The sequence below is a fragment of the Dipodomys ordii genome, unplaced genomic scaffold (genome assembly GCF_000151885.1).
Source record: "Dipodomys ordii isolate 6190 unplaced genomic scaffold, Dord_2.0 Scaffold31, whole genome shotgun sequence".
In the NCBI taxonomy this organism is placed as follows: domain Eukaryota; kingdom Metazoa; phylum Chordata; class Mammalia; order Rodentia; family Heteromyidae; genus Dipodomys; species Dipodomys ordii.
The window spans coordinates 4,129,129-4,194,632 of NW_012267247.1; the positions used below are offsets into that span (position 1 = coordinate 4,129,129).

The 65,504-nt window shown below is 45.4% G+C and overlaps 5 protein-coding genes across 7 annotated transcripts in view; all 5 read right to left on the reverse strand.

Annotated features, from left to right (window-relative positions):
• The window catches only part of Pigs (phosphatidylinositol glycan anchor biosynthesis, class S), a 21,285-nt gene extending 8,067 nt beyond the window's left edge, over window positions 1–13,218 (reverse strand). Inside the window, exons 1-9 of the mRNA XM_013016291.1 lie at window positions 13,164–13,218; window positions 12,760–12,899; window positions 12,544–12,655; window positions 8,305–8,394; window positions 7,693–7,784; window positions 2,922–3,129; window positions 1,779–1,921; window positions 1,278–1,330; window positions 1,186–1,193 (exon numbers count right to left, since the gene is read on the reverse strand). Of these exons, the coding sequence (XP_012871745.1) occupies window positions 1,186–1,193; window positions 1,278–1,330; window positions 1,779–1,921; window positions 2,922–3,129; window positions 7,693–7,784; window positions 8,305–8,394; window positions 12,544–12,655; window positions 12,760–12,899; window positions 13,164–13,206 (889 nt within the window). The 5' untranslated portion in view covers window positions 13,207–13,218. The remainder of the gene's footprint in view (window positions 1–1,185; window positions 1,194–1,277; window positions 1,331–1,778; window positions 1,922–2,921; window positions 3,130–7,692; window positions 7,785–8,304; window positions 8,395–12,543; window positions 12,656–12,759; window positions 12,900–13,163) is intronic.
• A 1,873-nt stretch (window positions 13,219–15,091) lies between these two features.
• On the reverse strand, window positions 15,092–19,835 carry Aldoc (aldolase C, fructose-bisphosphate). The gene is made up of 9 exons (XM_013016354.1): window positions 19,716–19,835; window positions 18,163–18,286; window positions 17,829–18,040; window positions 17,687–17,741; window positions 17,431–17,591; window positions 17,257–17,340; window positions 16,847–17,021; window positions 15,695–15,894; window positions 15,092–15,568 (listed from the first exon to the last, which is right to left on the reverse strand). Exons 2-9 carry the CDS (start codon window positions 18,272–18,274, stop codon window positions 15,473–15,475), a joined length of 1,095 nt encoding a protein of 364 aa, XP_012871808.1. The 5' UTR covers window positions 18,275–18,286; window positions 19,716–19,835; the 3' UTR covers window positions 15,092–15,472.
• Window positions 19,836–20,793: 958 nt separating this feature from the next.
• On the reverse strand, window positions 20,794–43,337 carry Spag5 (sperm associated antigen 5). Its single transcript, XM_013016275.1, has 24 exons — window positions 43,232–43,337; window positions 42,840–42,965; window positions 38,769–39,844; window positions 38,478–38,661; window positions 33,305–33,379; window positions 32,662–32,754; window positions 32,433–32,567; window positions 31,020–31,139; window positions 30,823–30,915; window positions 30,606–30,719; window positions 30,158–30,251; window positions 29,814–29,961; window positions 29,397–29,499; window positions 29,106–29,239; window positions 28,553–28,691; window positions 23,501–23,612; window positions 23,223–23,309; window positions 22,834–22,954; window positions 22,612–22,723; window positions 22,145–22,225; window positions 21,849–22,004; window positions 21,688–21,762; window positions 21,266–21,346; window positions 20,794–21,084 (listed from the first exon to the last, which is right to left on the reverse strand). The coding sequence occupies exons 1-24, from the start codon at window positions 43,280–43,282 to the stop codon at window positions 21,013–21,015; spliced, it is 3,582 nt and encodes a 1,193-aa protein (XP_012871729.1). The 5' UTR covers window positions 43,283–43,337; the 3' UTR covers window positions 20,794–21,012.
• A 9,553-nt stretch (window positions 43,338–52,890) lies between these two features.
• LOC105985780 (uncharacterized serine/threonine-protein kinase SgK494) lies at window positions 52,891–57,922 on the reverse strand. 2 transcript variants are annotated; one of them, XM_013016437.1, is made up of 12 exons: window positions 57,825–57,922; window positions 57,198–57,443; window positions 57,031–57,114; window positions 56,851–56,919; window positions 56,419–56,488; window positions 56,094–56,198; window positions 55,883–55,923; window positions 55,434–55,461; window positions 55,260–55,349; window positions 55,083–55,171; window positions 54,894–55,004; window positions 52,891–53,229 (listed from the first exon to the last, which is right to left on the reverse strand). In XM_013016437.1, exons 1-12 carry the CDS (start codon window positions 57,879–57,881, stop codon window positions 53,002–53,004), a joined length of 1,218 nt encoding a protein of 405 aa, XP_012871891.1. In that variant the 5' UTR covers window positions 57,882–57,922; the 3' UTR covers window positions 52,891–53,001. The 2 variants fall into 2 exon arrangements, with proteins under 2 accessions (XP_012871891.1, XP_012871890.1); XM_013016436.1 differs by having other exon boundaries at window positions 57,198–57,446.
• A 203-nt stretch (window positions 57,923–58,125) lies between these two features.
• The window catches only part of Kiaa0100 (KIAA0100 ortholog), a 38,066-nt gene continuing 30,687 nt past the window's right edge, over window positions 58,126–65,504 (reverse strand). The window contains exons 32-39 of one of the 2 annotated variants that reach the window (XM_013016435.1): window positions 64,459–64,522; window positions 62,967–63,053; window positions 62,244–62,354; window positions 61,972–62,107; window positions 61,739–61,869; window positions 60,224–60,325; window positions 59,539–59,673; window positions 58,126–58,945 (exon numbers count right to left, since the gene is read on the reverse strand). In XM_013016435.1, coding sequence (XP_012871889.1) covers window positions 58,763–58,945; window positions 59,539–59,673; window positions 60,224–60,325; window positions 61,739–61,869; window positions 61,972–62,107; window positions 62,244–62,354; window positions 62,967–63,053; window positions 64,459–64,522 — 949 coding nt within the window. In that variant the 3' untranslated portion in view covers window positions 58,126–58,762. Of the gene's footprint in view, window positions 58,946–59,538; window positions 59,674–60,223; window positions 60,326–61,738; window positions 61,870–61,971; window positions 62,108–62,243; window positions 62,355–62,966; window positions 63,054–64,341; window positions 64,523–65,504 lie in introns of both variants that reach the window. The other variant, XM_013016434.1, reaches the window with a different exon arrangement.

Genomic DNA, 65,504 nt, shown 5'->3' on the forward strand with positions numbered 1-65,504 from the left:
AAAAAAAAAAAAAAAATATATATATATATATACACATATATATATACATATATATATATGTATATAAATATTATATTATATATAAGCAATAAGGTACTGGAAGGGCAGGAAAGCAGAGATTATTCTGAGTAAAACATAATACAGAATATCTAAAAACACCTTAATGAATCTCCTTAATTAACAAACACTTAAAAAAAAAAGTCAGATACCAATCTGGTAACAGTCTGGTACCAGGTACCAGATTATGGCTCATGTCATAATCCTTAGATACTCAGGAGGCTGAGATCTGAGAATGGAGGTTCAAAGTCAGCCTAGGCAGGAAATTCCATGAGACTCTTATCTCCAAAAAAAGCTGGAAATTGAGCAATAGCTCAAGTGATTCAAGTGGTAGGACACTAGCCTTGAGCACAAAAGGTCAGGTACAGTGTCCAGGTCCTGAGTTCAAACCCCAGGAACACACACACACACACACACACACAAAAGAATATCAACTAGCCTTGAGCACAAAAGGTCAGGTACAGTGCCCAGGTCCTGAGTTCAAGCCCCAGGAACACACGAACACACGAACGAACACACACACACACACACACACACGAATATCAGCAAGTAAAACAGACTCTGATGGTACTGGGGGTAGGGAGCGCTAATGAAGATGTTGAATAAGGAAGAATATTGCCTGTGTAGTTTATTTGCATTATGAAAAGAGAACAATAAGATTTATTAAAATTGTTTAAGAAGGAAAGTGAGATAGAGGAGAGTGATCTCAGAGGGGGGTGAGGTTGATGGGGATACATGGTTTACATGTGTAGAAATGTCTCACTATGAATCCTCCTTTGTACTACTAATGTATGCTAATAAAAAGGAGAAGATACCAAAAAAAAAGGACACAACCAAGGACAGGTGTGAACCACCAGCATGCGGTTCTGTAAGAATCTTATCTTTAATTAACCACCAAAAAAAGCCAGAAGCAGAGCTGTGGCTCTGTGATAGAACACTAGCCTTGAGGAAAAAACAAACAACTCAAGGACAGTGCCCAGACTCTGAATTCAGGCTCCAGGACTGACACCAATAAATAAATACATAAGCACATAAATAAATAAACAAATAAATCAGAGCTAAGAGAAACAGGAATATGAAATAAAATAATTAAATGCTTTACATGCTTGAAAAACATCCATTTTTTACCAGGTTTCCTAACAAAGAGGCAAACAGTCACGTAAGTCATTGGCTACAAAACCACATCAAGCCAGTTATTCAGAAGTAACCACTCCCCCTACCAAGACTTGCTAAATTTCTCCTGTGTTTTCCCTACCTGGTCACAGTGATATACCTTGGCCAAAGTAGAGGTAGAAAGCTACATTCTTACATCTTTATCATTACCAGACTCACATGTAGTAATGATACAGGAGGTTCGTTCTTTTGGTCCATCTTTTGTTTTTAAATAAATTCCTTTAGGACGACTGATGGCATTAACTTCTAGGCACAACTTCTGAGTACGTTCTAAAGGGAGCCATAACAAAGTTGCCATGTTAACAGGCATTGACAGAACTCCTTGAGCTGGACATCAAGGGAAAGTAAAGACACCAGAACCAGCCCACAGTGACAGATGGACAGACACAAAATATGCACACACATCTTTCCATGTCAGCCTCTGTCAGTACCTGCCTTTATGCATACACCTGTACTACCAAATCATCAAGCTCTAAGGGATGGTAGAAGAGAGGTCTATGTTAACATTAAGTATGTAGAAACTTCGAGAAGTTTCCTAAAAATCTCACCTGGGAGTCCACAGAGAAGTTGCCAACAACACTGAGGGCATTCAGGAAGGGCTGCACATAGCGCTGGACAGCCCCCTCTATGTCCCAGTGGACATCATGGGATTTGGGGTCTGGATTGAGTAAACTGAAGGTGATCTCATACCCTAGAGAAACAGAAGTCAGTGAAGTCAGCTTTATGGATCAAGGAAGAGGGACAGCCTCTACCCCCCTCCTAAAATGAACTTGTTTCTCCTCTGGAATAGGATTGGGTTACTATCATAGAACCAAAGGGAAGATAAACATGGGATGAAAAAAGCTAAGTGTTTTTAAGAAAAAGTTGAAGCCAGGCACTGGTGGCTCACACCTGTAATCCTACTTAGGAAGTTGAGATCTAAGAGTCACAGTTCAAGCCAGCCAGGGCAAGAGTCTCTGAAACTCTCATCTCCATTTTGACAACAAAAAGCTGGAAGGAGCAGGCACCGGTGGCTCATGCCTATAATCCTAGCTACTCAGGAGACTGAGATCTGAGGATCAAGGTTCAAAGCCAGTCCAGGCAGGAAAGTTCGTGAAACTCTTATCTCCAATTAACCACCAGAAAACTGGAAGTGGCACTGTGGCTCAAGTGGTAGAGCATTAGCCTTGAGCTGAAGAGCTCAGGGACAGCCCCCAGGTCCAGAGTTCAAGCCCCATGACTGGCAAAAAAAAACACTCAGAGACAGTGCCCAGACCTTAAGTTCAAGCCTTAGGACTAGCACAAAAAAGAAAAAGGTTGAGCCAGGCACCCATGGCTTATGCCTATACCTCCATACTCAGGAAACTGAGATCTGCAATTAACCACCAAAAACCTGGAAGTGGATTTATAGCTCAAGTGGCAGAGTGTTGGACTTAAGAAGATAGGAAGGAAGGAAGAAAGGAAGGAAGGAAGGAAGGAAGCAACGAAGGAAGGAGGAAGGAAGGAAGGAAGGAAGGAAGGAAGGAAGGAAGGAAGGAAGGAAGGAAGGAAGGAAGGAGGGAGGGAGGGAGGGAGGGAAGGAGGGAAGGAGGGAAGGGAAAAGAAAAAGCTGAGATCAGAGAAGAAAGTAGTAAGGACTTTGTTTGCAGATTCCTTCTTGCTCCACATAACTCATTTCCTTTTCCTTTTTACGGCCAAGCCCAGTGTCCTACCCAAGCTGGACTTGAGAGGCCGCCTGTTATCAGAGCTCCACTTGTTCTCTGGAAGATGGTCAGCTAGAGCAGCAGCAAGCACATCCTCAGTCAAAGACATGGCCTGGGCTACTTGGATCACACGACGGCCAATGATGTTAAAAGCCTCGTGGTGCATTATCCCCCGTACAACTGCTGTCCTCTCAGGCCCAATGTAGCTCATCATGTCCTGTGAGGAGTGAGCAAGGGACAGAATGCCCATGACACAGTGAAAAAAAAGCAGAAAAGCACTCTAGGTTCTCTCTGTTTTGATTACTTTTGTTGCGATAGGGTCACACTATATAGCCCATGAAGGCCTTAAATTTGCCATCATCTTTTCTCAATCTCCCAAGTGCTGATACTATGCCTCAATCTGACATCTATATTTGGAAATTTTGCCTTTTGATATTAACCAAAGGCTTACCCCACTCTCTAGATCCATGGTGAGCTATTAACTCAGCATTTCTGAGCTGGAACCTTATATGAGTGCTCTCCTATATTTCCATTGTCTTTTCTTTCCCAGTAGACACTGGGAAAGACCAGGTCTAATCAGCATTTAAATTTTAGGGGGGTAAAATGGTAAATTGGAAACCAACAGAAGACATGCTGAGCAAGAAAAGCAGAATTATTTACATAAATGGAAGGTCTGATTTATGAAACCAACTCATGGCGAAGAGGCAAGGACAAGAACGTTCACAGCAGCATTAAATCAAATAGTGAAAAGCTAAGTAATCTAAATTCCCATCAGAAATAGAACAGATAAATTATGTTCATACAATGAAACAGAGATCCAACTATACATATCAGCACAGATGATTCTCTCAAAGATAAATCTTGAGCAAAATTAAAGTTGCTGAAAAATACAGATGTTCTGCAATACATATATATTATGTAGTTATATAAGTTCAAAACTAAATAAAGGAGCTGGAAGTGATAGAGTGCTTGCCTTGCATGTATGAGGTCCTGGGTTCGATTCCTTAGCACCACATAAGCAGAAAAAAACAAAAGTGGAACTGTGGCTCAGTGGTAGAGCCCTAGCCTTGAGCTGAAGAGTTGAGGGACAGTGCCCAGGCCCAGAGTTCAGGCTCCATGACCGACCAAAAAAAAAAAAAAAAACTAAACTAAATACATTATTCAAAGACATGTGATTGAACTCTAAAGAAAAGGACAAAGCCGGGTGTCAGTGGCTCACGCCTATAATCCTAGATCCTAGATACTCAGGAGACTGAGATATGAGGATCATGGTTCAAAGCCAGCCCTGGCAGGAAACTCCATGAGACTCTTTTTTTCTTTTTTTTTTTTTTTTGGGGGGGGGGCGGTCCAGTCATGGGGCCTGAACTCTGGGCCTGGGCGCTGTCCCTCAGCTCTTCAGCTCAAGGCTAGCGCTCTACCACTTGAGCCACAGTGCCACTTCCGGCTTTTTTCTTTTTGCTTATGTGGTGCTGAGGAATGGAACCTAGGGCCTCATGCATGCAAGGCAAGCGCTCTACCACTGAACCACCTTCCCAGCCCCAATCCATGAGACTCTTATCTCCAGTAGACCACCAGAAAACGAGAAGTGGCGCTGTGGCTCAAGTGAGAGCACTTGCCTTGAGCTAGAGAGGGCAGGGACAGTGCCCAAGCCCAGAGTAAAAAAAAAAAGAAAGAAAGAAAAAGAAAAGGACAAAACACAGTCACCTGGTACTAAACAGAGTAGGGTATAATCATGTTGATCACAGGTTCCAGATATATTATTACATTAGAGTTTGCAAAATGGGGTTGGGTACATAGATATTCACTAAAATTCTCTTTCATTTTTTTTCCCTCAGCAGTAGCAAGCACACTATTACTTGAGTTACCCCCTAGTTAGTTTTCAGGCAGGGTCTCACAATTTTTGCCCAGGGCTAGCCTTGGACTTCTAGGTTAGCTGGGATTACTACTACATCAGGCTTATTGGTTAAGATGGTATCTTAGCCAGGCCGCAGTGGTCATCCCTGTAATCCTAGCTACTAAGAAGGCTGAGATCTGAGGATCATGGTTCAAAGCCAGCCTGGGCAGGAAAGTCTGTGAGACTCTTATCTTCAATAAACCACTAGAAAACGGGAAGTGGCACTGCGGCTCAAGTGGTAGAGCGCTAACCTTGAGCTGAAGAGCTCAAGAACAGCACCCAGGCCGAGTTCAAGTCCCACAACCAACCAAAAAAATAAAAAAGGCAATGAAGATCAAAGCCAGCAAGGGTAGGAAAGTCCTGAGACTCTTTTTTTTTTGTCGGTCGTGGGGCTTGAACTCTAGGCTGGGTACTGTCCCTCAGCTCTTCAGCTCAAGGCGAGCACTCTACCACTTGAGCTACAGCGCCACTTCCGGTTTTCTGGTGGTTTATTGGAGATAGGAGTCCCATGGTCTCTCCTGCCCGGGCTGGCTTTGAACCGTGATCCTCAGATCTCAGCCTCCTGAGTAGCTAGGATTACAGGCGTGAGCCACCAGCGCCCGGCCCAGCTCAGTTATTCTTATAAATATTACTGATTTTTTTTTCCCACTAATTTACATGGTCACTGGTACTTTCACCACACATAAATCTTGGATTTTTTTTTTTTTTTAATCAATCATAGGGCTTGAAATCTGGGCCTGGGCGCTGTCCCTCAGCTCTTCAGCTTGAGGTGAGTGCTCTACCACTTGAGCCACAGCACCACTTCCAAGTGTTCTGGTGGTTAATTGCAGATAAAGAGTCTCACGGCCTTTCCTTCCAAGGTTGGCTTTGAACCATGATCTTCAGATCTCAGCCTCCTGAGGATTACAGGCATGAGCCACCAGCACCCAGCTAAGTCTTGGATTTAGTAAGACCCAAACCAATGTCAATAAATAAACTTTTACTGACATTCTTTTTTAATATATGTGGAGCCGGGAACCTATGCTCACACCTGTAATCTAGTAACTCAGGAGGCTGAGATCTGAGGATCATGGTTTGAAACTTGCCTGGGCAGGAAGGAAATAGAGCTGTGGCTCAAATGGTAGAGTGCTAGCCTTGAGCAAAAAAGCTCAGGGACACAGGGTCACAACAAATTGGAGAGACTCGACAAGTGGGACTTCCTTAAAATAAAAAGTTTCTGCACAGCTAAAGACATAGCATCCAAACTAGAAAAACAGCCAACTAATTGGAAAAAAATATTTACCAGCAATATATCAGACAAGGGAATAATATCCAGTATATACAGGGACCTCAAGAAACTAATCCCTCCCAAACCTAACAAACCGATTACTAAATGGGCAAGGGAACTAAAGAGAGACTTCTCAAAAGAAGAGATACAAATGGCAAAGAAACACATGAGGAAATGTTCATCATCCCTGGTGGTGAAGGAAATGCAAACAAAAACAACCCTGAGATATCACCTTACCCCAGTCAGAATGTCCCACATCCACAAATCAGCCAACGACAAATGCTGGAGGGGATGTGGAGAAAGAGGAACCCTATTACACTGCTGGTGGGAATGTACACTTATACAACCACTTTGGAAAGCAGTCTGGAGGGTCCTCAGAAAGCTAAATTATAGATCTCTTCTATGACCCAGCCATACCACTCATAGGCATCTATCCTGAACAACAGGAACCAATATACAAGGACACGTGCACCTCCATGTTCATTGCAGCACTGTTCACAATAGCCAAGATATGGAAACAACCCAGATGCCCCACTACAGATGGATGGATCCAAAGACTGTGATACCTATGTACAATGGAATATTATTCAGCCATTAGAAAGGACAAAATAATGGCATTTGCAGGGAAATGAATGGAACTAGAAAAAATCATGTTGAGTGAGGTAAGCCAAGAGTAAAGAGACAAACGGCACATGGTCTCCCTGATATGTGGATGTTAAATCCAAAACATAAGGAGATGCAACAAAGTAAACAAAACTGGAGAAACATAGGACTTCCACCCAGCTGGCATTACTAAATGACCCCATGCTGCTAACCGTATATATGGTATGTATGTGCACATCAGAGGGAAACTAAGAGGAAGACATAGAAACAGAGGGAAACGGGAAAAAATACAACAGAGGGGCCCATCAGCTGCACTGAACATAGATCAAAACGAACTAAGCAACTCAATGGAAGCGATGGGAGGGAGGGAATGAGAGGGATAGAGGGAACAGCTGACACTAAGCAAAAGGAAAGAAATGTACATATCACCCAATGTGTTAGAAATAACTATACCGGGGCTGGGAAGGTGGCTCAGTGGTAGAGCGCTTGCCTTGCATGCCTGAGGCCCTGGGTTCGATTCCTCAGCACCACATAAGCAAAAAGAAAAAAAAAGCCGGAAGTGGCGCTGTGGCTCAAGTGGTAGAGCGCTAGCCTTGAGCTGAAATGCTGAGGGATAGCGTCCAGGCCCAGAGTTCAGGCCCCATGACCAGACCAAAAAAAAAAAGAAAAGAAATAACTGTATCGTCAAAGCTCATAGAATTCACAAACCTTATAGACCACGATAAAGACAATTTGCTCCATGAAGGTTAGAATGTGCTTGTGACTTTAACTAAGTATCACTATCTCACAATACTGTGAAATTTGCGAAATTTATGTAATCACTTAATCACAATAAAAAAAACTTAAGAAAAAATAAAAAATTTTAAAAAGCTCAGGGACAATGCCTAGGCCTTAAGTTCAAGCTGCAGGACTGGCACACACAAACACAAAGAGAGATGTGGAGTTTTCTGTAGCAGATAGGAGACAGAGACAACACTGCTATAAAAAGGAGGTCCTGAGCTGCACTGCTTACTTACCTGGGGAAGGAGTGAAGAGTTTTCAGAGATCACATACACAGTCAGGGAGCCCTCTGCTTGGTCCTGAGGCTCGGCTAACATGGCTTTTGCCTCTGCAGACAAGAGAAGGTGATATACCATTCCATCTCCCCTACGCCCCTCAGAGCACTTGGGCCACTCCTCCATTCACACTCAAATGCCAGGTAAGTCAGAGGTCTGTTCTCAAGCCCTTAGGAGCCCAAGGTAAAACTTTAAGGCACCTCAGAAAGGCTTTGCAAGCTAAGACAGACATATCATGGAAATTCTTTTTTTTTTTTTTTTGTCGGTCATGGGGCTTGAACTCTGGGCCTGCATGCTGTCCTTCAGCTCCTCAGCTAGCTCTTCAGCTAGCTCTGCATGCTGTCCTTCAGCTCCTCAGCTAGGGCTCTACCACTTGAGCCACAGCGCCATCTCCGGCTTTTTTTCTTTTTGCTTATGTGGTGCTGAGGAATGGAACCGAGGGCCTCAGGCATGCAAGGCAAGCGCTCTACCACTGAGCCACCTTCCCAGCCCACATCATGGAAATTCTATACTTAATATCAGAAGGAAAAAAGCAAGCATCTTCTGAATTGCTGTGACCACTGCTTCTAGTACCATGCACACTGCTCGATGATAGGGCTTCCTCCTCATAGTCCAAAGCTCTCCGATAGGCCTTCTGGAAACGGCATTTGATTTTCATTTTGTCTGAAGAGAAAGAAACAGTATATGAGAAGATCAAGCATTAGATATCGGTCACATTTCCAGCCAGAAAACTGAGGATGGAAAACTGGTTGTTTACAAAGACCTAGCACCAAGCAGCCACAGTCAACTCTAATAATTTCTGCAAGGATGACAAACACAAGACAACCTGGTTCTCACTTCTGCCTATCTTCCCTCTGGAGAGTCTATTAAAATATTCATTATGGGCTGGGAATGTGGCTTAGTGGTAGAGGGCTTGACTAGCATGCATGAAGCCCTGGGTTCGATTCCTCAGTACCATATAAACAGAAAAGGCCAGAAGTGGTGCTGTGCTCAAGTGGTAGAACGCTAGCCTTGAGCACAGAGAGGCTCAGGGAAAGCACCTAGGCCCTGAGTTCAAGCCCCAGGACTGGCAAAATTAATTAATTAATTAAAGATTCATTATATTGGGGCTGGGAAGGTGGCTCAGTGGTAAAGTGCTTGCCTTGTATGCATGAAGTCCTGGGTTCGATTTCTCAGCAACACATAAGCAGAAAAATCGGCACTATGGCTCAAGTAGTACAACGCTAGCTGAAGAGCTAGCTGAAGAGCTGAGGGACAGCACCCAGGCCCAGGCCCAGGCCCAGAGTTCAGGCCCCATGACAGACAAAAAAAAGATTCATTATATCAGTATGTGAAAGGAAAAAAAAAGGTCATTCCAATTGATAGCTCAAAATAATACAATAAATATTCTTTAATAAAAAGACACATTTAATGACAAAAATACACACTTAGTAAAGACACATTTAATCCCAAAACACTAAGAACAATTTCACTGAAGTCAGTAAAAAAAAAATTACTGCAATCTCCTCTATTTCTCATTATTATTCAGCATTGTTCTTTCTCTTTTTTCACCAGTCCTGGCTTGAACCTTGGGGCGTAAGTGCTGACTCTGAGCTTCTTTTTGCTCAAGGCTAGCACTCTACCACTTGACCCACAGCACCACTTCTGGTTTTCTAATGGTTAATTGGAGATAAGAGTCTCATAGACTTTCCTGCTCCAGCTGGCTTCAAACCTCGATCCTCAAATCACATTCTCCTGAGTAGCTAGGCTTACAGAGGTGAACCACTGGTACCAAGCTCAACACTGTACTTTCTAAACTTCAATGTAATAAGAAAAATGAAACTTATAAATATTTAAAAGAAAGAGGGAAATGGCCACTTTTGAAGTAGTATAATTATTTTCAAAAAAAATCAGAGAACCATAAAAATAAAAAATTAGGGCTGGGAAGGTGGCTCAGTGGTAGAGCACTTGCCTTGCATGGATAAAGCCCTGGGTTCGATCCCCCAGCACCACATAAGCAAAAAGCCAGAAGTGGTGCTGTGGCTTAAGTGGTAGAGCGCTAGCCTTGAGCTGAAGAGCTGAGGGACAGCGCCCAGGCCCAGAGTTCAGGCCCACGACCCGACCCAAAAAAAAAAAAAATTATTACAAGTAGTAACAGGGGTAGGGTGCCAGTAGCTCACGCCTTAATCCTAGCTACTCAGAAAGCTGCGCTCTGAGGATCAAGGTTCAAACCCAGCCCGGGCAGGAAACTCTGTGAGACTCTTATCTCCAATAAACCACTAGAAAACCAGAAGTGGCTCTGTGGCTCAAGTGGTAGAGTGCTCACCTTGAGCTGAAGAGTGCAGGGACAGCACCCAGACCCAGAGTTCAAGCCCCGTGACCAACAAAAAGAAAAAGAAGTAGTAACAGGGCTGGGAATGTGGCTTAGTAGTAGAGTATTTGCCTAACATGCATGAAGCCCTGGGTTTGATTCCTCAGTACCACATAAACAGAAAAAGCTGGCAATGGCACTGTGGCTCAAATGGTAGAGTGCTGGCCATGAGCAAAAGAAGCTCAGGGACAGTGCCCAGGCTCTGAGTTCAAGCCCCAGGACTGGCAAAAAAAAGTACTCACAGTTCAGTAAGATGATTCCTTACAAGAATAAGTGATGACATCTAAGGGAAGCTAGGAGGAGGACACAGAATCAGAGGGAAACCGGAAAATATACAACAGCAGAACCCATCAGCTGCACTGGACATTGATGAAAACAAACTAAGCAACTCAAGGGCAGCAATGGGAAGGAGGGAATGAGAGGGAAAGAGGGAACAGCTGACACTAAGCAAAAGGAAAGAAATGTACATATCACCCTATGTGTAAGAAATGTGTTAAGAGGGCTGGGAAGTTGGCCCAGTGGTAGAGCACTTGCCTTGCATGCCTGAGGCCCTGGGTTCGATTCCTCAGCACCACATAAGAAAAAAGCCGGAAGTGGTGCTGTGGCTCAAGTGGAAGAGCGCTAGCCTTGAGCTGAAGAGCTGAGGGACAGCGCCCAAGCCCAGAGTTCAGGACCCACAACTGGACCCAAAAAAAAAGAAATGTGTAAGAATTCACAAACATTATAGACCATGATAATGCCAATTTGCCTTGTGAAGGTTAAAATGTGTTTGTGACTTTAACTATCTCACAAAACTGCAAAATTTGTGAAATTTATGTTACCATTTAATCCCAGTAAAAAACTAAAAAAAAAAAAAAAGAATATGTGACAATGAATAGCTACAGTAAGTAACAACAATATCCACTTAGAAAGTAATCTTTTTTCCCCTCATACCAGGGTTTGAACTCAGGGTCTTATGCTTGCTTGGCTAGTGCTCTACCACTTGAGACATGTCTCCAGACTGATATTTACCTGGGTTTTTTTTTTTAATTTTATTTTATTTTATTTGTGAACAAACTGTACAGAGGGGTTACAATTGCATGGGCAGGATAATTCGTACATTTTACCTGGGTTTTTTGAGGGTAGGGGTTCTCCTGAACTTTTCTACCCAAGCTGGAAGTAGAGCTGTGTGGCTCAAGAGGTAAAGTGATAGCCTTCAGCACAAAAGCTCAAAAACAGTGCCCAGACCCTGAATTCAACCCCAGAACTGGCACACACACACAAAAAAGGACAAAACAATTTATGGAAATGCAATATATTGAGCCTGATTAGAAGAAACTAGCTATGAAATTATACCTTTGAGAACCTGGGGAAATCTAAACATACACGGGAATTAGGTGAAATTAAAGAATTGTTACAGGGTTGGAAATATGGCTTAGTGGTAGAGCGCTTGCCTAGCAGGCATGAAGCCCTGGGTTCGACTCCTCAGTACCACATAAATAGAAAAAGCTGGAAGTGGTGTTGTGGCTCAAGTGGTAGAGTGATAGCCTTGAGGAATAAAGCTCAGGGACAGTGTCCAGGCCCTGAGTTCAAGCCCCAGAACTGGCAAAAAAAAAAAAAAAAAAGAATTGTTACACTAATGCTAGTGGCTCATGCTTATAATCCTAGTTACTCAGGAGGCTGAAATCTAAGGATCAAGGTTCAAAGCCAGCAGAAGAATCTTTAAGACTTTATCTCCAATTTACCAGGAAAAAAAAGCTAGACTATGAATGTGGCCCAAGTGGTAGAAAACCAGTTCTGAGCAGAGCTGGAGCAAGGTCTGAATTCAAACATTGACTTCAAACCCCAGCACTGAAAAAAAAATTATAATAAGTATTAAATTAGTTAATTAAATTATTGAATTCTTAAATCTTTATAATTATTACTAAACCTTAGACAGGTGCTGGTGGCTCACAATTGCAACTCTAGCTACTCAGGGGGCTGAGATCTGAGGATGTAGGTTTAAAGCTAGCCTGGACAGGAAAGTTGTGAAACTCTTATCTCCAATTAATGACCAGAAAACTGGAAGTGAAGCTGTGGCTCAAATTAGTAGAGTCATAGCCTTGAGCAGAAAAGCTCAGGGACAATGCCCAGGTCCTGAGTTCAAGCCCCACGACCGACAAATCCATTAATTAATTAATTAAATTTTCTTAGTCAAGCAAGTGGCTCATGCCTGCCTGCAATCCTGGCTATTCAGGAGGCTGGGATCTGAGGATTGAGGTTTGAGGCCTGCCTGACCACAAACATTCTCTAGACTCCAGCTCTATCATCCAAGATAACCAACCAGTAACCTAGCATATAGGAGTTCACATCCCAGTATTAAAGAAAAGAAAAGAAAAACGAAAGGTTATGGGATGCTGATACTCCTCCAATGCAATCACCTCTGTACACTGGAAAGGCAGCTCTGACCCCTCCTCTCCAGCCCCACCCCTACAGGAACTCACATTTTAGAGGGATCTCTCTTTCGTGCACAACCGTGAAAGGTAGCTTCTCCTGGTCGTCCAGAGGCACTGAATCCCGGGTAAACACCACAGTAACTGGCACCTTGAGCCGTAGCTGCAGGGGGGGGGGGGGGGGGGGGGGGGGGGGGGGGAGGGTAATTAGCAGGGTCTAGGCCTAGCCCAGTGGGCGGTCCCCGGGCCTCCCCGCCGAGGTCTCACCTGCAGGGCGTTCAGCCCACTGATCTCGGCGTAAGGCAGAGGGGCCCGGTACGTCTCCGTGGTCTTCCACCACAGCGGCAATCCCAGCGGGATGGCAACCGCAGCGAAGAAGAGGGCGGCGCGTTTGCCCCGGATCACTTCTGGGGACCCGAGGTACGAAGTGAAGAGAGGGAATCGGGTTTGACGGCCCGCGCCGTGCCGGGGAATCCCGGCCAGTCCTGGCAACCTGTCCCCACTGACCCTCAGCCCGCGTCCAGAGGGGCCCTGACCCCATTCTGCAGGCATCCCGTCCAACACCCACCCACCCGCGTCGTGCAGGACCTCTCACACACCTCAATTCCCACCCCCTTGCAACGCTCCCTAGTAATTCTGGACTCACAGACCCCACCCGAAGACCACGGTACCTAGATCCGTAGCCGCGGCCCCCGCGGCCCCGGCGGCCGCCATGCTCGCTTCCGGCTGCTCAGGTTTGCCAAGGGGCGGAGCTGCGTGAGCCTCCTCCAATAGGAAGCCTCGCTACGAGAGGGCGGGACCACGGCAGCGAGGAGGGCCACGCGCTAGCGACCTTTTGGTTGTACGCGGGAGAAAGACGCAAGGGGGCGGAGGCTACTGGGAGCATCGCTGAGGTTTTGGAAGGCTGCAGAATCTTGGGACTGTGGGGAAAACTCAGTACGGTTAAGAACACCAAGATAATCCCGGGCTTCCTCGGTAAGCACACTCTTAACCCCAGAGCGCCAACCCTGCAGCTGTTCAATATAGTCGCTTGGACAACGATGGGAAGAAATATTTACTGAAAAGGGGAGGTATTTGCTGAATTGACATCTTAAAGAGCCTGGTGCAAGGAAACCCTCAAATGTCATCCGTCACCTTTATCGTTTCTCATTCCAGACGCTCTCTCCTCGAACCTCAAACACGGAAGTAGCAAGAGCGTGCCTTTTATTACCAAAATAATAATACTAATAATAGGCTACTCTAATTTTATTTATTTTATTGTTTGTGCCAGTCAGGGGCTTGAACTCAGGGCCCGGGCACTGTTCCTGGGCGCTTTGTGTGCGTGTGTGTGTGTGTGTGTGTGTGTGTGTGTGTGTGCACGCTCAAGTCAGGTGCTCTACCACCTGAGCCACATTTCCACTTCCCAATTTTTGGTAGTTTATTGGAGATAAGAGTCTCACAGACTTTCCTGCCTGGGGTGGCTTTGAACCATGATCTCAGCCCCGCGAGTAGCTAGGATGACAGACGTGAGCCACCCATACCCAGGTCTGTTTATTTTTGAGACCGGATCTAGTTATGTTGCCCAGGTTGGTCTTGAGTTTTGTGGGCTCAGGTGATCCTAGGCTCACCTCACACCCCATCTCCAGCCTCCTGGGACTACAGGTGCATACTACCATACACAGTTTTCAGGATTTAAAGTTGTATTTTAATTCACTTCCAACTTGGCACAGTCAAGATACTTCACATAGAAGTCTTAAATATTTATGAGCAAAGACTGAATCCTTATAACTTGGGTTCAAATCCTGGCTTCACGACTCTGTCCTGTGCCTCTGTCCTCATATTGAAATAGAGATAATAATAGCTACCTTAATAAGACCTATTTGAGTATTGAGTTAATACAGTGATTAGAATATGGCATGGCAGGAGCACATAGGAAGCATGTGTCACTATTTCTGTTAAAAGTTCAGGCCACATCAGGTAGAGCATTGGTGGCTTCTCCAGTGCACACAGAACACATCGGTTTATTCTCTTATTCATCTTCTGCTTATTCAGATAGACTCAAGTTCCCAATCTACCTCATATCCCACGCTGATGGTCAAAGTTGAGAACAAGACCTCCCTTGCCATGTCTACTCTTAACCAGACCCTCAAATTGCTCCCTTCTATAGTCCATCTTATCCCAAATGGGTGTGGGTCATTGGCCTTGACAACCTCCTAGATATCCTGCTTGCCTCTGGCAGATCTCAGAATTTAGGAGGTTTCCCTTATTGAGCAGGAACTCAGTGCTTCTCCTGCTGTACCTCTTCCTTGTGGAATGTCAGGCCTCAGCAAGACTCAGCAATGCTTAAGGGAAGCACCCACTCTTATATCAGGATTATACTGTTAACTCTGAACCTTGCTCAAAATATGCCTTTAGGAGTTTCTCAAGTGCCTCCTATGTGGCAAACCCTAGAAGACTCACAGCTTCATCCCTGATGGGGTTATATACTCCCTCTTTAAACTTGAAGCCCAGCAAACCTCAGACTTCATCCTCTCACCTCTACGTGCAGAGGCCCCCAAGATAGAATCACCAGAGATCAGATGAGGGAAAGTGGGAATTTGATGGGTACAAACAGACAAAGTAGCATGTTTTGCTACCCTTTATTTGCTATATGGTATGTACTCAAGGCATAGGTCAGGGCTGATGTTACTTCCCTCTGACCCCCAGGCCAGCAAGGAGAGCCCAAGGAGAAGCGACACCATCATGAGGAAATCATGGGTGTTGACAGAAGCAGGGGGGAGACCCACACATCCTGTTCTGACTTCTAGCAAGTTCTCCTGCCCTCAGACATGAAGGACTCCATATTCTCCCATCCTATGGTCCCAGGTGCAGCAATGAGAGAGTGGAAAGGAATGGATGAAGGCATCTCTGATCTGCATGGCTATTTGGCTCTAGCTGTGACTAATAGGCAAAAGTGGGTGTACATGGCTGGGCCAAGGGCTGTGGTGTGAACTAAGCCACCTCAATATGCATGGTTGGCAATGTAGAGGGACTGTGCTGCTGCTCCACCATCTTCTCCACTGCCTTCATACTTGCCCTGGGCAGCAAGCCCATTCACCTAGAAAAGAGAAGAAGATTTAGGGCTGAGCCAGCCCACACATGTCAAACCTTGCCCAGGCTGTAACCTGAGTGCTCTCCCACCCAGCTATACCAACCACCACTACCACAACCTCTAGCTCCTAACCTCAGCCCGCTTGATGAACTCTTCAGTGGCAGCCTCAGCATTGTCCCTTTGCCCTCGCCAGGCATTCAGTGCAGAGGCCTGCAGGGCACGTCCATAGGAAAAGGTGAGGGCCCATGGCCGAGGAAGAGGGCATCGGTTGATGGCATTGAGGTTGAGCGATGCCTCCTCTTCACTCTGACCCCCAGACAGGAAGGTTACTCCTAGAGTGCAGGGAAGAAGATAAACTGATTACCCTCTGTTTTCCAAGGTAAATATTCCTTGAAGGCCATAGAGAATTCTTTTTTTTTTCTTGGTGCCAGTACTGGGGCTTGAACTCAGAGGTCTGGGTGTTATCCCTTAGCTTTTCCCCTCCAGGCTGTCATTCTACCACTTGAGCCACAACTGCACTTTTGGTGGTTTTTTGGTGGTTAACTGGAGATAATCTCACAGACTCCTGGGTGCCAGTGGCTCACCCCTGTAATCCTAGCTACTTAGGCGGCTGAGATTTGAGGATCGTGTTTGGAAGCCAGCCTGGGCAGGAAAGACTGTAAGACTTTTTTTTTATTATTGTGAAAATACTGTACAGAGGGGTTACAATTACATGGGCAAGATAATGAATATATTTCTTATCAAACATTGTAGCCTCCTCCTTTGTTTCCCCTTCCCATCCTCCTCCCACCCCCCCCCATGTAAGACTCTTATCTCCAATAAATCAGCAGAAAGCAAGATGTGAGCTGTGGGTCAAGTGAGAGAACTAGCCTTGAGTGAAAAAAATCAAGGGACAGCAGCACCCAGGCCCTGAGTTAAAGCTCCAGTATGAGTACTTTAAAAAAAAAAAGGAATCCTTGAGGTTGGGAATGTGCCTTAGTGGTAGAGTGCTTGCGTAGCATGCATGAAGCTCTGGGTTCAATTCCTCACTACCACATAAACAGAAAAAGCCAAAAGTGGTGGCTCAAGTGGTAGAGCACTAGCCTTGAACACAGAGAGGTTCAGAAACAGAGCCAGGCCCTGAATTCAAGCTCTAGGACTGGCAAAAAACAAAAACAAAAACTCAGATCTCAGCCTCCTGAGTAGCTAGGATGATAGATGTGAGATACTGGTGCCTGGCACAAGAAGAAACATGAAGAAGACAAGTCTTAGGAATAGGGGGCAGGTTAGAAAGCAGGGTAGTACCTGGGACAGCTGGGGGCACAGTGCGGCGCAGGGCAGTGACGGTGGCCATGGCGATCTCCTCTGGGCTATACTTGATGGGACAGGCATGGCCAGGAGTTACCATGTTGGGCTTGAGCAGGGTTCCCTCCAAGTACACATGATGATCACTCAGGGCCTTGTACACGGCAGCCAGGACCTGGAGATCAGAAGATATTAATGAAGGGCATAGGACCATTGCTTACTATTCTATGCTTATGTCTAGGTGGGGAGCGGGCATGGATTGTGAGAGTCCAGAACAAGCTCATTTTCCCAGGCCTAGGATCTGTGAAAGATGTTAGGGGAGAATGTTCCTGGATTTAAGCCAGGAAAATGGGGTACAGGTATCTCTCTGTCAGGCTGTCCCTGAAGAATGTGTCTGTGCCCAGATTTACCTTCTCTGTAACATACTGGCAACGTTTGAGGTCATGATCTCCATCAGGCAGGATCTCAGGCTCCACAATAGGCACAATGCCATTCTATGGGCAAGAGCAGAGTTGTTTGGGAAGGGTAGCAGATAGGGTAGGTCACAGGGCACCTGTCCGACCACCCAAACCTCCAAAACACACCTGTTGACAGATGCTGGCATAGCGGGCCAGCACATTGGCATTCTCCAGAATGGCCAGTGCTGAGGGTGTACGCTCACTGATTTTCAGCACACAGCGCCATTTGGCAAAGTCGGCACCATCCTTCTTGTACTGGGCACAGCGTTCTGAGAGCCCATCTAGCCCTGAAAGCATAGTGCCAGCCTCATCACCCTGCCCTTCTCTTGTCAGTACCAAATACTCTAACACCATGTGGTACAGAAGCCCACCCACCACATACCTTGAGTGGTAGTTTCTCCATTAGTCCCAGCAAGAGGCACGACACCCTTGTCAACCTGCAGGAGAAACAGAGAATCTCTTTGTCACCTCTCCTACACACACCCATTTCTATACCAAGCTGCTAGTAAGAGCCAAGGCTACACCTTGATGCCCACGACAATGCCCTTATCCTGGATGGTTCGGACAAAAGGGACACCGTTGTCATCTTTCTGGTAGAGAGTTTCATGGAAGAAGATGACCCCTCCAATGCACTTCTTCACACGGTCATCAGCGCTGAACAAGACCTGGCGGTATTGCCTGCGGTTCTCCTCCGTGTTCTCCACCCCAATTTGGCTCAGCCTCTTGGCCATGCTGCCTAGAGGCAAACAAAGTAGGGAAAGACTTGTTCCCTCGCCAAGACTCTGGCCACTGCTTACTACACACACACACACACACACACACACACACACACACCCCTCATAATAAGACCCTACCTACCTACAGACTCATCTGCAGCCAAAATGCCTTTGCCTGGGGCCACAATCCGAAGGGCAATGTCACACAACTCTTTCTTCTGCTCAGCAGAAAGGGCTGGATATGAGTGGGGCATGGTGACAGCTTTCTGGAATGAAGATATGATATGAAAGTTAGATCCCACCTGCTAACTCTTCTTCTTCTTCCTCCCCTGGCCACACAGGCTAAATCTTCTCCCACCCCCCTGCCATGAGGCTGGAAGTAGAGCAGAAGCCCTTGGCATGGGTCCTGGGCAACAAAGTGGCACCAATCTCACTGACAACTAGCAGGCTTAGGGCCTCATTTCCCATAACTCCTTTTGTCCCTAGTGGGCACCCTTCCCAGGCTTAGGAAAGATGCTGAACAGGGGTCAGGGAGATGGCAGTCTTGAAGCTACAGGTCTTCCTATAAAACTGCTATCCAATTGAGGATGCCAACTTTTCTTTCACTGCACTGAATTTCAATGCCAGGCATAAATCCTGGCATTTCCAGCTTCTTCAACAGGTCCCCTAGGAAAAATGCACTTATTTCCAACGCTTCAAAATGAGGCAAAAGTACTTGTGATTCATTGTCTCTTCACCTAGCTTCTAAAGGAAAAGCTCGGGACAAAGGGGGCAAGTTAAGGAAACACAAATATGAGCAATACCAGGCTGGTACTGTGACTTAGTGGTAGAGTGCTTAACATGCATGAAGCACTGCGTTCGATTTTTCAGAACCACATAAAACAGAAAAAGCCACAGGTGGCACTGTGGCTCAAGTAGTAGAGTGCTAGTCTTGAGCAAAAGAGGCTCGGGGACAGTGCTCAGGCCCTGAGTTCAAGCCTCAGGACTGACAAAAAAAAAAAATACAGGCACTACCTGTAAGCTTTGATAAGCTTTTCTTCTTAATACTGTAAACCTGGCTGCTTACTGACTACTCCCCACCCTTGTGTTGGGGGATCGCCCCAGTGAGGCTATAAAATGTGGAAGGGAAAGAGTGCCAGTTAGATGGGAAGATTAGGGAAAGGGATTGCACCAGTTCATCTCTGATGCCCAGAAACACTTCCCCTGGGTGCAAGAAGACATGGAAAATAAGAAGAGCTTAGACTCCCCACACCTCAGATATCCAGTGGAGGAGTCAGGAACAGAGATTCAAGGTTGAAATTAATGGGGAGAGAGCAAGGGATAGTGATGGTGATACAAACTAGCCAGTCAGAGGAAGGGACCTGAGGACCTGAAGACAGAGATGGCAAGAGCTGGAAGTTGTCTAGAAAGCACAGAAAACAGGCTGAGATTAAAATGGCCTAGGTAGGAAAGATGGACCCCAAGGAAATATCCAGGAGGTAGATTAAGTTGGGGGATTGGGAAAGCTGAGTTCCAGTCTGGAGAATTAGGAGGAAGGGGTAGAGTGGGAGAGAGTAAGCTATGGGCTTTTTCAAGTGACAGAAAGGAGAGAGGATGTTATGAGAAAGCAGAAAAGGGATGCTCCAGGAAACAGGGCAAGGGTGGCAGGGCGAGAGTCAAAAGAAGAAGCTGAGATGCCTTGCTCTGGGGCCTTACCTGTGGGCAGCCAGTTCCCAGCAGCAGCGAGTGGCAAGCGCAGCTCAGGATCAGGTTTGAGCAGCCGCAGCAGCTCAGCCCTGGCCCAGGGTAAATGAGGCTGCTGCTGCCGCAGAGCTACGTGACTCCATGGGGGGCGTGGCTAGAAGGGCCTCACCGTGGCCCCGCCCCTTCCCAGGACTGGTCTGGGGTAAGGCCACGCCCTCAGAGGCGGGGCAGTGAGGTGGAGTGACTCTCTGCCAGGACCCCAGGCCTATTAGGGACTGTTCCCCTGGGCCCCCCTTCCTGGAGCCTTGCCATCAGATCTCCAGAGGCAAGAAATGGCCCGACGTTGGTCTCTACCTCAATCGGCTTTGCCACATGCAGGGCATACAGCCTGGTCTGGTGGAGGAATTATCTAAACAGTAGGTAAAAACGACGTGGCGGTTGCCCCAACAATGCTGAAGTTCAAAGCATGGAGGAATGAACTGAGTAATGAACTGAGCTTCTTTATCATCAGCCCCATATTAATTTACCAGAGCCTACGCCTTAAGAAGGATGGAGAAAGTTAGAGAATAGAGACTATTCTGTCCGGCCCCCCCTCCCCGTCCCGCGCCCCAGGCCACCAGCCAGGGAACAGGCAGTCCAGTGCCCAGAGTATTTGGGGAAACAAGTAAAGGGAGGAAGGGCAGACAGCTCTGGTTCAGGATGTAGCAGGAAGTAGAGAGGGATATATGAAGGGTGACCTTGCTGGACGCTGGTGGCTCACGCCTATAATCCTAGCTATTCAGGAGGCTGAGATCTGAGGATCACGGTTCAAAGCCAACCCAGGCAGAAAAAGTCCGTGAGACTCTTATCTCAAATTAATCACTAGAAAACCGGAAGTGGTGTTGTGGCTCAAGTGGTAGAGGTCTCAGTCCCAGAGTTCAAGCCCCATGACTTACAGAAAAAAAAAGAAAAAAAAAAAGGAAGGGTGCCCAGGCCAAGGAGGCCAAGTTGACTCTTCTGATCTCACCTACCCTTTCCCACCCCTCACCTCTAATGGGGGGATAAAAGATTCAGTGAGCTTGAAGAAATGCATTAAATATACTTTATTTAAATAACATTACACACAGTTAACTTTATGCCAACAATCCTAATGTTGAGGTAAGCAGGTACTGTAGGTAAATAAGAACTAAGCAAAACCCAACTTGCAGTCTCTTTGTTATGATGTCCATGCTGGTCTTGAACTCCTGGACTCAAGCAATACTCCTGCCTCAGCCTCTGGTGTAGCTGAAACTATAGATGTCCACTACCATAGCCAGCTATTTTCAGTTTCTTAGCTTAGAAACTCTAGCAGCCCTTGTAGCTCCTTGCAACTCCTCACCACCTCTGGGATGGACAGTAAAGTCTGTGAAGGGAAGACAAAGCAAGCCTAAATGAAGCACAAAGCTCCCAGCCCCAGGGACACACACTAAGAGGGGTAAAAATGGAAGCCACAGAGAAGCCTGCAGTTGGGAGTCAGGCCCACTTCTCAGCACAGGTAGGGCTAAGGCGCCTTCCTTTTGTTACCTCCCTCCCTTATCCTTTACCTCATAAATATGCTGGACAATGTCATCTAGTTTCTTTAACTCTGTGTCAGAGCGTCGAAGGTTCTCCTCTAGGATATTCCTCTAGAAAACACATAGGTTTCATAAGTCCCATTCCCTTTTTCTTTTTTTTTGCTGGTCATGGGGCTTGAACTCTGGGCCTGGGTACTGTCCCTTAGTTCTTCAGCTCAAGGCTAACACTCTACCACTTGAGCCACAACACCACTTCAGGCTTTTTCTGCTTATGTGGTGCTGAGGAATCGAACCCAGAGTCTCATGCATGCGAGACAAGCACTCTACCGAGCCACCTTCCCAGCCCTCATAAATTCCATTCTTAAAAGGTCAGCACAGTTTGGTAGGACAGAGGCAACAAGGCTTGCTTATGGTAGTAGGAAATGGGCCTAGCAGAGCATGGAAATCCTTACATGGCTCTGGTACTTGACCACAAGATTTGCTTTCTCGTTTTTCATCTCCAGGAACATCAGCCTCAGCTTGTCTACCTATAGATATGTTCATATTAATAGAGGCACAGTTGGGTTCCCCCCTACACACCAGTTGCCCAGCTCCTCTGTTAACTTTGAGTCACCTCCTGTGAGAGACACACTTTCTCTTGGATCCAGTTAGTGACCATGGACTGACAGGTGGGGTCCAGCTGGCCTGCCAGGGTCTCCTGCAGCACTTTAGTCTCTGTCTCTGCATGTCGAAGTAAGCGGGTAAGCTGGGTCACCTCCTCTCTGAGGCTCTGAGGATAAGAACAGAGATATCCAATAGCCTTCTTACCACCTGTGGTAAATAAAGGCAGAGTAGGGTATCCAGTCCTCATGTTTGAGAGCTGGCTATGAAAGGCACAGAAGGAAAAGGATGGGCATCATGGGAACATACTATGAGCTCGCCACTCTTGTCTATCTGTTCTAGGATCTTCTCATTCTGCTTCTGTATCACTTCCTGGAGCTCCTTTTCATTCTGTGAGAGAAAAGGGATGGAAGAAAACATTGAGGAAGAGCTGGTTTCTTTGTAGCTCTTACCAGAAGTAGAAGAGAACTCCTCCACTCATGCTTAGCCCTGGTAGGACCACTTGTTATCATTCCAATTCTTCCTCCAGGGCAAGTCAAACAAGGTACATCTCAATGTTGAGACCGTTCCTAACTTCTCTCCTAGTTCTGCCTGGGAACACAGGCCAGCCCAGAACTGATTCCCAATATGTGAAATATCTGACCCCAGGAAGGGCAAAACTAGGGCAGTGGTTGGAAAATCCCTACCACCCAGATTCCCAGAGAGACAATGGCTCCCAGTGGACCAATAGAGCTGCCCCAGTTCTTCATCGCCCCACTTCTAGGCCCCTCCTCTACCTTGTAGCGCAAGCACAAGGCCTGGTTCAGCTTCTCTATGTCTGCTTCCTTGGCCTTCTGGGCTTCCTGATGCTGTTCTTCCTGGTCCTGAAGCCTATCCTGCAGATGATAACTAGAGGAAGGAAGAATTCTGTATCTGTCTTGTCTTCAGAGACCAGTCAAGCCTTTTGCATAAAGAACTCTCTTACTCAACCCTGAACATTAAAACTCTACCTTACTCACATTTTTTGCTGCAGAAATCCAATGGCTTCTTCTTTAGATTCTTGCAGCAGTGAACATAGGTTCTCAAGTTCAAGAAGGGTAGTGCTCATTTTTTCTAGGCTACTCTCTAGGTCAGGTGTCTCTGAAAGAGAAAGTTCTAGATAGAGGTACAGACCTTCAACCTGGAAGGAAGGAAGGAAGGAGTGTATAACCATCATTTCCATAACTCTTGTGTTCCCCATCCGTAGCATTTGAATATCCAGAACATTACAGATCCCAAAAGGCAGAAATAAAATGAGCCCAAGTAGAATTGAGGTTTTTAGAGCAAAGCACTTCTCACTGCTTTTGTCTTTACTTATCATTACCAGATTTTCTAGAAATGGGGCAGGGTCCCTGGAGCCCATCCTAACCTGTAGGCTGAAGGGAAACCATAGATGCTACTCGGGTGAAAGCACTTGTGTCACTTCCAACCAGAGGTACAGGAGCTGATTCTGGCTCTAAAATGAAACAAACAAACCAACAAACAAAAAACAAGCTCTATGAGTGAGGGACCCTGCCAGTGACCCAGTCAGAACCAAAATCAAAACTGGAGGAGACAGATGATTCTAATGGTGGACACCTTCACCAGCTGATGATATCAGGAGCAGGGTTCACAGCCTTCCCACCCCCAGATCCCAGCATCTTAAACCTTCATCTGCCACTGCTGTCAATGTGTCTCCCATCAAGGCATTCTCATTAGGCAGTGGGTGTTCTTGTTTGAGAACACAGTCTGTGCTCAGCAGAAGGGTCTCCAGTTTAGTCTAAAGACAAAGGAGAGAAAAAAATGAATAAATTAGCTGCGCTTCAGAGTGATTTCCTGAGTGCCCGGGCACTCCCAGACATTTCTTCCAAAGCCCTTTTCTACCTTCTACTTCACCCATGCCTGCCAGCATGTACACTTGCTCGCTCGCTCATTCGCGCTCTCTTTTTCTCTCTCTCTCCTCCCTTCCTTTCTTCCTTTTCCTTTTTGTGCCTGTACTAGGACTTGAACTCAGGGCCTGGGTATGCTCCCTTAACTTTTCACTCAAGACCAATGCTCGATCACTTGAGCCACTTTTCTGCCCAGGCTGGCTTTGAACCATGATTCTCAGATCTCAGCCTCCTGAGTAGCTAGGATTACAAGAATTAGCATCTAGCTTTTGATAGTTCTCTTCAATTCCATCAATACCTTTCCCAGAACAACTTTGTAAACTATGTCTCTCCCACTAACACGGTAATAACTTAAAAATAAACAGCCGACTGGGGGAAGGCGAAATTAATGGTGACATTGTCCAAAAAAAACAAATGTACTCATTACCTGATTTATGAAATGGTAATCCTCTGTAAAACACCTTAATCATAACAACAACAAAATTATATTAAAAAATAAAAATAAGTAATAGCCAGGGTGCCATTCTACCAAAATTCTTATAATTTGGTCACCAGTGGCATCCTTACTTTTATTGGCAATGGATATTTTCTAGCTCTTGTTTACGTGGCCTACTTAATACTAAGGACCATATTGTGATTTATTTTTTCTTTCAAGTCATGACCACCCTTTATGGATAGGCCTTATACGTTTCTGGTTGTTTCTTCTCTCAGCCTTCAGCTCCTTCTTTAATCCTTGGCACCCATGGGTTCAGTATTTGGCCCTCTTTTCACTCTAATCCATTTATCCATTTCCCGGATGGCTCTGCCTCCAGAGCTCCACAAAAGCATCCACTGCAAACTTCCACATGAATGACTCTTCAATCAGCCTCTAAACTGGACTTTTTCCCAGGCTCCAGGCCCAAAGACTAACTGCCTGTGGGGGAAAAAAAAAATACCCTAGAATGTTCCACAGTTCACAGGAAACTTAGAATGTATAATACTGAGTTTACTATTTTCTCTGCCCCACTCTATCAAATATATGTCTCTACTTCTGTATTTACTGTTCTAGAGCAGAACAGTCAACAAATTATGGCCTCTGGGTCAAGTCTGGCCTGCCAACTGTTTTTGCAAATGTGTTATTTGGAAAATAGCCATACTCACTCATTTACATACTGTGAATGGCTGTTTTCTGGTTTTGTCTTGTTTTTTTTTTCAATTCTGGAATTTGAATTCAGGGCCTCATGCTTGCTAGGTAGATATTCTACCCTGGAAGTCCTTTTTGCATTGGTTAATTTTTATTTTTTAGGTGGCACTGGGATTTGGTAGGCTGGTACTCTACCACTTGAGCCATGCCTCCAACCCTATTCTTCACTTTTTTGGTGTTGGTCCTAGGACTTGAACTCAGGGCCTGGTAGCTGTCCCTGAGTTTCTTTTGCTCAAAGCTAGCACTCTATCACTTGAGCCACTGAGCCACACTCTTCTGATTTTTTAGTAGTTTATTAGTAGTAAGGGTCTCATAGACTTTCCTGCCCAGGCTGGTTTTAAACCACAATCCTCAGATCTCAACCTCCTGATTAGTTAGGTATGAGCCACCAGTGCCCCAGCTCTTCACTGGTTTTATTTTTATTTTATTTTTTGGTCGGTCATGGGGCTTGAACTCTGGGCCTGGTGGCTGTCCCTCAGCTCTTCAGCTCAAGGCAAGTGCTCTACCACTTGAGCCACAGTGCCACTTCCAGTTTTCTGGTGGTTTATTGGAGATAGGAGTCTCACAGTCTTTCCTGCCTGGGCTGGCTTTGAACCTTGATCCTCAGATCTCAGCCTTCTGAGTAGCTAGGATTACAGGCGTGCGCCACCAGCGCCCGGCTTGGTTATTTATTTTTAATTTTATTGTAAAGATGCTGTACAGAGAGGATATAGTTACATGAGTAATGAGTACATTTCTTGTCAAGCATTGTTACCTCCTCCTTTGTTGTTCTCCCACTATCCATTCCCTCCCCTACCTTGCTCACTCCCCACTTTTACCCCCCCAGGAAGTTGTAAAGTTCATTTCCAATATCTTACTGGTCATTTTTGAGATAGGGTTTTGTTTTCTATCCAAGCTCACATTTTAAGCTATGACCCGCCTACTTTAGACCTCCTATAGATGCTTAGATCATAGATGCTTGCCACCATGTGCAACTTCCCTCCACAGAGATGTAATTTCTTGGACTTTTCTCCCCTATCTTAGAACGATAGGTACATGCCACCATACCCAACTATGTATTGAGAAGGCCTGGGGTTGGCCTCAAATTATAATCTTTCTGATCTCAGCCTCTCAAGTGGCTAGAAATTATAGGTGTACGCACCCGGCTTGCATTGGTTTTTTTTGTTGTTTATTTGCTAGTCCTGGGGCTTGAACTCAGGGCCTGGACACTGTCCCTGAGCTTCTTTTGCTCAACGCTAGCACTCTACCACTTGAGCCACAGCACCACTTCTGGCTTTTTCTATGGATATGGTACTGAGGAATTAAACCTAGGGCTTAATGCACTCTAGGCAAGCACTCTACCATTAAGCCACATTCCCAGCATCACTTTATGCCCAGATTAGCCTGGACCTCAATTCTCCTATTTGTACTTTCCTGCATAGCTGGAATTACAGTTTATTATTTATTTATTTTGATCATGGGGCTTGAACTCTGGCCTAGGGCACTGTCCTTGCACTCTTCAGCTCAAGGCAAGTGCTCTACCGCTTGAGCCACAGGACCATTCCAGTTTTTTAGTGGTTTATTGGAGATAAGAGTCTCACAGACTTTCCTGCCCGGGCTGGCTTTGAACCCCAATCCTCAGATCTCAGCCTCCTGAGTAGCTAGGATTACATGCGTGAGCCACCGGCGCCCGGCTGGAATTATAGTCTAGTACTACCATGCCTAGCTAATGTTCTTCTGTAGATGGGATGACAGGCACATGCCACCATGCCCAATCATTGATTAAAATGTAGTCTCTGGAACTTATTGTCTAGGCTGGTGTTCAATTGAGATCCTCCAGATCTCAGCCTCTCAAGTAGCTAGGATTCGCTTCTTCCCTTGGTGGATCTACCTATATACCTACCTTAACCTATAAACTTCTAACTTGTAAGACTGTCCAAGGTCACCTACTTTGAGAGGATATACTGAACTCTCTATGGTAGAACTGATCCTCCTTCCTCTGAATTCCCATAGTAGTCCATGACCTCCACCATGATCATATGTCAAGATAAGATGAATGCTGGTGGTTCATACCTGTCATCCTAGCAATGTAGGAGGCTAAGAGCTGAGGATTGCAGTTTGAAACCAGACCAGGCAAAAATGTTCGTGAGACTCTTATCTCCAATAAACTACTTAGAAAAAGCCCGAAGTGGCGCTGTGGCTCAAGTGATAGAGCGTTAGCTTTAAGCACCAAGACTCAGGGCTCAGGGACAGAGCCCAGACCCTGAGTTGAAGCCCCATGACCAGCCAAAAAAAGTCAAGGTAACTTCATATCTGCCTGTATTCCTTACTAGCTACTAGCCTGTACACTGGAATTTTCTGTGCTTGGCATTCAATTAAGAACAAGGGTCAAGATCTGGGTTGTACCTTTCACTGTGGAATAAGCTAATTAACTCTATCTACTGAAAGAGAGCAACCATTTATTGTTCAGAATATACTCTAGGGAAGCAAAAGAAGCAAGGCTAAATTTATGCTTTCTTTTAAACATTGTCTAGTTGAAAAGATCAGCTCTCCAGGGAAAATTAATACAAGTGGAAAAGAAGAATAAGTGTGGCCGGGTGCTGGTGGCTCATGCCTATCATCCCAGCTTTTCAAGAGTCTCAGATTTGAGGATCCCAGTTCAAAACCAGCCTTGGTAGGAAAGTCCATGAGACTCTTATCTCCAATTAACCACCAGAAAACCGGAAGTGGAGCTGTATATTTATTTATTTATTTTTCGGTCCGGTCATGGGGCCTGAACTCTGGGCCAGGGCGCTGTCCCTCAGCTCTTCAGCTCAAGGCTAGCACTCTACCACTTGAGCCACAGCGTCACTTCTGGCTTTCTTCTTTTTGCTTATGTGGTGCTGAGGAATCGAAGCCAGGGCCTCATCCATGCAAGGCAAGCGCTCTACCACTGAGCCACCTTCCCAGCCCCGGAAGTGGAGCTGTAACTCAAAGTGGTAGAGTGCTCGAGTTGAGCTGAAGAGCTCATGGACAGCACCCAGTCCCAGAGTTCAAGCCCCACCACCACCAAAAAAAAAAAATAATAATAATAAAATAAAGGATAAATAAAAAGATTGGGATCTCTGGATACAAATACTAAGAGGTCATTGAGTCCATTTGACTTGGGAATATTTCAAGGGCAGGATTTTAATAGAAAAGGAAAGGAATTTTAAAAGTAGTTTGAAAATAAAAGAAAACAGCCCCCTGGAGCCAGGTATGAATGGGGATGGTATATATGGGGTGCAGTCCAATTAAGGAGAGTAAAATGAAGGCAGGATGAATTGTTGAGTGACAGGCTGAAGAGGTCCTGTAGGGAAGTAAATTCAATGAGATGAAACAAGAATATGGTTTTAGGTTGGACATTGGTGGCTCATGCCTGTAATCCTAGCTATTCAGGAGGCTGAGATCTAAGAATCACAGTTCAAAGCCAGCCTAATTATTCTAATCTAATTAACCACCAGAAAACTAGAAGTAGCACTATGGCTCAAAGCAGTAGAGCACTAGCTTTGAGCAAAAGGAACTCAGGGACAGCACCCAAGCCCATAACCATCAAAAAAGAAAGAATATGGTTTTGGGAAGACACTACATAATAAAGATACAATGGGAAGAGAAGAAAAGGAATCCTTCTTATCTTCTCCAGGATCCTACCTTCTCTTTTAATTTTGTCTGAAGGAAGATTGTCAGATTCTGTAGTTGATCAGTCAGCAGCCCTAGCCTTTGGGAAAACTGGTGTGCCTTCTCCAGAGCTTGTTCCTGTTTCTCTGCTTTGGTTCTAGTCAGGTCAGCCCTGAGACAAGAAATCAGGCAGAGGAGGTTACCTTCTCTGAACACCTCTACCAACCTCTACCCTCCCCAGTCAATGAGAAAAACAAAACTGGGAGCCAGTAGTTCACTGCCTGCAATCCTAGCTACTCAGGAGGACAAGATATGAGGATCAAGGTTCAAAGCCAGCATGAACAGACAAAGCTGTAAGATTCTCAGCTCCAATTAACCAGCAAGAAACCAGAAATGGAGGTGTGGTCATGTGCTAGCCTAGAGTGAAACAGCCAAGTGAGAACACAAGGCTCTGAGTTCAAGCCCCAGTTCTGGCACCAAGAAAAGGGGGAAGAGCCTTAACACAGTCCTCTTGGAGACTCTGGTTTCTAGACTTGTTCTTGGGGAGAAGCACCTGTGGGGAAGCACAGACAGACAGAAATCTTACTTTAGGTTATCTACAGTGTCCTTGAGGGTTTCACACTGCAGGCTGCGTTCCCGGAGCACTTCCAGTGTAGTTCTCAACTGACATTCCACCTGACCCAACTCTAGGTGAGCAACTTGACTCTCTTGGTCTGCAAACTGCCAAGACGAGATAAAGAAGAAAAAACACAAGAGAGGAAGGGGAAAAAAATGAGTCCAAGTAGAGAAGTTTAGAACTCTGAGGACCAGAGGTTTTTTCTAGTCCAGTCTCAAACTGCACCTCCATACCACCTACTCCCTAAGTCCAATTCCTTACCTCTAGGGTCTCCTTCAAGTCCTGCACTTCCTTGGCCAACACAGCCTTCTGTTGCTGTAGTTCTGCCTTTATTTGCTTTAGTGCCATCTCCTCCTTTTGCCATCTGCCAGAGACCTTAATTAAATTAGATTCCATCTGATCCCACACACTGGGTGCCTACTGCCACAATAACTTAACAGGGGGGTTTGGAAGGTGGCTCAGTGGTAGAGCGCTTGCCTTGCATGCATGAGGCCCTGGGTTCAATTCCTCAGCACCACATAAGCAGAAAAAGCCAGAAGTGGTACTGTGGCTCAAGTGGTAGAGTGCTAGTTTTGAGCTGAAGAGCTGAGGGACAGCACCCAGGGCCAGAGTTCAGCCCCCATAACCGACAAAAAATAAATAAATAAAATAAAATAAAATAACTTGACAGGGACTCACTGAGCAGCCTGCTCCTCATTGCTCTGGGTAAGCTGGTACAGCAACTCATCCTTCATGGTTAGGTCCTGGGCACAATGGGCATGCTGACTCTGTAGCTCTTTTAGCTGGCTGTCTGTGCTGGCTAGAATCTGCAGCTGTGCCTGAAAATCTAGATCAACAGTATCCTTGTTACATACACCATGAAATCACTAGATCAGAAGCGCCCCCCCGCCCCTCACCCCCCTCCTAGCCCCGGCATAATTCTGTTGTAAAGCAAATACTCTAGAGCACTTTCCAGTTCTACTAACACTGCAAGTCTTAGTAGGTTCAACTACTTGCATACTTGTACACTCACAAACACGCACCTGTTGCTAGGCGACTGTTCTCCAACTTCAGTTGTTCTAATTGGCCTTTACATTCCTCTAAATGGATAGAGACTTGTTCCAGCTCCCTGGAAATCTAGGAAGACAGTTTTCTTTCTATAGTTCCTCCTTAGTCAAGAATTCCAAGACATAGTGCAACTTCTTTTTCTGGACAAGAGAGCAAACTACCTTATTCCTGGGCAGCCACAAGGCAGAAAAAAAAGCTGATCCTCAGGAAAAATAAGCCAGAAGAAAAATTGCTGAAGTTAAGCTAGTGCTGAAGAGCAAAGGAAACAACTGGATTCAAGCCATGTCGGGAGCCAAGGGAACTGGCTGGTATCCAAACCCAGGGTGGAAAGAAGACAAGACAGAGAATAACAGTATCACACAGTAGAAAGGCTTCTGCCAAAGGAAGAAACCAAGCCTAAGCAGTCCCACTCTTGATCTCTACCTGCTGCTTTTCCTCAATTGCAGTGTCACGTTCCTGCAGGGCTTTCTGGCTCTTGGCTACCACCTTCTCTGTAAGTTGTCGAGACCGACTGAGCAAAGCTGTCCATGTCACATACTACCGGGGGAAATAAGGAGGTCAGCAGAGTACACTTGAGGCAAGGCTCCTAACAGGGCTGGCGGAGAGTAAGGAAGCAGTGATGATGACCCCAAATACTCACATCCAGTTGCATGGATGTCCAGTCCTGTTGCAAGGTAGTAGTCAGACTCACCATGTGCTGAGCCAACTCCTCTTGCTCTGTATGAAGCCCTACCTACAAAGGAAGGTGGCAGCTAAGTGGAAATCTGTGGCCATCTTCCCAGTGTGTCTGCACGGACCAGTTGGGTCTGGGGCTCTTGTAGAAGGGCTCTGAATTACCAGTTGGGTCTGAGCCTCCTGGAGAAGGGTTCTGAATTCTTGCATGGATGTCAAATCCTGTTGCAGCTGGCTGATGCGCTGGCTGGCATGTGCACAGAAAGCCTCCAGTATTGCCTCTGCCTGTTTAGAGAAGAGGTTGCAAGGACATTATGAGTAATGGAGGAAATGGTGCACCATCATAATCATCCAACATAATCATCCAAAACTTGTATAGCTTGGGAGGTTGTCTATTTTTTTTGTTTTGTTTTGTTTTTGCTGTTGTTATTGTGGTTCTAGAGAGGGAACCCAGGGCCTTTGCACATACTAAACTTGTATTTTACTACTTAGGTTATGTCTCGAGCCCTTTTTATTTTTTCAGACAAGGTCTTTTTGGCTGGGCATGTAGCTCAAGTGGCAGATCACCTGTCTAGCAAATTTGGGGGCCCGAATTCAAACCTAGCACTACCAAGAAAAAAGACATACACGAGATTAGGTCTTGCTATCTTTTCCTGAGCAGATTTTAAACTTTTTAAATTTATTTTTGCTTTATAGGTAGTACTGGGGTTTGAACTCAGAACCTTATTATCTTGCTTGGCATTTTCAATTGAGTCTGGTGCTCTATCACTTGAGCCACAGCCCACTTTTTTGATGGCCAACTGGAGAAAAGGGTCATAGACTTTTCAGCTGGCTTAGAACCTTGATCATCAGATCTGCCTCCTGAGTAGCTAGAATTAAGATATGAGGCACCAGTACACAGTGAGATTTTTTTTTTTCTTGTGTATGCAGGTCCTGGGGCTTGAACTCAGGGCCTGTGCACTGTCCCTGAGCTTTTTTGCTCAAGGCTAGCACTGTACCAGTTGAACCACAGCTCCACTTCCAGATTTTTGGTGGTTAATTAATAAGTCTCATGGACTTTCCTGCTTGGATGGACTTTGAACCAAAACAATCAGATCTCAGCTTCCTGAGTAGCTATGATTACAGGGGTGAGCCACCAGTGTCTAGCATAGAAATTTTGAACTCCTGATCTTCCTGAGTAGTTGAGATTACAACACAAACTTCACTCCCAGTAGTTTACTTCTTCGTTCCCACGCTATCCATCTATGTCTCAAGTGCACTCCTATAGGAACTTTGTTTCTTTTTTTTTTGGTCAGTCGTGGGGCTTGAACTCTGGCCTTGGGCTCTGTCTCTGCCCTCTTGAGCTCAAGGTGAGCGCTCTACCACTTGAGCCACAGCACCACTTCTGGTTTTCTAGTGGTTTATTGGAGATAAGAGTCTCAAGGACTTTCCTGCCCAGGCTGGCTTTGAACCGCGATCCTCAGATCTCAGCCTCCTGAGCAGCTAGGATTACAGGTGTGAGCCACCGGCACCCAGCTCCTATAGGAACTTTGAAGCGGAAACCTCCCACATCACCAGAACGAACACCTGGTACCTTACCGCATCTTTTCCCTTGAGGGCTATTTCCTCTCCATTCTTTGCTTCCTCTCTTTCCGTTCTGAGGCTTTGGAACTTTGCCCTCAATTTCTTCAACATATCAAGGCAACAAGAGACCATGGTTTCTACACGTTGAGACTATAAGGTAAAAAGAATCGGTTACCATGTCTGGTTTCTTTTCTTGGCTTCCTGCTTCAGCAGAGGCTTCCACCTTCACCTGTACACTGCTTACCTCCTGATTCACAGTCATTCTGTCTTCTTTGTCATGCAACAGAGACAGGTGAAGCAAGGATATCAGCTCTTTGGAGGCTAGCACCCACGATTGCTGTGGAGGACAAGATGACTAGGCTAGATCAAATGCCTCAAAGCAGGAAGCAAGGGCACTGGAGAGGAAAGCTTACCAACCCTAATGGGTTTCCTAGTAAGGAAAAGAAGTTATTCATAAAGGTTCACTTACCTCCCTCTACCATGGCAGTAAACGGTAATACTCACTATGGCAGAGTATTATCATGTACTAATCACCTAAGGTTCATTCATTCTCTCTCTTTCTCTCTCTGTCTGTCTCTCTCCCTCTCTCTTTCTTTCTTGTTGGTGCTGGTTACTGGGGTTTGTCCTAGCTATTATCTCTGAATTTCTTTGCTCAAGGATTGTGCTCTCCCCCTTGAGCCACAGCTCCACTTCTGGCATTTGACTGTAATTGGAGGTTGAGGCTCACACACTTTTTTGCCCAGGCTGGCTTCAAACTGTGATCCTCAGATCTCAGCCTACTGAGCAGCTAGGATCCCAGGTGTGAGCCACTGGTACTCAGCTAGGTTTCTCCATTTTTTATTTTTACAGGTGATTCCTATGGTAGTGTAAGGTCAAACAATACTTACCATGATGTTTCTGGCCTCCTGCAGGACCCGTCTTATCTCTTGGCTCTCCTGAAGATGTTGAGGAGTCTTAGTTACCTAGCCAAGGAAATAGGAGTTGCTTCTTTCAGGTAGACAACATATACCAGCAGTCCCTCGTTCTGTCCCTACAGGGTATTATAGAAACCCTTCCTATCAGAAGAGCAAAGCTCCGAACTAGATGACACCAAGCCAGAAAGAAAAGCTGGTGCCTGGCCTGCTTGGCTTATTGTTGCTGTATGGTCTCAATAACTTTTTACATAGTCTGATTTTGAATCAAGATCCTCTGGATCTCCATCTCCGGGGTAGTGTGCATACATTGTGTGTGTGTGTGTGTTGTGCTGGTGATCAAACACTGGGCCTAGCCAGGCACCAATGGTTCATGCCTGTAATCTTAGCTACTCAGAAGCCTGAGATCTGAGGATTGTGGGTCAAATCCAGACTGAGCAGGAAAGTCCATGAGCCTCCTATCTCTAATTAGCCACCAAAAAAAGCTGGAAGTGGAACTGCAGCTCAAGTGGTAGAGTGCTGGCCTTGAAAAAGCTCAGGGACAGCATCTAGGCCATGAGTTTAAACCCCATGACCTACACCAAAAACAAAAAACAAAAACAAAAACAAGATCTCATGCTTGTTAGGCAAGCATTGAGCTACACTCCCATACTCCTACCCTAATATTAACCTTCCTACATTGTTTGTTTGTTTTCTGGGTTTGTTGTTGTTGGCCATGGGGCTTGAACTAAGGGGACCTGGGCACTGCCTGAGAGGTTTTGTTTTGTTTTTGTCAGATGTGGGACCTGAACTTTGGACTTGGGCACTGTCCCTCAGCTCTTTAGCTCAAGGCTAGCGCTCTACCACTTGAGCCACAGCTCCACTTCTGACTTTTTCTGCTTATGTGGTGCTAAGAAATTGAATTGAGGGCCTCATGCATGAGAGGTAAGCACTCTACCACTGAGCCACCTTCGCAACCTGCCTGAGCTTTTGTGGTCAAAACTACCACTTTGAGCCACAGCTCCACTTCCAGTTTTTACTGGAGATAAGAGTCTAAGAGTCTCACAGCCTTTCTTGCCCAGGCTGGCTTTGAACAATGGTCCTCAGATCTCAGCCTCCTAAGTAGCTAGGATTACATGCATGAACCACCAGCACCTGGCTCTAACCTTCCTTAATATTTAACAATAATTTCTTTTTTTGGGGGGGGAGGGTCCGGGCATGGGGCCTGAACTCTGGGCCTGGGCGCTGTCCCTCAGCTCTTCAGCTTAAGGCTAGCGCTCTACCACTTGAGCCATAACACCACTTCCAACTTTTTTCATTTTACTTATATGGTGCTGAAGAATCGAACCCAGGACCTCATGCATGCAAGACAAGTGCTCTACCAGAGCCATCTTCCTAGTCCCTTAACAATAATTTCTGTTTTCAAAAATTGTCAATTATCTAAGAGCAGATAAAAATCTTAGTATGGATCAGCCTGGCCCCTGTGCAAAGATATGTAAATTCATGAAGCATTCCATGTTTATTAAAAAAAAAAAGTCTTAGTATGAAGACAGGCTTGGTGCCATATGCCTATAATCCCAGCACTTGGAAGGATGGCTAATGCAGAATGATCATCAGGAGGAGGCCAGCCTGGGTTACATGTTGAAACCCTGTTTCAAAAAAACAAAAAAGCTACTTGGGAGTCATAAATAGGGGAATCAGGGTTCAAGGCCAGCCCAGACAAAAAGGTTGAGAGACTCTATCTTAACCAATAGCTAAGTAGAGTGGTATACACCTGTTTTCCCCAGTGAAATGAGAAACTCAAGTAGGAGGATTACAGCCTAGGCTGGCCAAGGCAGAAAGCAAGACCCTACCTCAAAAATAATCAATGAAAAAAGAAAAAAAGACTGGAATCATGGCTTAAATGGTATAGCTCCTACTTATCAAGCATGTATTGGCAAAACAAATTTTTGTTTTTTTAAATAAGAGAAAAGCAGGAGTCATTACTGCTGAAAGATAGCTATTGTCTCTCTGGAATGGCAATGCTGAGTCACCAGGCTGTGCCAGTGTTGACTGAAGGTGGCGGTTACCCCATCCTCAGATCTTAAGAGTTCATAGCTCCCTTCCCCCAGCAAAGCACTGGTCATTATCTACTGCATCGTGCAGAAAGGCACGGAGTATTCCATGCGCCCTGGACAGGGCACACACATTGCTCAGAGCTGGGCAGTCAGGCAGGTGATGAGATTAATGTGATGGAGGTAGCCAAGCGGCAAGGACAAGCATGGTGAAGGGAAATGGCTGAAGGAGATGTCATTTCCCATGCTCTGGTTCTGCTTCAGCAGCCTCCAACAGGACCTGGCAAGCTTCAGGGGAAAAGGATAGAAGGCAGATTCAAGAGTGGGAAATGAGGTCAAGGACAAGAGGAAACGATACCAAAATAACCCAAGAGAAACTCAGCAGCTAGAAGAACGAGGAGCCCATTGTTTCCAAGATTTGGGCAAAAGAAAAAGTCATTATTTTGAGGGTGTTTTCAACCCAAATGAGATCTATGGCCATTTCTTAGCAATAACCACTTACTATTTCTACAGCCACAATGCTAACTGACACTCTCAATTCTTTCCCCTGATCCCATTCCATTCCTTCTCAATCCTGTGTTGTCTCAGTTACAGTCCTCCAGAACAGTGGTCTTAAAACTGGCTTTCTGGGGCTGGGAAGGTGGCTCAGTGGTAGAGTGCTTGCCTTGCATGCATGAGGCCCTAGGTTTGATTCCTCAGCACCACATATGCAGAAAAAGCCAGAAGTGGCGCTGTGGCTCAAGTGGTAGAGTATTAGACTTGAGCTGAAGAGCGCAAGGACAGCACCCAAGCCCAGAGTTCAAGCCCCATGACCAACAAAAAAAAAAACTGGCTTCCCCATGGGAGGGGAATATGGCTTAGTGGTAGAGTGCTTGCCTAGCATGTATGAAGCCCTGGGTTCGATTCCTCAGTACCACATAAGCAGAATAGACTGGAAGTGGTGCTGGGTCTCAAGTAGTAGAGTGCTAGCCTGAGCAAAAGAAGCTCAGGGACAATGCCTAGGTCCTGAGTTCAAGCCCTAGTACTGGCAAAAAAAAAAAAAAGCCAATGATATATTATATAATCATTAGTTGTTTGCCTTCTCAAAATGTGCACAAGGGGCTGGGAAGGTGGCTAAGTGGTAGAGTGCTTGCCTTGCATGCCTGAGGCCCTGGGTTTGATTCCTCAGCACCACATAAGAAAAAAGAAAAAAGCCAGAAGTGGCGCTGTGGCTCAAGTGGTAGAGCACTAGCCTTGAGCTGAAGAGCTGAGGGACAGCGCCCAGGCCCAGAGTTCAGGCCCCACGACCGGACCCAAAAAAAAAAAAAAAATCAAAATGTGCACAAATATTTTCTAGTTTTTTCTTTGCGTGTGTGTGTGTGTTTTGTCAGTACTGAGATTTGAACTGAGGGTCTCTCACTCTCAGCTTTTTTACTCATTCTTGGCACTCTACCACTTGAACCACACCTTCAGCTCAGCTTTTTACTGATTATTTTGTAGATGGAGTCTTGCAGACTTTTCTATCCAGGCTTGCTTTGAGTCACAATCCTCCAGATCTCATCCTCTTGAGCATCTAGAATTACAGGTGCAAGCTACCTGCCCTTTGATTGCTATTTAAAATTTGTGATAGGAAATATGTTCTTCTTCAAAAAAGTGAACAAAGGCAACTGAGAATGAGGAAGTAGGAAAGAAAAAAGTTAGTATACATTTGTGGGGTTGGGAATTTCCCTCAGTGAAAAAGTACTTGTCTAGCAAATGTAAGGCCCTGAGTTTGGTCCTCAGCTCTGGAAAAAAAAAAAAAAAGAATACATTAGTTTTACCTGGCATTTGTAGCTCGTGAATATTATCCTAGCTACTGGGGAAGCTGAAAGCTGAGGATGCCGGTTTAGAGCCAGCCTAGTAGACAAATTGGAAAAACTCTTATCTCTAATTACTCAGCGAAAAGCTGGATAGTGGCTCATGCCTGTAATCCTAGCTATTCAGGAGGCCAAGATTGGAGGATAGCTGTTCAAAGCCAGCCCAGACAGGAAAGTCCATGAAACTCTTATCTCCAATTAATTAGCAAAACATCAGAAGAGTACCTGTAGCTCAAGTGGTAGAGAGCTAGGTATTTATTTATTTATTTATTGCCAGTCCTGGAGCTTGAACTCAGGGCCTGAGTACTGTCCCTCAGACTCTCTGTGCTCAAGACTAACACTTAAAACCAAGCCACAGCGCCATTTCCAGCCTTTTCTATTTATGTGGTACTAAGGAATCAAACCCAAGGCTTCATGCATGCTAGCTTTGAGAGAAAAAAAAAAAGGACAGTACCTAGGTCCTGAATTCAAGCCCTATTATAAGCGCAAGCACAAGCACACGCACGCGCACACACACACACACACACACACACACACACACACACACACACACACTCAAAACTGGATATAAAGACCCTGAATTCAAATCCCAGTATGGACACAAAAGGAAAATTTTTTTTAAAAGGATTGGGTGGGGGGCGCGCTAGGAATGTGTCTTAGTGGTAGAGTGCTTACCTAGCATGCATGAAGTCCTGGGTTTAATTCCTCAGTACTATATAAACAGAAAAACCCAGAAGTGGTGTTGTGGTTCAAGTGATAGAGTGCCTGCCATGAACAAGCAAACTGATAGAGCACAAGGCCCGTAAATTCAAACCCTGGTACTGGCATGAAGGACACAAAATACATTTGGAAGATGAAGGCTTAGAGACCGGTTCCTTTAAAACTTTCATAATTGCATTCCCTTAAGGAGTCAAGGGTAGGGGCTGGGAAGGTGGCTCAGTGGTAGAGTGCTTGCCTTGCATACATGAGGCCCTGGGTTTGATTTCTCAGCACCACATAGGCAAAAAAAGCCAGAAGTGGCACTGTGGCTCAAATGGTAGAGTGCTATCCTTGAGCTGAAGAGCTGAGGTACAGCGCCTAGGCCCAGAGTTGAGGCCCCACAACCGACCAAAAAAAAGAGAGTCAAGGGTATATCAAGACTTTTTAAACATTTTTCCAGACCCTCAGCCTTTACAAATATTCTAAGAATGAAGGAGTCCCCTTTGCCCCTGGTAGTTTATCAACATAAATCAGAGAGAGGGGCCGCTGGGGTCATCTAAGCCTTGGAAGATAGCTACTTACCCTAATAGGACTGGTATTAGTATCAGTCTGGGTGCAACTGTCCCTGGCTTCTGGGTGAGAAACAATCAAGTGACTCTTCCAAGCCTGCAGCTGGCGGGAGAGAATTTCCAGAAGGGCAAGAGAACTCAGTAGGTTATTTTCCAAGTCAGGTCGAGACAAAGTAGTCAGATCTGGAGGACAATGACTGCAAGAAGAGAAAAACATGAGGGGAGGAGGGAGTGGAGGGGGGTGCAAAGGGATGGGAACGGATCCCAAGATATTGAGGCTCCTGAGTCACAAGGAGTCACTTACCCCCACAAGAAGCACCCTGTCTCTGAAGTACTGGTGCCCTTAGTGCCTTCTGTGTGACATTCATGTATGTGTTTTCCCTGTGGTGCTGGAGGAGTAAACCAGGTTCCCACAGAGCAAGTAGAGAGAGGGGTATTGCGAATGGCAGCATCCTGAAGCACAGGGGGAAGAGACAAGCTTTGGCGGAGATTTTCTAACATGACTGAGGTATTTACACCTTTTTCTAGCCAAGCCAATGGGGACATCCAAGTTTCTGAATCACAGCCAAGAAGCCTTCCAGTACCTTCTACCATTGGACTTGGACCTGCCTGGGATTCCACCTCTACTAGATTTGGTGTCAGGCATGAGGATGGAACATCTTCCACATCTGGGACTAGTGCATGGTCTCCCAGTCCAACCTCGTCATGAAGGATAGAAAAGCTTATTTCTCTTTCCTCTGTAACTCCATGTTCTACCATTTCCTCCCCTGGCTTCTCATGATTGACAGGGAAATCTACTGCCCAGGCACTGGAAGGGGTAAGCCCTAGCCTGGAAGAAGGTGTAGTACTTTCAGAAAGCACTAAGTCCTCAGTCACCATCTCAGTCCTCTCATCCTTCAGGCTTTCTTTGGAGTAGCATATTTGCTGCTCAGAACAGGATTGCACTGGATATCCCAGGAGATAGGATGACGAATCCTGCCATGGAGGTTCTTCAGGCATAGTCCCAACAACGTCTAACAAGCTCTCCTCCATACAGAGTGCCACCTCCTCACTCATCCGGTCTCCTAGCTCCAAAAGTTCATTTTGAGAGCTGCTGTTTGTCTCTGCTATGGTATCTGAATGGGCCTCAAGTATCATGTCTTGCTTCTGTCCTACTGGAGAGGGTGTAAGAACAATGGTCTTAACCACATCTGCTGGATTTACTGTTTCCTCAGGTATTTTGGAAGTAGAGTTGGTTTGAGGCATTGGCTTTACAGGCTGCTCATCTGATTCATGCTGAACAACTTCTAGCCTCTTTGAGGGATGACGGAACTGTTCTGAAGGGAAATTTGTTCTCTTGGCATTGATAAAATCCATTGGAGATGAGTTGTTGTTGCCTTCCTGCCAAAGGAGACAAAAGTAGTTGATTAAGACAGGCAGTTAATGGGCTGGGAATGTGGCTTAGTGGTAGAGTGCTTGCCTAGCATGTATGAATCCCTGGGTTCGATCCCTCAGTACCACAAAGCCAGAAGTGGTGCTGTGGCTCAACTGGTAGAGTGCAAGCCTTGAGCAAAGAAGTGCAGGGACAGTGCTCAGGCCTTGAGTTCAAGCTCCAGGACTGGCAAAAAAAAAAAAGACAAGCAGTTCAGTTCCCAACATACAATTGTGGGTCCAAGATACTCAAATTAAAAACAGGAAAGAAAACTAGGCACTGCTATTCTGGGAGCTGAGATCTAAGGATCTTGACTCAAAGGCAGCCTACACAGACAAATCTGCCAGATTATCTCCAATTAACAAGCAAAAGACTAGAAGTGAAGATAGATCTCAGGTAGTAGAGGGCCAGACAGGAACAAAAAGCCAAGCAACAGGGCGAGGCCCCAGTACCAAGGGTAGGAGTGAGGAATAGGGTGGAAGAACAAGGAAAAAGGTCACTAGCTCTGCTTGGATGAGAACTTTATTAATAATTATTGCTTATTACACAGAACCAACAGTAGGGAAAGAAAAGCTAGGAAGCCATTTTGGATCCTTTTAAGTGAACCAGTTCTACAGTAAAAACAGCTAAGAAGATTTATTCATGTCATGAGGAGAAGACATGGGGTGCTTGAGTGTGATTTTACCCTTCTTTTTTTTTTTTTTTTTTTGTCAGTTGTGGGGCCTAAACTCTGGGCCTGGGCACTGTCCCTCAGCTCTTCAGCTCAAGGCTATCACTCTACCACTTGAGCCACAGTGCCACTTCCGGCTTTTTCTGCTTATGTGGTGCTGAGGAACTGAACCCAGGGCCTCATGCATGCAAGGCAAGCACTCTACCACTGAGCCACCTTCCCAGCCTGATTTTGCTCTTCTTAACTCCACCTTACTTTGAAGGGAACAAGTAGGAAGGGGTTCACAGGATGTGAGTGATTCTCAAGAGCTGTGAGAATCTAGAGATAGTACAGACATTAATAGCTAAAATTAATGAAATATAGCTGGGGTATAGCTCAGTGTCAAAGCAATTGCCCAACATGCAGGAGGCCCCAGGTTCCATTCCCAATACAAAAAAAAAAAGTGGTCAAAAAAGAAATATGAATATATTCCTAGCTACTGAGGAGGCTGAGATCTGAGGATTGAGGTTCAAAGCCGATCCTGGCAGGAAAGTCCATGAGACTCTTATCTCCCATTACAACCAAAAAGCTGCAAGTGGGGCTGGGAAGGTGGCTCAGTGGTAGAGCACTTACCTTGCATGCATGAGGCCCTGGGTTCGATTCCTCAGCACCACATAAGCAGAAAAAGCTGGAAGTGGCGCTGTGGCTCAAGTGCTAGAGCACTAACCTTGAGCTGAAGAGTTGAGGGACAGTGCCCAGGCCCAGAGTTCAGGCCTCACAACCGGCAAAAAAAAAAAGCTGCAAGTAATGACAGAGTGCCAGCCTTGAGCAAAAAAGCTCAGGGACAATGCCCAGGCCCTAAGTACTGGCAACAAAAACAAACAAAAAAAGAGAATCTTCATATTTCAGAACTAATAATTGTAAGTGATCATCAAATTTGACCATGAGCTTTTTATTTATTTATTTTTTGCCAGTTCTGGGGCTTAAACTCAGGGCCTGGGCAGTGTCCCTGAGCTTCTTTTTGCTCGAGGCTAGCGCTCTACCACTTGAACCACAGCACCACTTCTGGCTTTTTCTGTTTATGTGGTGCTGAGGAATTGAACCCAGGGCTTCATGCATGCTAGGCAAGCACTTGACCACTAAAGCACATTCCCAGCCCCCATGAGCTTTTTAGAAGACAGAGCAAACCCCATACTTTCTTATTAGAAAGAGAAAAGAATAGCAATTTCTTTAGAAAGGCAATTTTCTCAGGTAGTTAGTTTCTACAAAATGTCCTGAGGAACATCATAGACAAGTCATCATTGACAAGTTAACTTTTGGGGTTTTTATTTTGTTTCGGTGACTATCCTAGAGCTTGGATTCAGGGTCTGGGCACTGCCCTTGAGCCTTTTTGCTCAAAACTTGTGCTCTACCACTTGAGCCACAGCTCCACTTTCAGTTTTTGGTGGTTAATTGGAAATAGAAGCTTATGGACTTTCCAGCCTAGACTGGCTTTGAACTGCCATTCTCAGATCTCCTGACTAGCTGTATTACAAGCATTAGCCACTGACAGTCAGATTGACAAGTTTTGGGGGTTTTTTTTGGTCCGGTCGTGGGGCCTGAACTCGGCCTGGGCGCTGTCCCTCAGCTCTTCAGCTCAAAGCTAGCGCTCTACCACTTTGAGCCACAACCCCACTTCCAGCTTTTTTCTTTTTTCTTATGTGGTGCTGAGGAATCGAACCCAAGGCCTCAGGCATGCAAGGCAAGCACTCTACCACTGAGCCACCTTCCCAGCCCAGATTGACAAGTTTTTGAAGTAATTGAAAAGCAGTTTGTACATGGCTCCTTCTCTCAAAACCTAAGACAAAAGTGGAATTCAGTAAGGGAAATTACAGAAGGAAATAGTTTAAACTAAGGTAAGCCAAGCAGCCTGCATTCCAGTGGTATAATTGATCCCAGGAGAGTTTTAACTACTTCATGGGGTGAATGGATATTGACTTACTGTTGTAGTAGATAGACCTCCTCATAAATGAGCGCACATTTGAGGAAGACCACTAGTAGGATGTAAATATTTCCCAGTAGTTTGGAAAAGGTCCAACCAGGGGAAGAGATTTAAAAAAAAGGTCTAATAGCTAAACAGAGGTTCCGATTGTCAGTGGATTTTCTTTAACCACCCTAGGGCAGCTCTCTGTTGGCCTGAATAGCTGTAAATGGATGTCACTGATGTAGAAGACTTCATTACCACTCTTAATTATGTTCCAAACCTGGCCTTCTGTTCCTCTGAGCTCTAACCTGGGCAAACAGCCCAGTAGAGAAGCTGTCCAGACGAATCTCACCTGCAACCCCAGCTTTCTCAGTGATGGGGTGAGCGAGGAGCACATAGGCGGTCCTTCTCTTGAGGTGGTGAGTGCACCGGGCTGCAGGATAATTTCTCGGAGAGGAGTTCTCATCGCTGGTTTTCCCTGAGAAAGTGAGAAGAGAGAGAAAGTGAGAAAGCCTGAGCTCCAGCAGCCTGCCCTTCCTCATTTCCCAAGAAATCCGTAAGGTGATAAAGCAAGGCCAGATTCACATCCCAATCCCGCCGCAGCTGCAAAGTGAACAAAAGACTGCACCCTTCCCCAGCCCCCAGCCGCAGGTTCTGCCCAGCTGGCCAGGCCCCGGGGCACCACCAGCGTCCTGTCCTAGTAGCCCCAACTCGTGCTTATCTTGCAAGAGCTCTTCCACTCACCGGCTGGGGCGAAGGCGACAGGCCTAGGCTGAGTGTTTTCACCCGCCACATCTTCCACACAGAAAGCAAATCGATCACTTCACAGACCAAATCAGCTTCGCCATGCTCACCCGCCGTCTTTATTTGAACCTGTTCCGCACTCCCGGATTGGCTGCGGAGCCGCGGTGCGTCCGCTCAGCGAGTCCGCTGGGACTCCGCCCCTGAGATGGGAGGAACCACATCTGGCCACGCCCCCTGGCTTTTCCGCTGTTGGCGCCGGATCCTCAGCCTCACTCCTCACTACGGAGCCGCGTACCGACGCCGCCCGGCGTGCCCCGCCTTGTGTTCTCACTACACCGACACCACCACCGGTAGCTGGAAAGTCGAGTCTGTCCCTCCCCTACTTCCTGGGGACCAGCCTCACTCACTCCCTTTTAGAGTTGTCTCAGAAGTTGCCTGGCCTCTGGCTTCCCACGGAGTTGGTGTTTTTGTTGTCGTTGCTGATTTTAATTCAGGGCCTAGCCTCCATCCTGTTAGCGTTTTCGCTCAGGAGTGGCACTCTGCCACCAGAGCTACAGCTCTGCAACCTGCTTTTTCTTTTTCTTTTCTGGTTTATTAGAGATAAGGGTCTCACAGACCCTTCCTCCCAGGGCTGTCTTCAAACCTCCATCCTCGGATCTCAGCTTCCTGAAGAACTAGGATTACAGGTTGTTCATGGGCACCCATCACAAGAGGAGCTACATAGGCATGATCAGTCCACACATCAAACCCTTGTCCATGGAATAATAGCTAATATGTACTGTACCTTTGTTGTGTATATAGTGTTATTTCCAAGGGCTTTATGTATACTAATTCATCTAATCCTTGGAAGAAACTATAAAGTTGGGCTAGAGGCCCAATTTAGCAAGCTAAGCTCTGAGTTCAGACACAAATACTTACAAATATATATATATATATATATATATATATATATTCATCTTCATGTGTATCTATCTACTATAAGTGAAGATGAACTGAGTCAAAGAATGTAATCTGCCCAACATCCTACATAAAATGACAAACTTCCAACCCACACTACCAACTACTGCCTAAGTTCTAGTTTCTCAAATTCCATCCCCTGTAGGGAGGATTCTGTTTATTGAAGCTTCCCCCCATCCCCCCACCCACGCTTTTTTTTTTTTGGTCAGTTATACAGCTTGAACTCAGGGGCTGGGCACTGTCTCTGAGCCTCTTTGTGCTCAAAGCTAGTGCTCTACCACTTGAGCCACAACACCACTTCTGTTTTTGAATGGTTAATTGGAGATAAGTGCCTCACAGAGACTTTACTGCCCAGGCTGGCTTTGAACTAAGATCTTCAGATCTCAGTCTCCTGAGTAGCTATGATTATAGGCATGAGACACCGGCACCTTCCTTCCTCTACTTTTTTGTGCCCATACTGGAGCATGAACTCAGGATCTTTACACTCTGTTAGCTTATTATTATTATTTTACCACTTACACAGTATCTCCATTTCCAGCTTTTTAAATGGTCAAATGGAGATTTATAGACTTTTCTGTTCAGACTGGCTTCAAACCATGATCCTCAGGATCTCAGCCTTCTTGAGTAGCTAGGATTAGACATGAGTCACCAGTATCTGGCTTCATTATTTTTTCTTTGCCTCAATCAGTTTTGGATCTCAGCTCTCTAATCTGTGGCTCTTGCATAGCTGCCCACAGATTGAGTTTATTTGTTGAGCTGAGAATATCTTGTAATTTTTGTACAGGCCAGCTTCAAACCACCACCCAATCTTCATCTCTGAAATAGCTGCAATTACTGATGTTAGCTACTTGGCAGAATGCAAAATTGTGATTTCTTAAACATCTACATTTTCTTCTCCATTTCATAAACTATAACACTGTCTTAAAAACCACCTTTCCAGGGCTGGGAAGGTAACTTAGTGGTAGAGTGATTGCCTAGTATGAAGCCCTGGGTTTGATTCCTTAATACCACATAAACAGAAAAAGCCAGAAGTGACACTGTGGCTCAAGTGGTAGAGTGTCAGCCTTGAGCAAAACAAGATCAGGGACAGTGCTCAGGCCCTGAGTTCAAGCCCCAGGACTAAAAAACAAAACAAAACCAAGGACTGAGAATGTGGCTTAGTGGTAGATTGTTTGCCTAGCATGCATGAAGCCCTAGGTTCGATTCCTCAGTACCCACATAACACAGAAAAAGCCAGAAGTGGGGCCGGGTAGGTGGCTCAATGGTAGAGCGCTTGCCTTGCATGCATGAGGCTCTGGGTTCAATTCCTCAGCACCACATAAGCAGGAAGAAAAAAAAAGCCGGAAGTGGCGCTGTGGCTCAAGTGGTAGAGCGATAGCCTTGAGCTGAAGAGCTGAGGGACAGCACCCAGGCCCAGAGTTCAGGCCCCACGACCGGACCCCCCAAAAAAGAAAAAACAAAAGAAAAAGCCAGAAGTGGCACTGTGGCTCAAGTGGTAGATTGTAAGCCTTGAGCAAAAGAAGCTCAAGGAGAGTGCCCAAGCCCTGAGTTCTAGGACTGGTAAAAAAACAAAAAGCAGGGACTGGGAAAGTGGCTCAGTGGTAGAGCACTTGCCTCGCATGCTCGAGGCCCTGGGTTCGGTTCCTCAGCACCACATAAGAAAAAAGCCGGAAGTGGCGCTATGTCTCAAGTGGTAGAGTGCTAGCCTTGAGGTGAAGAGCTGAGGGACAGTGCCCAGGCCCAGAGTTCAGGCCCCATGACCGGACCCCCCAAAAAAAAAAAAAAGCAAACACCTTTCCAGTCAACTGCTAAAGATCTAATTAACTAATTTGTCTCTATATTCCTTATTTTGAAAAAGTCTATTTTGTAAGTTTGTTATAGACATTAGCTGTCATCCAGCGCATGAATTTTAGGATTTATGTGTCCATTCATTTCATGATACCTTTGGCTATAGTTTATGATGGCACTGGGATTTGAACTCACGGTCTTTTGTTTGCTGGACAGATGTTCTACCACATGATCTACATCCCAGCTTAGTTTTAATTTGGTCAAAAAGTTTATCTTTCCTTTTATGGCATCTGAATTTCTCAACTTAGTGTTATTAATTCACCAAACTTTTGTTTTTTTGTGTGTGTGAGGGGGGCAGTGTGTGGTCATGGAGCTTGAACTCAGGGCCTGGGCACTATCCCTGAGCTCTTTTGCTTAAGGCTAGCACTCTACCACTTTGAGCCACAGCACCATTTCTGGTTTTTGAGTGGTTAGAGTCTCATCAAGTTTCCTGCCTGGGCTGGCTCTGAACCACAATCCTCAGATCTGTTTTCTGAGTAGCTAAGGATTATAGGCATGAACCACCAGTGCCCAGCATAAATATGTTTTTATTTATTTATTTAGTTGGTTATGGGTCTTGAACTCGGCCTGGGCACTGTCCCTGAACGCTTCAGCTCAAGGCGAGCGCTCTTCCTACCACTTGAGCCACAGCACCACTTCCGTGGTTAATTGGAGAATTAACCACTTCTAGTGGTTAATTGGAGATGAGTCTCATGGACTTTTCTTCCTGGGCTTTGAAGCCTGATCCTCAGATCTCAGCGTCCTTAATAGCTAGGATTACAGGCATAAGCCACCGGCACCTGGCTAAATATGTTTTGTTTTTTTGGGTCCGGCGTGGGGCCTGAACTCTGGGCCTGGGCACTGTCCCTCAGCTCTTCAGCTCAAGGCTAGCGCTCTACCACTTGAGTCACAGCGCCACTTCCTGCTTTTTTCTTTTTGCTGATGTGGTGCTGAGGAATCGAACCCAGGGCCTTAGGCATGCAAGGCAAGCGCTCTACCACTGAGCCACCTTCCCAGCCCCTAAATATGTTTTTAATAATGCTTTCATTTCTTTCTTCCATCTTCTTCCTGTGTCTTTCACATGGTCTTCACTCTGTGTGTATCTTGATCCGAACCTTGAGTTAGGGCTGGTCCTTAAGACCTCCATTTTTAACTTACCTTTTTAAAAATCTTATCTCCAAATAGTCACATTTTGACTTATACGAAATTTGGGGTATACACAATTCATAACAAGTCAACAATTCAGTGAATATGATTTTATTTATCATTATTATTTTTTTTTGGTGAGTCATGGGGCTTGAACTCTGGGCCTGGGCGCTGTCTCTGGGCTCTTCAGCTCAAGGCAAGCACTCTATCACTTGAGCCACAGCGCCACTTCCAGTTTTTTGGTGGTTTATTGGAGATAAGAGTCTCACGGACTTTCCTGCCCAGGCTGGCTTTGAACCACGATCTTCAGATCTCAGCCTCCTAAGTAGCTAGGATTACAGTTGTGAATCACAGGTGCCCAGCTATCATTATTTTTTATGGTACCAGTCCTAGGGCTTGAACTCAGGGCCTGGGCAATATCCATGAGCTTTTTTTCAGGTCAGTCATGGGGCTTGAACTCTGGGCCTGGGCACTGCCCCTCAGCTCTTCAGATCAAGGCTAGTGCTCTACCATTTGAGCCATAGCACCACTGCTGGTTTTCTGGTGGTTTATTGGAGATAAGTCTCACAGATTTCCTGCCCAGGCTGGCTTTGAACTGCGATCCTCAGATTTCAGCCTCCCACTGGCGCCCAGATCCAAGAGCTTTATTAGCTCAAGGCTAGTGCTTTTAGATGGTTAAGTAGAGATAGTCTCATGGACTTTCCAGCCCAGGCTGGCTTTAAACTGTAATCCTCAGATCTCAACCTCCCGAATACGTAGGATTACACAGTAAGTCATTGTGTATTTCGTTTTTTTAATCAGTCCGGGGAATTTACCTCAAGGCCTTATACTTCTTAGGCAAGGACTTTATTTTATTTTTGCCAGTTGTGGGGCCTGAACTCTGGGACTGGGCGCTGTACTCAGCTCTTTAGCTCAAGGCTAGCGCTCTACCACTTGAGCCACAGTGCCACTTCTGGCTTTTTTCTTTTTTGCTTATGTGGTGCTGAGGAATCGAACCTAGGGCCTCAGGCATACAAGACAAGCACTCTACCACTGAGCCACCTTCCCAGCCCCAGGCAAGGACTTTAATATTGAGCCATGCCCACAGGCATTCTAGAAGGAAACAATCCTCTTTCAAATTGGTGCTTTCTGATTTTTTTCATTTCTGAGAAATACTGCAGAAGTGCACCACTGAAAAGTGTTTTGAAAATGTCCCTGTCTTTTAAGAAATATATATATCTACTTAAAAAAAATTTTTTTTGCCAGTCATGGGGCCAGAACTCTGGGCTTCGGTGCTGTCCCTCAGCTTTTCAGCTTAAGGCTAGTGCCCTACCACTTGAGCCACAGTGCCACTTCTTTTTCTGCTTATGTGGTGCTGAGGAATCGAACCCAGGGCCTCTATGCATGCAAGGCCAGCACTCTACCACTGAGCCACCTTCCCAGCACCTTTAAGAAATAATTTAAACACTATTATGGTCTCTAAGCTATCTAATATGATGTAGAAAATGGTTCCAAGTGAGATTAGGTCAACCATTTCCTAAAGATCTTAGCTCATTATACTGCTGTGATCAGAAAGACCATCCATATAGTATTGGGTGCCTAGACATGACCTGGGCCAGATATATTACATCTTTTTTTTAATTTTAATTTTTTGCGAACATACTGTACAGAGGGGTTACAATTACATGGGCAAGATAATGAGTACATTTCTTATCAAGCATTGCAGCCTCCTCCTTTGTTTACCCTTCACATCCCTTCCCGGCCTCCCCCCGTCCCCCCTAAATTACATCTTAAAATGCTCCATGGTTGCCCTTTGAAAAAGCATCTCTGAACTCTGAAACCAATTCCCCCAATTAAGAAACCAGTGGTACGTACGCATTAACCTGCCCATGTAATTGTAAACCCTCTGTACAGTGTGTCCACAAAAATAAATAAATAAAAAAGAAACCAGTGGTTAGGATTGGGGATATTACTCAGTGGTATAGTGCTTGCCTAGCATACCCAAGGTCATGATAGCACTGCCCAAAACAAAACAAAACAAAAACAATGGTTACAAAGGACTCATTTTATATATCAGGAAACTAAGATCTAGAAGGATTAAAATGAGACAATAAGATAGTTAATTGGTGGATCCAGGCACCAGAGATCCTAAATCCCAATCTAATGCTCTTAACTACTGTTTTGAAAACCATTAACTCTTGTGTGTGTAGTTTGGGTCAGTACATCTTCAAACAATAAAGCTATAAAAATGTCTAAAGAAAAACAAAATGAGATTAAAGGATGAAAGATACATTCTTTTTTATTTGTACCCCAATCTTATTCCAAAGAAGGCTTACAAAGACATAGGTAATACCAAAAAAAAAAAAAAAAGATTAAAACAAAAGTGAGGATAAGGAAAATAAAGGTAGAAAAGGACGATATAATCAAGAATGTGACTAGTCACAAAATACATAATTACTTCCTAGAGGAGGGCCCCAAACTGAGCTCCTTGATGTAGCATGAGTATAAAGAGGAAAATAGTCAGTTGAATATTTAGTATTCAGGAAAATCACAACTGGGTCCAGAGAAAATTTCTTTTTTTTTTTGGTCGGCCATGGGGCTTGAACTCTGGGCCTGGGCACTGTCCCTCAGCTCTTCAGCTCAAGGCAAGCGCTCTACCACTTGAGCTACAGCGCCACTTCCGGTTTTCTGGTGGTTTTATTGGAGATAGGAGTCTCACCGTCTTTCCTGCCCGGGCTGGCTTTGAACCGCGATCCTCAGATCTCAGCCTCCTGAGTGGCTAGGATTACAGGCGTGAGCCACCAGCGCCCGGCTCAGAGAAAATTTCTTCTATGCATCCTTACATAGGAAATTATGAACTACAATGATAAAACATTTTTTATATTATCAAGTTTCGGGAGATTCATATGAGCTATCAAAACGAAATCCATGAAATTTGTTTTTTTTTTTTGTCAGTTGTAGGGTCTGAACTAAGGGTCTGGGTGCTGTCCCTGAGCCTTTTTGTTCTCAAGACTAGCACTCTACCACTTGAGCAAACAGCACCACTTCATTTTTGAGTTGTGGAGATGAGTCTCACAGGGACCCTGACTGGCTTCAAACAATGATCCTCAGATCTCAGCCTCCTGAGTAGCTAGGATTACAGGTGTGAGCCACGGGGACCCAGCCATGAAATTTTTTTAAGTGAAAAAATAAATCTGCAGAGGCTAATAAAATGACAATTATATTCAGAGGAAGCCTGGCTTAATCCAGAGACAGATTAATAGAATTACACAAGATGCTTTCTAAACTTTTTAAGGGTGTGCTGGTCCAGGAACTTGAATTCAGGGCCTGGGCTCTGTCCTTGAGCTAGTGCTTTAACACTTGAGCTAAAATGTCACACACCTTTTTTTTTGGTGGTTAATTGGAGTTTAGTCTTACAGACTTTTCTGCCAGGGCTGGCTTTGAACCACAATCTTCAGATCTCAGCCACCTGAGTAGTTAAAATTATAGGTATTGGCCAACAGTGTCTGACTCTCCAGACTCTACATGGCCTGAAGAGATCAATATAACTAAAGAATTATAAGGCAGGGCTGGGAAGGTGGCTCAGTGGTAGAGCGCTTGCCTTGCATGCATGAGGCCCTGGGTTCGATGCCTCAGCACCACATAAGCAAAAAAAAAAGCTGGAAGTGGCGCTGTGGCTCAAGTGGTAGAGCGCTAGCCTTGAGCTGAAGAGCTGAGGGACAGTGCCCAGGCTCAGAGTTCAGGCCCCACGACCGACCCCCCCCCCCAAAAAAAAAAAGATCCAAAATGTACATGAATGTCCAGATTTTTTTCCTTACAAAAGAATAAGTTTCTTATCTCTAACATTAAATCTTAAGGTTAATGTGATTTTTCAATCCCTTTATTTGCCTATGAAAATGTGAATCCTGGGTTGTCAAATGATCAATTTAATCCTATGTCTTTTTATTTTGACAGTCTTGGAGTTTGAACTCAGGGCATCACATTTGCTCAGCTGGTGCTTTGCCAGTTGAGGCATACCTCCATCCCTGCTCTTTGCTGCTTATTTGGGAAAGTTTCTCAGACTTTTCTGCTTGAGTTGGTTTTGAACTGTGATCCTACAGATCTGAGCCTCCTGAGTAGCTAGAATTATGAGCCACAATCATGTCTTTCGAGGTTTTGTTTTGGAAAATATTTGGGCAGCTATTCCAATTACCCCTAGAGAAAATATTTAAGCCACCCATGTTTCAGTCTCTATTTTCTTCCTTACGTTAAGCATAATTGGATTAGTTTTTTAATTTTTGTTGTTGGTTGTGGTGCTTGAAGTCTGGGGTTGGGCACTGTCCCTGAGCTCTTCAGCTCAAGGCCAGTGCTCTACCACTTGAACCGCAGTGCCACTTCCAGTTTTTTTTAATTGTGAAAATACTGTACAGAGGGGTTACAATTACATGGGCAAGATAATGAGTACATTTCTTATCAAGCATTGTAGCCTCCTCCTTTGTTTCCCCTTCCCATCCCTTTCCATCCTCCCCCCCCCTTCCAGTTTTCTAGTGGTTAATTGGAGATAAGAGTCTCACTGACTTTCCTGCCTGGGCTGCCTTTGAACTGGAATCCTCAGATCTCAGCCTCCTGAGTAGCTAGGATTACAGGTGTGAGCCACCAGCACCCTGCTAACAAATTTAAGTTTTAAAAATTAGAAAACTACTGCCAGGCATCAGTGGCTCATCCCTGTAATCCTAGCTACTCAGGAGACTAAGATCTGAGGATTACGGTTCAAAACCAGCCCGGTCAGGAATCCTACTTACTCAGGAGACTAAGATCTGAGAATTACGGTTCAAAACCAGCCCGGTCAGGAATGACTATGAGACTCTTCTCTCCACTAGAAAAATGGAAGTGGCACTGTGGCCCAAGTAGTAGAGCACCGCTCACCTTGTGCTGAAGAGCTGAGGGACAGCACTCAGGCTCAGAGTTCAAGACCCATGACACCTCCAAAAAAATTAAATTTATTTAAGATTGACCTCAAACCCCTAGATGTTTTTTAGCTACATATTCATAACTCCCAAGTTTTTGAGATCTCTGAAGACATTCTCATTTTTTCTGACTGCTCTATGAAACAAGTAGTACCTTAATAGCCCATGAAGTGTCATTACTACCCAAGAAAAGAAATATGGCAAGCTAGGTGCACAGGCTCACACCTATACCCCTAACTATTCAGGAGGCTGAGATCTGAGGGTCATGGTTCAAAGACAGCCCAGGCAGAAAAACTCATAAGATTCTTTTTTTTTTTTTTGGTTCAGTCGTGGGGTTTGAACTCTGGGCCTGGGCTCTGTCCCTTAGTTCTTCAGCTCAAGGCTAGCGCTCTACCACTTGAGCCACAGCGCCACTTCCGGCTTTTTTTTTCTTCTGATTATGTGGTGCTGAGGAATCGAATCCAAAGCCTCAGGCATGCAAGGCAAGTGCTCTATCACTGAGCCACCTTCCCAGCCCTCATAAGTTCTTATTTCCAATTAATTACCAAAGAGCCAGAAATGGAGCTGTGGCTTAAGAGCACAAGCCTTGAATGAAAAAGCTAGGGTCAGTGCTCAGGTCCTGAGTTCATGCCCTAGTACTAGCACAAAAAAAAAAGAAAGAAAATAAAAGAAAAAAAGAAATTAAAAAAAGAAAAGAAACCTGGCAGAGAACCAAGGAGAGGAAAAGGCAGAAGCAGCCCTGGGATGTCAGGGTAAGGGTAAGAGCACTGGAAAAATGAAGCAAAGTCACCACGCTGATCTAATCTAACACCTAAGATAACAAAGAGTACTAGGCTACAAAGTGAAAACTGGATTATCAAGATGACTGTACTGAGTTGGCAGTGGAGATCCTCAGTTTTCCACCTAGGCCTCAATCTACAGTAGAGAGGAAATGGAGTGGACCATGAAGGATTCCAGATCACAGTCAAAGTCCTGGAAGGGCATCGACTCCAATGCACTGGGCTGAGTAATTTGTGACTCCATGACAAAGTTCACTGGCTGCTTCTGTAGGAGCTCTGGGTCAAATGACACACCCCTAAAAAAGGGGTGGACTTGGAAGTGATGTAGATGGCGCAGACGGTGGAGGGGGTTCTGGCATAAGAGCTGAAGGGAAATAGAGTTATGAAGGATGAAAGACCAGTATAAGGAATAAGTTTAAACAAAGAATATGACAAGGACAGAGAAGTTCATGGGCCTGTGAAGGTCAGGGAAAAAAAAAATCCTAAAAAAGATATGTAAGCGGCTGGGAAGGTGGCTCAGTGGTAGAGCGCTTGCCTTGCATGCTCGAGGCCCTGGGTTCGATTCCTCAGTACCACATAAGCAAAAAGAAAAAAGCCGGAAGTGGCACTGTGGCTCAAGTGGTAGAGTGCTAGCCTTGAGCTGAAGAGCTGAGGGACAGCGCCCAGGCACAGAGTTCAGGCCCCACGACCGAAAAAAAAAAAAAAAAAGATATGTAAGGTAGGTGCCAGTGGCTCACACCTGTAATCCTAGCTACTGAGGAGGCTAATATCTGAGGATCATGGTTCAAAGCCAGCCTGGGCAAGAAAGTCAGTGAAACTCTTATCTCCAATAAACCACCAGGAAACCGGAAGTGGAGCTGTGGCTCAAGCAGTAGAGCGCTCGCCTTGAGCTGAAGAGCACAGGAACAGCGCCCAAGCCCAGAGTTCAAGCCCCACGACTGAAAAAAAAAAATTGTAAAAGGAGAAATTGAAGCTGATTTGGGGTACAAGTTGGGCACAAAGGATCTGTTTGTATATTTTCATACTGTAAAACTGCAGTACTGGGGCTGGGAATGTGATTTAGTGGTAGAGTACTTGCCTAGCATGCATAAAGCCCTGGGTTCAGTTCCCAAGTACCACATAAACAGAAAAAGCTAGAAGTAGTGCTGTGGCTCAAGTGGTAGAGTGCTAGCCTTGAGCAAGACAAGCCCAGGGACAGTGCCCAGGCCCCGAGTTCAAGCCCTAGGACTGGCACCCCTCCACCCCCCCACAAAAAAAACGGGCTGGGAACGTGGCTTAGTGATAGAGTGTTGCCTTGCATGCATGAAGCCCAGGGTTCGATTCCTTAGTACCACATAAACAGAAAAGCCAGAATTGATGCTGTGGCTTAAGTGATAGAGTGCTAGCCTGAACAAAAGAAGCTCAGGGACAGCACCCAGGCTTTGAGTTCAAGCCCCAGAACTGGCAAAAAAAAAAAAAAAAAAAAAGAGGGGCTGGGAAGGTGGCTCAGTGGTAGAGCGCTTACCTTGCATGCCTGAGGCCCTGGGTTCAATTCCTCAGCACCACATGAGCAAAAAGAAAAAAGCCGGAAGTGGTGCTGTGGCTCTAGTGGTAGAGTGCTAGCCTTGAGCTGAAGAGCTGAGGGATAGTGCCCAGGCCCAGAGTTCAGGCCCCAAGACCGGATCCACAAAAAAAAAAAAAAAAAGAAAGAAAAATAACCTGTAGCACTGGTACACTCTTTTGGAAGCAGATCTATCTTTTTAGATGAGGAAGACATGTGGGGTACCAGAAATTCAGAAATTAAGTCAAAAGTGCTGCTGAGAAGGCAAATAAATGCTCAAGTTGAATCATACTCCCTCCCCTCAAACAAAAATATCAGTCAGAGGGATAAGGAAATACTACTTCAATGATAAGGAGAGGAGGGAAAGAGAGAGAGAATATATGGTGGGGGGGAGAGAGAGAATATATGGGGCAGAGAGAGGGAGAGGGAGAGAGAGAGAATGAATACATGGTTTGGTAGTCAAGATGAAAAGCAGTGTTCACCCTTACCTCATGAAGCAGGAGTGAGAGCTCCTGGTTAAGAGAAGCTGGAATCTCAGAGTCAGAGTGGGTCACACTTGCCAACATGGCCACATGATCTCTCTCTGCTGCCACTGGGAACTGAGTTAAAGATATAGATGATAAAGACTCTCTAAGGTCTTCTTTCTTCTCTGATGAATAGCACTACCATTCTCTCACCTTTCCAGTTGCCAGAGAGAAAAGTAAGATACCCAGGGACCACCAATCAGCAGCATGGTTGTAAGGCCCACCACTCAGCACCTCTGGGGCTAGGGATTTGAAAGATACTTGTCATTGACATCCTTTGACTATATCCTCCACTCCAATGTTTATCCACCAGCTTTTAGCCACTCTCACCCATGTATTGAAGAGTGCCACAGATAGTATAGGCTCGGGCTCCCTGGGATAGGTGGCGAGACAGACCAAAGTCTGTCAGTTTCAGATGGCCTATAAAAGAAGATAAAGGTGACAGTACCTCTTTATTCCATGTCTTAATTATGATTTTTTATTTCCTAATGGAAGTAACCTTACCTCGTTCATCCAGAAGAATATTCTCCATCTGAAAGATCACCAGTAAGAAATTCTTCTTTTTTTGTCAGCCCTGGGACTTGAACTCAGGGCCTGGGCTTTGTTTGCTCAAGGCTCGCACTTTACCACTTGAGCCACAGTGCCTCTTCTGGCCTTTTCTGTGTATGTGGTACTGAGGAATCGAACCTAGATCTTCATGTACACCAGGCAAGCACTCTACCACTAAGCTACATTCCCAGCCCTTCTCAATTCTTTCATCCATGTATACCCACCAAATGGACAAGGTACCTTACTCAGCATTTATTAAATACTTGGAGGGCTCTGACCCAAATCATTAGCCTCCACAGGTGATCCCCAAGACCAACAGTTCTCAACTCCCTACCTACCTCCTTGGACTTGTTAGAACTTACTGAGGCCCCTCCTCAAACTAAGGAAAAAACACTTAGCCCTACCTTCACATCTCGATGGACAATGCCCAAGTCATGGAGATAGCCTGTGAATAACAGCAAGCAAAAGGTATACTGAAAACTCTCTTGTCCACTACTTTTCTTGGAAACCCCCGACCCCATTACTAATCATATTCTGTGACTTCCAGGGTGAATATCAATTCCCTTCTCTCCTCCCCACAACTTAATTTCTCCCCTCTATCACTGTTTCACTTACACAGCACTAGGATCAGCTCAGCTGCAAAGAGACGGACAGAGGCCTCAGGCAAGCAGCCAACAGCAGACCACAGGGAGTACAGATCTGTGCTGCAGTACCTACACACTGCAAAGGACCAGAAGTCTAGGTAATGTTTGGGTGCTACAATGCCTGGGCTTCAAAGGCATCATAGGCCTCCTCCCCAAACTGATACCCACTTACTATTCCCTCTCCCTTTGGGGTAAAGAGGTGCTAGGAGAAAGGGAACAGCTCCAAAGAGATAAGTAACCTCAGGTGGGGAGACTGCAGATGGGAGTCTGGGGATAAGGAGAGACCAGTCACTCACTAAGGAAGAGATGCCGCTTTCCCTGCCAGCTGTCCCCCAAGCTGTGAACAAAAGGATGGTTGATCTGGCGCTAGGGACAAAGAAAACAAGCAGTTAGGAAAGAATAGGGTTATTGAGCATAAAGGTAGCCAAGACATGAGATATGACCTAGTTGTGAAGAAACTAACTTGCTGCTTCACCTCAGTTCAGGGAGAATCAATAACTGAGACTGATTGTCTGGTAATCCTGTAACCATAATACTAAGGAACATAAGAAACATGGATTTCTCTGAGAAGACTATTCGAATTAGCTAATAGCTAATTTCTCAGGATTTACTTTGGTGTTAAACTAAGACTGAAGCAGGTAGAATCAGGAAAAGGAAGAAAGCTGAAGAAAGGTGCCTTTCCCTCCTGTAACTTCTTCCCACCATGTTTCCTAGTATTCTAGGCATACCTGGATGCTAACCTCCTCTTTGCACTGCCTCAGTGTATTCCTCTGTAGGACTTTTATCTTGGGTACCACCTATAAAAGGAGAGGAGTGAACACTCATAGGAGAATAATGGTGTTGAATTTATTTCTCCTTATCTCTGTAGAAGTAGGAACTAGAATGTGGAAAAATAGATAAGCCCCTACCTTCACTGCAAATACAGCTTTCTGGGCAGAATCTAGCACTTTCAGGACAATTCCAAAAGAGCCTTTAGCCACAAGACCTAAAATCTGTACAGAGAAACAGAGAACAGAGCATTTGAGCCTGGTTTTATTTTTCTCAGTGGGACCCCTCAGGGATTCCAATGACCTACCTTCAGCTGCTGGTGCCCCCTAACGGGCCTCATGGGAAATTCCGGCAGAAAGAGGTTGATGAACTGAGGCACTGGCCATTCAGAGAGGGGCTTCTCTACTAGTAATGGGGCTGGATGTAGGGGTTCCACATACAGGCATTGGTGCCTTAGTGGTTCCCATAATTCTTCCAGATCTGACCTGATGATTCCCAGACCAGACCAGAGGCTCTTCCAGCCTCGGGGCCAGAGAGCCTGGATGTTGCCACTCTGCTGAAAAGCAAAGGAGCCATTCTAAACCTACCAAATTCTGCTCACATTAATAGGCATTCCTTCCCCTCAAGTCTTACCCCCTAGAGGTATATGCTGAAAACCAGGCAAAATTCCCACACTCCTGGCTTTGTAGTAGAACTGGATTTCCTAGATATAATTCAAAGTCCCTAGGAAAGTAATTATTAGGCATTTTCTTCAGGATCAAAGATAGAACCTAAGCTTATGCCTCAGCTCAAGGCTACAATGCTTTCACATTGTGGCCTCTCAGTCCCACCCCCAGGCTGGGTATCAGTAACATGCCCCTCAGGTACTTCCTGGGCCTGAGGCCCATACTTGCTTCACTTTTCTCTTACAGGCTGCCAAAGCCCCACAGCCTACCTTGCGAGGAACAGCCACCCGGGTCTGTTGCCCCTGTCGACAGCTCACTGCTCCCATCCCCAGTCTCTGCCTCCTCTCCTTCTGTTAAATCTGCTGTCCCAGTTACATAATTCCTCCCCGCATGCTGCATTACACATGAGCCCGCCTCTTTGGACATGCACACTCATTGGCTCTGGGCTAGTATCAAGGAAGAGTAGGGAAGAGGCCACCCTCATCACAGTGACAGCTGCAGGGGAGTGAAAAACAGGCTGAACACACGTACGCAACATAATTTAAAAAAAGAAAGAAAACCAAACCAGCATAAAATTTAAAATATTTTTTTTCCTCTTTAAATCTTATCTTTTGGGTATTTTTTGTTTTTTGTTTATGTTTTTGCCATTCTCCAAGGGCATACCCCAGGGGGAAGAGTAGGGCACCCATGGCCAGCCCTGGCTCCTACTATCCACCCAAGTGAGCATATAGATTGGGTATTCCCTCTGAACACTAAAATACCACTATCATACAAGGCAGTGGAGTGAGACAGAGATCAGGTTCCCTCCCCTCAGCTTCCTTACACTTAGAAATATATATATATATATATATATTTATTTATATATATATGTCTTTTATAAAAATTTATCGCACTTAATCAGAATTATTCCCCCCCCCTCCTTCAGTTGTCCTGAGCAGGAGCCTAGCCCCTGGGCCCAATCCCTGGTCTGGCTGCTGTGTTGCCTCTCTGGCCCTGGGTGTGACCCACATCAGATGGAACTCAGTATTACGATCCACCATGCCCTTCAGGTAACAGGCCACCTGCTAAAGAACAGTGCCTGTCTTTACAGTACCCCATGGGTTCCAACCTCCCACAAGTCCTGGTGGATAAAGGGAAGCCTTTTCCACCCCAAAAGTCCCTGGAGCCAGATCCCGGATCCTGTACTGCAGTCACTTGGATTGCCAGATCACTTGCGCCTGCCAAAGATGGACTTCTTGCCATGGTTCTTGTCACCCACACTTAAACCAATGAGGAGGCGAGCTTTCTCCTCTTCTTCTTGTTGTTGCATGTTCAGGTCTGATTTAGCTTCTAGCCTTCCCCGTACATCAGACCCTGTTGCAGGCTTCAGCCTTAGCTTTTCTTTGATTACCTGTCAAATTGGAAAGGATCAAGAGGTAAATATTACAGTGACAAGCATAGTAATTCAAAGTAAATGACTGCAACAAGAATTTATTAAACTCAAGGTACATGAGGCAAATTTAAATTACAAAATGTGTTCTGCTTCCATGAAGCTTATAGTCTAATTAGAACCCATGCTAAATAGGAAGTTGTAGCAGATTGTATTCCCTAAAATTAATGGTAGTTAGCAACATTCACTTGTCCCTTTCCAAAGCAGTCAATACCCTAGAACAAATTCCAGAGTAAGCTGGGCATAGGTGGCTTGCACCTGTAATCCTAGCTACTCAGTAGGCTGAGATCTGAGGATTGAGGTTGAAAGCCAGCCCAGGCAGGAAAGTATGTGACACTCTTATCTTCAGGTAACAACCAGAAAACCAGAAGTTGGGCTGTGGCTCAAGTGGTAGAGCTCTCGCCTTGAGCTGAAGAGTTCAGGGACAGCACCCAGGCCCAGAGTTCAAGCCCCACGATCCACCAAAAAAAATAAATAAGTAAAATAAAAAAAATTCCAGAGTAGATCTTGCTTGCTAGCTCCTAATCAGACAGCTATGAGGCCTAAGGGAATACCTGGGCAACCAGAGCTTTTCTGCTATCCCTTTTGACAGCCATGGCAAAGTCTAGCCATGTCCATGTGTTGTTATGGTATTCCAGACAGGGCAGCACCAGGTTAAGGTCACCCCAATCCACACTGTTCTTCTCACCCTGTGAGGAAGAGAGGGAAAAAGAGAGAAAACAAAATATATCAGTTGCTATTTTGAGTCTAAGCCTGTACTTGAGTTTAAATCCTGAATAGGGCTGGGCGCTGGTGGCTCACGCCTGTAATCCTAGCTACTCAGGAGGCTGAGATCTGAGGATTGCAGTTCAAAGCCAGCCCAGGCAGGAGAGACCGTGAGACTCCTATCTCCAATAAACCACCAGAAAACCGGAAGTGGCACTATAGCTCAAGTGGTAGAGCGCTCACTTTGAGCTGAAGAGCTGAGGGACAGCGCCCAGGCCCAGAGTTCAAGCCCCACGACCGACAAAAATAAAAATAAAAATAAATGAATAAATCCTGAATAGGAACTTAACATACTGGTTTTGATAGCCTCTTAGTCTGGTAATGATACTGACTCCTACAGAAGGAACGGCAGCAGATTGGTAATTCATGACCCAGCTTTACAATGAGAAACTGGATCTCTCCGCCTGTAATCTCTGATGATCTTACCTGCTTCCTTTCCCACCCTGTTCTAAGAAGTACTGGGGAAATACATACCTTATAGCTGACACACAGTGGGACCTGTGGAATCTTTATGTAAATGAAGGAGTTATTCATAGCAGCTCGCTCTTTCATCTTGTCAATATCATCCACAGGGTGCTAAAAAGGCATGAAAAGATATGAAGCCTTTACACTATCAGAAAAAACACAGGACCCTAAATATCGACCTCTCACCCCTGGAGAAGACTCAAAGGAAAAAGACTCAACTGAAACTCACAATTCTCCCTTTAAAAAATAAAAAGGTAGTCAGGCACCAGTGGCTCCTGCCTGTAATCTTAATCACTCAGGAAGCTGAGATCTGAGGATCACAGTTCAAAGTCAGCATGGGCAGGAGAAAGTCTGTGAGACTCTTATCTCCAACTAATCACCAAAAAAAGAAGTGGAGCTATGGTTTAAAGTGGTATAGCACTAGCCTTGAGCAAAAGAACTCAAGGACAGCATCCAGGCATGAGTTCAAACCCCATAACTGACAGAAAAAAGTGAAGCATTCACCAAAGGCTCATGCCTATAATCCTAGCTTTTTAGAGGCTGAGATCCTGAAGACTGTGGTTTATAGCCAGCTAAACAGAAAAGGCTAGGAGATTCCACCTCCCCATACAACCAGCAAAAAGTTGTGCTAAAGACATGGCTCAGCTCAGGGCTGGGAAGGTGGCTCAGTGGTAGAGCGCTTGCCTTGCATGCATGAGGCCCTAGGTTCGATTCCTCAGCACCACATAAACAAAAAGAAAAAAGCCGGAAGTGGCGCTGTGGCTCAAGTGGTAGATTGCTAGCCTTGAGCTGAAGGGCTGAGGGACAGTGTCCAGGCCCAGAGTTCAGGCTCCACGACCGGACCCCCCCCACACACACACACAAAAAAGACATGGCTCAAGTGATAAAGTAATAGCCAAGTAAACAAGCTAAGTAAGTGCAAGCTTCTGTACTGGTAAAAAAACAAAACAAAACAAACAAAAACCAGCAACAAAACCCACTGAAGTGTTTATGTGTATATTTTATTTTACTAGTTTTTTTTGTTGTTGTTGGTTGTGGGGCTTAACTCTGGGCTGGAGCCGGTCCCTCAGCTCTTCAGCTCAAAACTAGCACTGTACCACTAGAGCCACAGTACCACTTCTAGTTTTGTGGTGGTTAAATGGAGATAAGAGTCTCACAGACTTTCTTGCCTGGGCTGGCTCTGAACTGCAACCCTCAGATCTCAGCCTCCCGAGTAGCTAGGGTTATAGGCGTGAGCCACCAGCACCCAGCCCCTTTTTTTTGTTGTTATTGTTGTTTTCTTTTTTTTGTGGGATGGGGGTTTAAAACCCAGGGTCCTGGGATTGCTAGGCAGGTGGTCTACTGATTGACCCTTCTCTAACCCTTCTGCCCCACTCTCTGAGACAAGGTCTTACTATGCAGCAGAAGGTGACCTCAAACTCATGATCTTACTTCAGCCTCTCATGCCTGGGATTAGTCAAGTCATGCCACCACACTGGATTTTCTCTCTCTCTTTTTTTTAATCATCAGAGTCCTGTGTGATACCTCAGGTGATTTCCGAAATGACCTTCTGACCCCAGAACTTCGAGTTAAGCCCTGTGCCACACCCTTCCCAGGGCCCAGTGGTACTGCATCATCTGTTGCTATCAGCTGCCGAGGCTTCACCACCGGTATTCCTATGAAAAAGCAAACATACCAACTGTTATCCTCTATCTGAAGCCTCAGTTGTCTTGGGCTGCCACCTTATTTTTCTGGCACTCTACCATAAATCGTCTCACCAGTTGTCACTAGTTTGGATTTATCCTCTTCATCACCAACTTCATCATCTTCCACACTTCGGCCAGGAAAGAAAAAACCCATCATTCTATGGAAAAACTGGTGTGTCAGCTGGATGGTGAGAGGCACCACATTTACCTAAAGGTTGAAAGGGTTGAAGAAGTACTGAAGTTCAGACACGATCACTCAGTTTCCTTCCCCTAAGTAACATGGCACATACTGCTAGCTCTGGAATACCCTTTGATCCTGGGATTTCAAGGGACTGTTTACTAACCTCAAAGTGTTCCTTAACAGAGATACCCCCAACAGGGGGACGGACTTTGCTGAAGAGGCGGAGGGCTAGCTGTCGTCCAGATTGGCAGGAACTCTGGGGGCGCAAGACTACCTGTAGGATAGAGTGAACAATAGCCAGATTGAATGTCCTCCAGAAATATCAATCTACTAATCACCTATTAATTAGCCCACAAATCTAGAAAGGGAAAGGAAGGGCAATGGCCTTCCTAAACTGAGCAGGCTTTCACCATCTCAGATCACATGGTTTCCTGTAGCAGATTTATGTGAAAGGATCATTATAAATGCTCTTTACTGAGAAGCATATGATCAGGCTAGGAATGGGGAAATAAGACTTGCTATATATAGCTCAGTTATAAAGAGTACCTGTCTAGCACATAACAAGGCTGTTTAATCCTAGCAACAAAAGAAAGGAAGTTAAGCAGGGCACCAGTGGCTCACACCTGTATCCTAGCTACTCAGGAGCCTGAGATCTGAGGATCACAGTTCAAAGCCAGCCCAGGCAGGAAAGTCTGTGAGACTCTTATCTCCAATAAACCACAAGAAAACCAGAAGTGGCACTGTGGCTTAAGCGGTAGAGCATTTGTCTTGAGCTAAAGAGCACAGGGACAGTGCCCAAGCCCAGAGTTCAAGCCCCATGACTGACAAAAAAAGAAAGGAAGGAAGGAAGGAAGTTAAAAAAAACAACAACACAAATAAGACTTGCCTTATAGACAGCATTAGGAAGGAGGTTGTTCATAGTGAACCAGCCCAACTCCAGAAGATGTTCTGCTGTATCATCAGACTTATTCACCTATAAAGACAGATTTTGCCCCTTTCCACTTTTCTCAGGAGCTTGTTAGGTAACAGCTACATACATTGTTTATTTTCAGGTTCTCCTAGTGTGTAGTCTAAACCTTTGATATCTCTTTTGGTCCCGTACAATCAATATACCCTGTAATTCAGCATTCTTGCTAAGCACTAAATGCTAATAGTAATGTGTAGTTATTCTAACATTAAAAATATTCTCTTGAGACAGGAGCTGGTAGCTCTCACATGTACTCCTAACTACTCAAGAGGCTGAAATCTGAGGATCCCCATTCAAAGCCAGCCCAAGTAAGAAAGTCCGAGACACTCTTATCTCCAATTAAACACCAAAAAATTGGAAGCAGAGCAGTGGCTCAAGTTGGTAGAGTGCCAGCCTTGAGTGAAAAAGCTTTGAGACAGGGCCCCAGTCTCAAATTCAAGCCCTAGTACTAGGACATATACACACACACACAAAAAAGTTCTCATTCATTTCCAAAGATTCCTTGTGAAGTAAAGAATGATGCTGCTTTTCCCCCATATCAGTAGCTAATTTCTTTTTTTTTTTTTTTTTTCTGGTCGTGGGGCCTGAACTCTGGGCCTGGGCCCAGTGCCTCAGCTCTTCAGCTCAAGGCTAGTGCTCTACCACTTGAGCCACAGCACCACTTCCGGCTTTTTTTTCTTTTTGCTTATGTGGTGCTGGGAAATCGAACCCAGGGCCTCACGCATGCAAGGCAAGCACTCTACCACTGAGCCATCTTCCCAGCCCCTCAGTAGCTAATTTCAACGAAGTAGAATGTCAGTAGAATAACTTTTCTATTTCAAGGTAGATCTGAAAGATTGGTTCTCTTCAGGCCACACTCCTGAGATAGTTGTCTTCAAACTCATCTACATCTGTATCATTTTTTTTTTATTATAAGCAGATGTATCTAAGGGGTCTCTGCTCATATGTCTGATCCTGATCATCATTAATAATCATAAATATCGTCCTCTTTTTGTTTCTGCTTATGAGTTAGTTTCCTGAAATAGGTCAATGTCTCAATACAATTTTCTTTTTTCCTTTTTTTTTGTTGGTCATGTGGCCTGAACAATGGGCCTGGATGCTGTCTCTCAGCTCTTCAGCTCAAGGCTAGCACTCTACTGCTTGAGCCACAGCGCCACTTCTGGCTTTTTCTGCTTATGTGATGCTGAGGAATCTAACCCAGGGCCTCATGCATGCAAGACAAGCACTCTACCACTAAGCCACCTTCCCAGCCCCTCAATACAATTTTCTTTGTGTGATTGTACATCCCAGATACCTTACTGTACAGGAACCTCTGCAGCTCTAGTTCAGCAATTCCCAATTGTCCATCTTCCTCTGTCAGGCGCCAACGTGCCTGAGCAAAGTAAAACTCAGTACGACGGACTACACTCACATCTTCTTGCTGCTTTCGCAGCTCCATCTTGTTGGCCCGCTGTAACTGGAAATCCTTAAAACACCTGTAAGTACATATGAATGCCAAATCCAATAAGGAAAACAGCATTTACAATAGAGGTATTTAAAATAGGTTACCGGTGGCTCACACCTGTAATCTTAGCTACTCAGAGGCTGAAATATGAGATTCAAAGCCAGTACAGGCAGAAGAGTCCATGAGACTCTTATCTCCAATTAGCCATCAGAAAACTGGAAGTGATGCTATGCTAAGTGGTAGAATGCCAGCCTTGATCAAAAGTGCTCAGGGATAGCCAGGCCCTGGTGGCTCATGCCTGTAATCCTAGCTACTCAGGAGACTGAATCTGAGGATCACAGTTCAAAGCCAGCCGGAGCAGGAAAGTCTGTGAGAATCTTACTCCAATAAACCACCAGAAAATGGGAAGGGGTGTTGTGGCTCAAGTGGCAGAGTGCTAGCCTTGAGCTGAAGAGCTGAGAGACACTACCCAGGTCCACAGTTCAAGCCCTAACAACAAAAATGGAGGTGGACAGTAAATCTAGAAATGAACCTATTCTAAGTTAGCTAGTCATAAACCTATTCTAGGTTAACCAGTCACTATACTTCTTTAAAATTTGGATTGTTTCTGACACCCTGGATTATAGGAACACAAATTCCATCATTTAGGGGTTGGGAATGTAGCTTAGTGGTAGAGTGCTTGCCGAGCTTGCAAGAAGCCCTGGGTTTGATCCCTCAGTACCGCATAAACAGAAAAATCTGGAAGTGGCACTGTGGCTCAAGTTGTAGGGTGCTAGCCTTAGCAAAAGAAGCTCAAGGATGGTACTCAGGCCCTAAGTTCAAACCCCAGGGCTGGCCAAAAACAAAACAAAACAAAAATTCCATCTTTTAAAAAAAGAATGCCATGGGCTGGGAAGGTGGCTCAGCGGTAGAGCACTTGCTTTGCAATGCATGAGGCCCTGGGTTCGATTCCTCAGCACCACATAAGCAAAAAGAAAAAAAAAGCCGGAAGTGGCGCTGTGGCTCAAGTGGTA

What these genes read in the sequence shown, in the direction of transcription:
- Aldoc (XM_013016354.1), bottom strand. Translation starts at nt 18,274, where the DNA reads ATGCCCCACTCATATCCAGCCCTTTCTGCTGAGCAGAAGAAAGAGTTG. An exon ending in GCATTGTCGTGGGCATCAAG is followed by an intron (nt 17,742 to 17,828) that starts GTGTAGCCTTGG and finishes TTTCTCCTGCAG; the next exon opens with GTTGACAAGGGTGTCGTGCC. An exon ending in GCCAGTATGTTACAGAGAAG is followed by an intron (nt 17,022 to 17,256) that starts GTAAATCTGGGC and finishes TCTGATCTCCAG; the next exon opens with GTCCTGGCTGCCGTGTACAA.
- Spag5 (XM_013016275.1), bottom strand. Translation starts at nt 43,282, where the DNA reads ATGTGGCGGGTGAAAACACTCAGCCTAGGCCTGTCGCCTTCGCCCCAG. An exon ending in ACAAGAGTGGCGAGCTCATA is followed by an intron (nt 22,005 to 22,144) that starts GTATGTTCCCAT and finishes TCTTATCCTCAG; the next exon opens with AGCCTCAGAGAGGAGGTGAC. An exon ending in AAGTGTGTCTCTCACAGGAG is followed by an intron (nt 21,763 to 21,848) that starts GTGACTCAAAGT and finishes ACATATCTATAG; the next exon opens with GTAGACAAGCTGAGGCTGAT.
- LOC105985780 (XM_013016436.1), bottom strand. Translation starts at nt 57,881, where the DNA reads ATGGGAGCAGTGAGCTGTCGACAGGGGCAACAGACCCGGGTGGCTGTT. An exon ending in TTGTCCATCGAGATGTGAAG is followed by an intron (nt 55,462 to 55,882) that starts GTAGGGCTAAGT and finishes GTGATCTTTCAG; the next exon opens with ATGGAGAATATTCTTCTGGA. An exon ending in TCTCACTCCTGCTTCATGAG is followed by an intron (nt 53,230 to 54,893) that starts GTAAGGGTGAAC and finishes ATTTCCCTTCAG; the next exon opens with CTCTTATGCCAGAACCCCCT.